Here is a 72,089-nt window from a genome sequence, read left to right as displayed (position 1 = left end):
TGGGCCAGTCCAACTCCTCATAGGCGATTCTCAGAGTTTTCTTTGTTTTCAACAGCATTTCCTGAACAGCAGTTGCAAAGTCTAACTGACAAAATAGTGTGCAAGTGGCTGGTATCTTACTATTTTTGCAAATAAACTGCAATTCAGGAAATGCTGTTGAAAACAAAGAAAACCCTGAGAATCCCCCATGAGGTGATGGACTAGTCCAAAACCTGTCAGTTCTGTCAGATTTCAACTGCCTACTTTTTTGATGATAGTGGTCCTTTAAGCTGCATAGGATTTGTGTATGTGAAAAAATAGTGGCTCTAGTGTTTTTTCAGACATCACATCGGTATTCCCATGCACAGGTGCTGCGATCATTTTACGGAAAGGACGCGACACTCGGGTGGCAATGAAGCCTGAAAATTACATATGATGTGAAAGGTACCACTGAATTGCACTAGGTGTACTTTAATTGACAAAGAAACAATTGATTCGGCATGCTGGAAAAATCTTGCTCAGAAGGGCTGTTGGATGATGGAATTTGATATTTCTTACCAAACACACAAAGGATAATACTCACTCCCTAACAGTTCTCTGCTGCTTATATAAAGCCTGCAGTCTGCTTGTAAGCCAATAAGAAGTGCACACACACGTTACACCTAGTCTGCAGTAATCAATTAAGCAGAGGCTGAGCAATTCAGCCAGTCGTTGGAGAGGGCTTCAGTTGCATATAGACAATGGCTATATGGCCAGCAGGGGGCACCAGCGTGCAGGATATTCTCTCTCATCTGCCCCCCTCCTAACTAAACTGCAAGGGAATCTACAATAAAATTAAAAACAATAGTGCAATATATTGTTATATTGAATTTAATATTTCAACAATCGACAACCCGATGGAACCCCTGCCGGGGTCTCCCTCCCTTTCCTTGTGCCCATGGTGAGTGTTGAAGGCTCACCTGTCTTACCAGTTTGAATCCTCCCCTCCTCCCACATCTTTTTCAATTGTCAGCGTGAGCACCTGTACCAGATGACACCAACTCATGAAGTAATGTCAATACATGCGGCGGTGTCACCTGGTAGAGGCAGAGGTGACACTGGACACCGGAGAAAGCCAGGAGTCATGCCTCAGGACAGGTGAGACTTCAACACACACCGAGGGCGAGGAGGGACATGGCTTGGCAGGTGGTGGTGCTAGGACCATTTACAATAGATTTTAAGCTGAAATGTATTGGAAATCTGTCTGCAGTGGGCATGCAAATGGATCCCTCTTTGATCAGATTCAGTCAGTGAGGGATCTATCTGATGGTTGATAAAGATATCGCGAACCTCCGATTTTCGGTTCGCGAACCCCGTTCGCTAACTTCCACGGGAGGTTCGGTTCGCACGAACCGCAATAGACTTCAATGGGGAGGCGAACTTGGAAAACTAGAAACACTTATGCTGGCCAGAAAAGTAATGGAAAAGATGTTTCAAGGTGTCTAATACCTAGACCCCCAGGTGGCGGAGTGGGATACATGCCAAAAGTCCCTGGGAAAAATCTAGATTTGACGCAAAGCAGCGTTTTAAGGGCAGAAATCACATTGAATGCTAAATTACAGGCCTAAAGTGCTTTAAAACGTCTTGCACGTGTATACATCAATCAGGTAGTGTAATTAGAGTACTGCTTCACACTGACACACCAAACTCACTGTGTAATGCACCGCAAACAGCTGTTTGTGTAGTGACGGCCGTGGTGGACTGGTGCGCACCATGGCGAGAGTCTCTTCCTCACTCAGTGATGTCTGGTTAGGTAATGTCTGTCTGCCTTATCAACTTTCGATGGTTCTTTCTGTACCATTGTTAAAGCTTACATCTATTTTTTTTACATTACATTTTTTACTTGCTGTTCAGTACCTGCAACGAGAATCTATTATGGAGGTCAAGTCTGCCATTGTGACCATTGACCATGGGTAATGGCCGGGGAATCCTTCCTGGTGTGATTCCGGTCCGGAGTTGTAGCCTAACAAACGGCTACCACCACACATCCATGCAAGGAGGGCAGCAGGCATTTCATGCCTGCCCCGAGGTAGTGACCAAAAATAACAATACAGGACTCAGGAGGACTTTTGAGGCCCTAATGTAATGAATGTACTTTAAATCCTTTAACGAGAATCAGTTATGGAGGGCAAGTCTGATGGTGCCTTCACTGCGATTCACCAGGTTGGTCTCTGGCGAGAATCTGTTATGGAGGTCAAGTCTGCCATTGTGACCACTGACCATGGGTAATGGGTGGGGAATCCTTCCTGGTGTGATTCCGGTCTGGAGTTGTAGCCTAACAAACGGCTACCGCCACACATCCAGGAAAGGAGGTCAGCAGGCATGGCATGCCCGCCCTGAGGTAGTGACCAAAAATAACAATACAGGACTCAGGAGGACTTTTGAGGACCTAATGTAATGAATGTACTTTAAATATTTTAACGAGAATCAGTTATGGAGGGCAAGTCTGCCATCCATTCAAGTGAAAGGTATGCACTGACTGCCAGGTATAATACAATGTGCATGTGAAGAAACGCGGAAAAGCCGCCGCTTCTCAGGGTGAGGCGGCTGTTTCCACGTCCAGCATGGCGTCACAACGCGGAAAAACCGACGCATGCCGCATAGGCAGAGCGGCGGAATCCGCATTGGGAGCGGCGGAATCCGCATTGGAGGCGGCGGACTTGCCGCATGGCAGTGTCCCTGACAAGGGGGCTGAGCGTAGGGAAGCCGCCGCTGGTGTAGGGAACGGTGCGGCGGCTCCCACGCTCGGTCCGATGGATACATTGCAAGACAGTACTGGTGTGGCTGGGACTGATAGTCCACCAAGATTCAGAGTGACACGCGCGCGCGCGCAGAGGCAGAGCTTATATAACAGCCAGAAGTTAGTCAGCTGACCAGGCTGGTCAGCTGACATTTTCTACAACTCCCATTGGTCAAGCAATTAGGGAGGGTCCTGGAGAGTGTCTGTGTATATATACTGCTGGCTGTTCAGTTGCTGGTTGTCTGGCGTTGTGATCACTACGTGGTAGCACGCAGACCTGAGTCAGATCCGAAAGTGTGCCGGTACCAGCTGGAGCTGTAATCCTACACTTAGCTAGAGATTGTTGATAGTTTAAAGTACTAGTTTTGTTTGTGATTATCTGTTATGACCTTCTGCCTGCCTGACCATTCTCCTGAACTCTGATCCTGTACTTTGCCTTTCTGATACTCTGTTGCCGAACCCCAGCTCGTCCTTAGACTCTGCATCGGCCTTCCGATTTTGTACCTCGATATTTCTGATACCCTGTTGCCGAACCCTGCCTGTACTTTAGACTCCGCCTTTGCCTTCTGATTCTGTACCTTGTCTGTCCGTGTATTTACGACCTGATCTGTCCGACCTCGAGAACCGACCTTACTATTAGAGGCGGTTCCCAGTCCTGATAGTGACACTTCCTCTTGAGTGTCACTCTCGTTCTGACATTCCTTCGCTCAGCCTGACTCCTCCCTCCGGGAGAGTCCAGAAGGAATTGTGCAGTACTCCTTACTGCGCTGAGGCATTATCCTCTCAATATTACTGTTTGCACCAAACACTCTACTCAGGTGTCCAGAGGTTAGCTAGTATATCTGATTATCGGTGATACTGCAGATCATCAATAATCGGGTATATATCTGTATTGCCAGTGATACTGCAGATCACCGGTAATCAGGTCCTCTCTGTGTTACACCGATCGTTACTGTGCAGTCACAGATGCAGTGAAAGGTATGCAGTGACTGCAAACAGCCGTTTGTGTAGTGACGGCCGTGCTGGACTGGTGCGCACCATGACGAGAGTGCAGGTGATGGTGGCTTTACAGCCCATATGGTCGCCCAGCTGATGTAGCTGAATGACAGAACAGTGACTGTCCAGCTGATCAAATTTGGTCTGACCACAATGAAGCAACGACCTTATTATCTTTGGTGTGCCACCCCCACCCGAGACACTCATATAGCCGGCGGTCATTGCTTCATTGTGATACGCAAGCCCCTTCACCGTGGCAAAGTAATGATCACAAAGGGGGATGGGCACATGTACATGCCTTTTGTTTTTTTGTTGCAGCCGCCCACAGTGCAGCCAGAAAAACTAGACAGGCATGTACACGCACCAGAAAAATTAGTATAGCGGCCGCTGCTAGCAGCGGCCTTAAAAATTCAGGAATCCGCCTAGATTCCTGGACCCTGTTGGTGGTGGTGGAGAAGGCAGTCAAGCGGCCTGCAGGCAGAGATGCTGTGTGTGGGGACTGACTTAGTCTTTGGTCGGGCAGTAGCCCTCCGGGATCCATGCCTCATTCATTTTGATAAAGGTGAGGTACTGAACACTTTCTTGACTTAGGCGACTTCTCTTCTCAGTGACATCCTGTCCTTTCTGACAGGATGCTTGCGGCAGGGCAAGAGAGAAGTTGGATGGCAAATTGGGACAGCTCTGGCCACAGGTCAAGCCTGCGCACGCAGTAGACCAAGGGTTCATCGTCGCTGCTCGCAGTGTCTACATCCACAGTTGAGGCCAGGTAGTCGGCTACCTGCCGGTCCAGGCATTGGTGGAGGGTGGATCCGGAAGGGCTACGGCGAGGCATTGGACTAAAGAATGTCCGCATGTCCGACATCACCATGAGATCGCTGGAGCGTCCTGTCCTTGCCTGCGTGGACATGGGAGGAGGAGGATTACTGCCAGTGGTACCTTTATGGCGTTGTGCTGTCACATCACCCTTAAACGCATTGTAAAGCATCATTGCCAGCTTGTTCTGCAAGTGCTGCACCCTTTCCGCCTTCTGTTGAGTTGGTAACAGGTCTGCCACTTTGTGTCTGTACCGAAGGTCTAGTAGCGTGGCCACCCAGTACAGGTCATTGCCCTTGAGGTTTTTTTTATACGGGTCCCTCAACAGGCTGGACAACATGAAAGAGGCCATCTGCACAAAGTCAGATCCAAACATACTCTCCAACTCCTCTTGTTCTTCCTGAGTGATGTCACGCAAGTCCTCTTCCTCCCCCCAACCACGAGCAATACCACGGGAACGTGGAGCAGCACAAGCCCCCTGTGAGGGCCGCTGCGGTTGATCTTCTGCCGCCGCCTCTTCCTCCTCCACAGATACACCTTCCTCATCATCCGAGTCTGACTCCTCTTCTTCCCCACACGACTCCTCTTCTACCTCCTCCTCCCCCCTCTGTGCTGCCGCAGGTGTTGAGGAAAAATCTGGTTCGGATGAAAATTGCTCCCACGACTCCTCCTGCCGTAACTGTTCTTCTTCACGCTCCTCCACAGCTTTATCCACCACTCTACGCACGGCATGCTCCAGGAAGTAAACGTAGGGGATCAAGTCGCTGATGGTGCCTTCAGCGCGACTCACCAGGTTGGTCACCTCCTCAAACGGCCGTATGAGCCTGCATGCATTTCACATCAGTGTCCAGTTCGGTAGTCAGAACATCCCCATCTTCCCAGATTGTGTCCTTCTACTGTAATTGTACAGGTACTGGGTGACGGCTTCCTCCTGGTCTAGCAGGCGAGAGAACACGAGCAGGGTCGAATTCCAGCGAGTTGGGCTATCGCATACCAAGCGTCTCACCGGCAAGTTGTTTCTCCGCTGAATGTCCACAAAGCGTGCCATGGCTGTGTAAGACCACCTGAAATGCCCACACAACTTCCTGGCCTGCTTCAGGACGTCCTCTAAGCCTGGGTACTTTGACACAAATCTTTGCACGACCAGATTCAGCACATGTGCCATGCAGGGTACATGTGTCAGCTTTCCCAAAATCAAAGCGGAAAGGAGATTGCTGCCGTTGTCACACATCACATTGCCGATCTCCAGCTGGTGCGGAGTCTGCCATTGCTCCACCTCTTTGTTAAGAGCAGCCAGGAGAGCTGGTCCAGTGTGACCCCCAGCTTTGAGGCAAGACATGTCTAAAATGGCGTGACACCGTCGTACCTGGTATGCAGCGTAGGCTCTGGGGAGATGGGGCTGTGTAGCTGGAGAGGAGGAGATGGCAGCACCACTAGAGGTGAACTGCCACTCAGCCAAGGAGGAGGAGGAGGATGACAGCGAAGAGGATGCAGCAGGAGGAGAAGAAGAGGAGGTGGCAGAAGGCCTGCCCGCAAGCCGTGGAGGTGTCACAAGTTGGTCCGCTGCGCAGGCACGTACTCCCTGCTTGCCATCGGTCACCAGGTTGACCCAATGGGCTGTGTACGTAATGTAGCGGCCCTGGCCGTGCTTGGCAGATCAGGCATCCGTGGTCAGGTGGACCCTTGACCCAACTCTCTTCGCAAGAGATGACACCACTTGCCTCTCAACGGCACGGTACAGTTTGGGTATGGCCTTTTTTGAAAAATAATTGCGGCCTGGTATCTTCCACTGCAGTGTCCCAATGGCCACAAATTTACGGAAAGCCTCTGACTCCACCAGCTTGTATGGTAATAGCTGGCGAGCTAATAGTTCCGCAACGCCAGCTGTCAGACGCCGGGCAACAGGGTGACTGGCAGAAATTGGCTTCTTCCGCTCAAAGACTTCCTTCACGGACACCTGGCTGCTGTGGGCAGAGGAGCAGGAACTGCTCAAGGGCAGAGGCGGTGCGGAGGAGGGTGGCTGTGAAGGTGCAAGGGAGAAAGCGGCTGAAGACACTGCACCTGAAATAGGAAGGGGAGGCGGAGGGTGGCTTGTCTTTTGGGTGCTGCTTTTCCTCAGGTGTTCTTGCCATTGCTGTTTGTACCTTTTCTCCAGGTGCCTTCGTAAGGCACTTGCCCCTACGTGAGAGTTGGCCTTTCCACGGCTCAATTTTTGCTGGCAGAGACAACAGATGGCTTTGCTCCAATCTGAGACACACATGTTAAAAAATTTCCAAACCGCTGAGCCCCCCTGGGGTGATGGGACTATGGTGGCAACAGCAGCTGATGTTGAAGGGCATGTTAGCTGGCTGTCCATAGCTGGTGATACATGGCGCCGGACACTGCCCCCAGCTGTTTCTGAGGATGAGCTCCCTCTGCTTCTTTCATGGACTCGTCTCCTCCTACTCCTCTCTGACTCCCCCTCTGAACTATCCCCCTGGTCACCCCCTCTATTGGGAACATACGTGGCATCCGTATAATCGTCATCATAATCCTCCTGCGCAGCTTCGCTTTCCTCAGACACCTCCAAAACTGCACCAACACCAGGTACTTCATCATCCCCCTCCTCACACGTTATGTCCTGTAATGATCTGCTCAGCTGTCTGCATAGGCAGACAGATTTTTGACCTTTTTGTAGTTCTGAGCATTGCAGGTCCCTGGAAAGAAGACCTGTCTTCACTCTGCAACTTGCTGAGCTGCTGTTCTGGTGAGGAATTTGCATCCACTTGGCATGCAAATTGCTTAGCTGCTTCCGTTGATGGCTTGCAGTATAAATACCATTTTCTCCCATGGTCATGATGGTTTGTTCCTGCTAACTTGCCTGAAAGTCTCAGCCCTCTGCTCATAGTAGGCTATTATTGCTAGCTTAGAGTAGTTACCCTTTGGGAGTGCTCCTTGCATTCCTTCTAGCGTAGTCAGGTTGTATTATCTGTTTTGCCTTGTACTGTCTATCTGTTGCGATTGTCTTGTCGCCAGCGGCGGTCGACAGGAAATCGTTCTGTCTGTTTGGATCACATTCGCCCTGGCGGTAGTGGCGGTGGTTCCTTCTGTATTCTGTCTTAGGGGTGCAAGCCAGAGCAGCGGTTGTTACTGGTTACTTCATCTGTTTGTCTGTCTGGATCGCATTCGCCCTAGCGGTAGTGGCGGTGGTTCCTTCTGTACTCTGTCTGAGAGTGTAGGCCAGAGCTGCGGTTGCTACTGGTTACTCCTTCTGTCTGTCTTGTCTGGAACGAACGCTTGCTGTAGGCTCAGTGAGGTAACCATTTAGCAAGCGTTCGCGTTCTCTATTCATTTTCGTGTTACATTGGTTAGTTAGGGATGGCGTCTTTTGTCTCTGTTGCGCATTTCGTGCGGAGACCGCGCCATTAGTGTGCTTTGTTGCTGTTGTGCTTTTCGTGCGGCGACCGCGCTTAGCGAGTACGTTTGTTATTTTCCTTGGCGTTCTGATCATTGTTATTTGCTGTGTCTTTCTTGCTACACTTGTGCTCTGTCTATAGTCGGTCTTGTGTCACTGTTGGCAATCGCCCCTCTTGCGATTGCATTCCCACTTGATTCCGTTGTTGTGTGTTCACCATCGCCAGATGGCGACTAGATTGGTGGACACACATACATTCTGTCCCTGTGCTCTCTCTCTCTCTAAGGGCTATCTTGCCCTGCATTGCTTCAACTCGTACAATTCCCATCTGGCATCTGTGGCAGTGTGGAGGCTGTGTTCCTCTGCACTCCACAGCTCCATCTGCTGGTGAGAATTCCCCTCTACAGGTGCATTGCACCACAGCTGGGTTCTGTTATTCAGACGTTTGTGGAGGATTTCCGTAGTGTGAGCGCACATCCTGAGCGCTGGCCACGGAAATATTCCCCAATCGTTACACGTCCATACTATCGCCACCTAACTCAGACGTGTAAGGTGGTGTAATTTGCTTAGCGCCCTCATCTTGTTGTAGCAGTATTGGCTGTGATTCAGTGATTTCCACACCAAATAACTCCTGCGAAGTGTCAAATGCAGCGGATGTGGTGCTTGTAGTAGCGCTGGTGGCTGCGGGAGATGAGGTGTTCTGTGTTAGTCAACCACGTCCTGACAATCTTGGGAAGTGATGGCATGTGCCTTCTTCTGAGTACTGTACTTTGGGCCAGGGCCGCACGAAATCACATCAACACGACCTCGCACAGACCTGCCGGTGCCAGGTGGCCTTCCTCTCGGTCTGCCTCTACCTCTTCCTCTACCTGGTTTTTCCATTTTGTCCATCTCGGGGGGATGCTAGGTATATGCAGTGAGGTGTGTTCACTGAACACAACAGCTAGGTAGATGCAGTGATGTGGGTTCACTCAACACAAAGGTAGTTATATGCAGTGAGGTGGGTTCACTCAACACAACAGCTAGGTATATGCAGTGAGGTGGGTTCACTGAACACAAGAGATAGTTAGATGCAGTGAGGTGGGTTCACTCAACACGAAAGGTAGTTATATGCAGTGAGGTGGGTTCACTCAACACAACAGCTAGGTATATGCAGTGAGGTGGGTTCACTCAACACAACAGCTAGGTATATGCAGTGAGGTGGGTTCACTGAGCACAAAAGGTAGTTAGATGCAGTGAGGTGGGTTCACTGAACACAAAAGGTAGTTATATGCAGTGAGATGGGTTCACTGAACACAAAGGTAGGTATATGCAGTGAGGTGGGTTCACTCAACACAAAAGGTAGTTAGATGCAGTGAGGTGGGTTCACTCAACACAAAAGGTAGTTAGATGCAGTGAGGTGGGTTCACTCAACACAAAAGGTAGTTAGATGCAGTGAGGTGGGTTCAATGAACACAAACGGTAGTTATATGCAGTGAGGTGGGTTCACTGAACACAAAGGTAGGTATATGCAGTGAGGTGGGTTCACTGAACACAAAAGGTAGTTAGATGCAGTGAGGTGGGTTCACTCAACACAACAGCTAGGTATATGCAGTGAGGTGGGTTCACTCAACACAACAGCTAGGTATATGCAGTGAGGTGGGTTCACTGAGCACAAAAGGTAGTTAGATGCAGTGAGGTGGGTTCACTGAACACAAAAGGTAGTTATATGCAGTGAGATGGGTTCACTGAACACAAAGGTAGGTATATGCAGTGAGGTGGGTTCACTCAACACAAAAGGTAGTTAGATGCAGTGAGGTGGGTTCACTCAACACAAAAGGTAGTTAGATGCAGTGAGGTGGGTTCACTCAACACAAAAGGTAGTTAGATGCAGTGAGGTGGGTTCAATGAACACAAACGGTAGTTATATGCAGTGAGGTGGGTTCACTGAACACAAAGGTAGGTATATGCAGTGAGGTGGGTTTACTGAACACAAAAGGTAGTTAGATGCAGTGAGGTGGGTTCAATGAACACAAAAGGTATTTATATGCAGTGAGATGGGTTCACTGAACACAAAGGTAGGTATATGCAGTGAGGTGGGTTCACTGAACACAACAGCTAGGTAGATGCAGTGATGTGGGTTCACTCAACACAAAGGTAGTTATATGCAGTGAGGTGCGTTCACTCAACACAACAGCTAGGTATATGCAGTGAGGTGGGTTCACTGAACACAAGAGGTAGTTAGATGCAGTGAGGTGGGTTCACTCAACACGAAAGGTAGTTATATGCAGTGAGGTGGGTTCACTCAACACAACAGCTAGGTATATGCAGTGAGGTGGGTTCACTCAACACAACAGCTAGGTATATGCAGTGAGGTGGGTTCACTGAGCACAAAAGGTAGTTAGATGCAGTGAGGTGGGTTCACTGAACACGAAAGGTAGTTATATGCAGTGAGGTGGGTTCACTCAACACAACAGCTAGGTATATGCAGTGAGGTGGGTTCACTCAACACAACAGCTAGGTATATGCAGTGAGGTGGGTTCACTCAACACAACAGCTAGGTATATGCAGTGAGGTGGGTTCACTGAACACAAGAGATAGTTAGATGCAGTGAGGTGGGTTCACTCAACACGAAAGGTAGTTATATGCAGTGAGGTGGGTTCACTCAACACAACAGCTAGGTATATGCAGTGAGGTGGGTTCACTCAACACAACAGCTAGGTATATGCAGTGAGGTGGGTTCACTGAGCACAAAAGGTAGTTAGATGCAGTGAGATGGGTTCACTGAACACAAAGGTAGGTATATGCAGTGAGGTGGGTTCACTCAACACAAAAGGTAGTTAGATGCAGTGAGGTGGGTTCACTCAACACAAAAGGTAGTTAGATGCAGTGAGGTGGGTTCACTCAACACAAAAGGTAGTTAGATGCAGTGAGGTGGGTTCAATGAACACAAACGGTAGTTATATGCAGTGAGGTGGGTTCACTGAACACAAAGGTAGGTATATGCAGTGAGGTGGGTTCACTGAACACAAAAGGTAGTTAGATGCAGTGAGGTGGGTTCACTCAACACAACAGCTAGGTATATGCAGTGAGGTGGGTTTACTGAACACAAAAGGTAGTTAGATGCAGTGAGGTGGGTTCAATGAACACAAAAGGTAGTTATATGCAGTGAGGTGGGTTCAATGAACACAAAAGGTAGTTATATGCAGTGAGATGGGTTCACTGAACACAAAGGTAGGTATATGCAGTGAGGTGGGTTCACTGAACACAACTGCTAGGTATATGCAGTGAGGTGGGTTCACTCAACACAAAAGGTAGTTAGATGCAGTGAGGTGGGTTCACTCAACACAAAGGTAGGTATATTCAGTGAGGTAGGTGTGACAATCCAGCCCCGCGATCCTGTCGAGATCTGCTCCCGTTAGCGTACGCAGGAAGTACGGGTGCAGACGGACAACAAAGACCGGTTGCTGGATCGTCAGAGGGTGAAAGAATATGCGACAGAGTGTGCCAATCCCGTCTAATCTGCTCCCGTTAGCATACGCAGGAAGTACGGTGAACAGACTGATCATAAAGATTGGTCACACAGCTGCTGACAATATGTAATGGGACAAACATCCACCAATCCCGTATTACTAGCCCACTGTTGCCATGCAGGTCTCATGCACTAGAGACTGCTGGAGGCAAATTCATTGTGTGCGTAGTAAACGGTTAAGATTGGTTGGAGGTGCCCATACATGTACAATTCTGATTGTATATACAATCGGTAAACTAAAAATATCGATTTCGCACTGGAAATCGGGTAAATACACTGCAACCACTCTTTCCGTTCAGTAGGGAGGAAAGAGACTCCCGCTATCATAATACAGTAGCCAGCCCAATCACGTTCAACGTACTCCAGTCACCGTTCGGGGAATAGTCACTTCCGACGGCTTAAAGACTGTGAGCAATGTGACGTTAAAGAAAGATTACTGGGTCCCTATATGATGCAATCTCGAATTGTATTTACAATCGAGAAACGAAAGTTATCGATTTCGCACAGGAAATCTGGTACTAGCTAATCCTAGAAGGAAGAAACGGTTATTTACAACCTAGGCTAGCAAACCAACAATTTATAAGCAAATCATAAAACAATGCGGTAGTATGACTGACTCTTCAGAGGGCAGATTCATTATAGCAGCAATCAGATGACCAGAACAGGCACACGACTGAACGATAAAAAATCGTTAGTTTATTTCTAAACTACATACACACAGCTTATTTTAGAACAGATTGATTTGACATAGAGAAGAGAAGAAACAGAATGTCTGAGTATACAGTTCAAATACCGTTATTGGTAGTCCATTCGGCAATCGCAAGTCTTTGGCGTAAAGTCCAAGATGGCGGTTTTGGGGCCCGTGTCCTGCGGGCGGGTCGATTTGATGTTACTTCGACGTCAGATGAAAAGTTAAAGGACACAGAGCTTTCTGGGCTCTCTGTGGTTATAGCCCCCACTCCAGCAAGGAGGGGTTAGGGGGCGTGGATCACACACCTCTTTGGAACAGGAGATCTACCCGCCCCTTGCATGAACACCAAAATATGGCTGAGTCATGATAGGTGTGCTAATCTTCAAACCATACAGGTTATATTAAATCTAATAACATTTTCAGGGCGATCAGAATTTAACGATAACAATGATATCAAACTTGGGGGGTTTAGAGTGAACGGTGACCCCAAAATGCATATCTCTGCTTTGGCAGGGCTTACCTGTAATTCAGAAACATCCAATTGTGTGGTTGGTTCCGAATTTCATAATAAGCGGGTTCTAAAGGCCATTGCCTATTTGGACAATCATCTTTATGACAAAAGATGGATTTCATATTTGTGAGATCACAGAAAGGTTTTCCTAAGGTCAGAAGTCTTTTGAAGCTCAGGCAGCAGGCTAGGTGTCAGATCTCCTGCTGAGACTGGGGCCGATCAGACTGGAGAAAACTGCAATTTATGAGCTTCTGTCAGCTGATATCTACCCTTCATCTGATGGATGAGCGTATAAACTCTCTAGGGGGCCACATAAGGCCAGGAAACACCCGGTCCCATGCAGGTGAAAGATTTTGTAATTAGAAGCAACCAAAGAGCCAAGGTTTGTTAGCAGCCAGAGAGTAAGAGAAAAAAAGGGGGTTTAAACCAACAAATGTCAGTTTGGTTGGTTTGCGAAGAAACTGGCGTTCGTAACTCCATGACGCATTCGATATGTCATATCGACAGCATCACAGTAGGTTCACTCAACACAAAAGGTAGTTAGATGCAGTGAGGTGGGTTCAATGAACACAAAAGGTAGTTATATGCAGTGAGGTAGGTTCACTCAACACAAAGGTAGGTATATGCAGTGAGATGGGTTCACTCAACACAAAGGTAGGTATATGCAGTGAGGTGGGTTCACTCAACACAAAAGGTAGTTACATGCAGTGATGTGGGTTCACTCAACACAAAAGGTAGTTATATGCAGTGAGGTGAGTTCACTCAACACAAAAGTAGGTATATGCAGTGAGGTTGGTTCACTGAACACAAAGGTAGGTATATGCAGTGAAGAGGTGGGTTACCTAAACACAACAGGTACTAGGTATATGCAGTACTGGGTGTTACAATGTGCAGCTCCCTGTCACACACACAGGTAGTCACTGAATGTGCTGCTGGGCTGCTGGCAGTGGCACACACACAGTATGAATTATCAAGGCTGTCTATGCAACACAAGTGTCAGTTTGACACACGGAAGAAAAAAAATAGATCACACAAACAGGATTAGCTCTGAAAAGAGCTGTTGAGGGGTGCTTTTAAAGCAATAAGATTCACCTAGGAGAAAGCTAACAAGCCAAGAGCCTAACTAATCTTTCCCTAGGAGAAACAATCTGCAGCAGCTCGCCCTATTCTGACTATAGCAGGCACACGAATGAGTGTAATGGCCGTCGAAGCCTGCCTTGTATAAGGTGGGGAGTGGCTCCAGGGCTGAGTGTAGCCTGATTGGCTACAATGTGCCTGCTGACTGTGATGTAGAAGGTCAAAGTTGACCCTCATAGAGCATTATGGGACGAATCGAACTTCCGGGAAGGTTCGCCTTTGCCGGCAAAAGCGAACCACCCGAAGTTCGCCTGGAACCGTTCGCCGGCGAATCGCTCGGGCCATCTCTGATGGTTGATCTGCTGGCAGATCGACAGGTGTATGGGCACCTTAGCTCTTTGAATACATCAAAATAAAATATGGACAAAGGAAGGTTCTAAGCAGGCTGAGTACTACATGTTTATCTCATCATGTAACGCCAGTTCAGGTATGTTATAAAGCTGCATACACACACAAAGTTTCTGTCACTCGCAGAGATCGGGACTCGATGCCCTGGGTGACAGTTTGCAGCTGGCTGCTACACAGATGCATTACTAGGCAAAAGTCCTGAAAGAAATCTGTCGGTGAGCTATTTTGGACACATTATTGCAGACAAAAAACACAAGCATCATGATTGTCACAGAATAGCTGAACTGCAAGTAAACATATGGTACATACAGTATAGTAGTAGTTTACAATAAAAATAATGTCCTTGCCCACAATTTATGCATGTTTGTAATACAGTAGCCAAGGGAAATGACTTAATACAGAAACCAGAGTATAGCGGTGAAATGTGAGCCCTGAATAGCTAGTATCCAATAGCTTGGTTGTCTAGTCCCACATTCTGTCACATATTATACTTACTGGCAACTACATATTGAGGTGTGAAACAAAACAGACAGTACTGCTGCAGGTAACACACACTTCTTATTTATTTATAAGACTGCAGGAATAACGCCATAGATTATTCGTTCTGAGCAGTGTCATTGTAATGAAATGAAATGTAATGGTGCTCCCTCCCACCAAGGGTTCAAGGCAAGACACCCTAACACTGCAGGCTGCATGCTACTCTTGCAGCATAGTGTGCTTTCCTTAGTTACTGTATGGGCTCGATTCACCAAGCGGTGCAAAGTGTTAGCACCGTGGTGAAAAGGCCCTTATCACGCCTAAAGTCACTTTAGGCATGATAAGAAGAAACTCGCGTGAAGTTGCCGCGCGTACGCGCGTAAGTGCGCGCGCAACACCCGACGCTTCGCGCGAAGCTCCCATTAAGCCCTATGGGACTTTGCGCGCGCTCTCACGCGCGTACGCGCGAACGCGCTTACGCGCGGTAACTTCGCGCGAAGAGCAGGAAAAATCGGTGATAACTCAGTGGTGAAAAGGTCATCACGCCTAAAGTCTTTTAGGCGTGATAACTGGGTTATCACCGCTTTGTGAATCGAGGCCTATGTGTGTTACTTACATAGCAACATGTGTTCCTTTAACCACTTCAGCCTACAGTGTCATTTCATCCTATGCGTTCGGGCAATGTTCACCTTCCATTCATTCGCCAATAACTTAATCACTACTTATCACAATTAATTGATCTATATCTTGTTTTTTCCGCCACCAATTAGGCTTTTTTTTGGGTGGTACATTTTGCTAAGAATTATTTTTTTCTAAATGCATTTTAACGGGAATATTAAGAAAAAATGGAAAAAAATCATTATTTCTCAGCTTTCAGCCATTATAGCTTTAAAATACTACAGGCTACCATAATTAAAACCCACGTATTTTATTTGCCCATTTGTCCCGGTTATTATAACATTTAAATTATGTCCCTATCACAATGTATGGCGCTAATATGTTATTTGGAAATAAAAGTGCATTTTTTCAATTTGCATCCATCACTATTTACAAGCTTATAATTGAAAAAGTATAGTAATATACTCGCTTGACTTGCATATTAAAAAAGTTCAGACCCTTAGGTAACTATTTATGTTGTTTTTTTCATTGTAATTTTTTGTGTAACTAAACATTTATTTGGGGTTGGAGTGAGGAGGTAAACAGGGGATTTTAAATTAAATTTATTGTGTATATTTAAAAAAAAAAATGTAGATGTAGTTTTAATACAGTGAGTTTTTGATTTTCCGTCCTGCAAGCGAGCGCTCTCGACACGGGACATAGAAAAATCGCGGCTTTCCAGAGAAAGGGGGACATAGATCAATGAATGGGATCTCTATTCCCATTCATTGATCTCAGGGGCAGCGAAAGGCTCCGTCCAGATAGACCGAAATGGTTAAATGCCAGCTGCTGCTGTGAAGTATTGCGAACGAGATACTTCACTAGCGCGGCCACTACTATGTTAATTAGCATAGTTACTATGTAATTAACATAGTAACTATGTCAATTAACATAGTAGTGGCCACTCTAGTGAAATATAGTAATCATGATATTTCATAGTAGTGCTTGGCATTTAAAGGAGCATGCGTTGCTTACATAGCTTAACTAACTAAAAAAAGCAGCCTGGAATTTAGCTTGCAGTGAGGGCTTGCATATCCCTCACAAATAGAATAATTATGAGGAGTGACCCCAAAATAACATAATTAGGCATCATGTCCCACCAAACAACATAATTAGGCAGTATATCTCTCTATAGAACATAATTAGGCAAAGTGTCCCCCCCCCCCCCCCCCCGATAACTTAAGTAGACTGGCTGCAAATCACTTGCTGTGTATTGTGGAACAAGTACACTACATGTTAAGGACCATAGTCTTTCATCAGGTGTAAAACACCTGAGGAAGGACTACAGTCCGTAACATGTAGTGCATTTGTTCCACACTACATGGAAGTGGATGTTGGAAACATCCACTTCACGGCCCTGGAGTGGATGTTTCCAGGGCCGTGTGAGCAGTCCGGCCGAGACTTTTGGCACCAGCTTACAATCAGGTTTCATACACCTGAGGTGCTGCTCTCCAGGCATTGCATAGTGTGTTAAGTAGACAATGTATCTGCACACACAACGTAATTAAAAAAAATATTCCCCCAAACATGATTATGCCAAGTGCCTCGAACTTTAATTACCGGTAATTAAATAAGTATATACACACAATGCATACATACAGACATACAAAAACATTTACACGGATCTGCATGCTTGTTCAGGGTCTATAACAGGGGTCAGGAACTTTTTTGGCTGAGAGAGTCGTAAACGCCACATTTTTTAAAATGTAATTCCGTGAGAGCCATACAATATGTTTTCAACTAGGACAGTAGGGCTCACAGCCCTGTTGCCATGGTAGTGTGTATAAAGTTGATCCGCTAGGCAATGGAAGTGTCAGACACGTCTTTAACTTCTCTTGGATTTCAGCAACATCAGCAATTTCCCCGAGAGACAGGAGAAATACTGACTAACAGCTTGTACAATTAGCTATCTGACTTGGAGGTTGATTCACTTTTTAGGACGAAATCACCGCACTTTGGCCCAATAGGCTGCCTGTCAAGTGACAGGCAGCCTATTGGGCCAATAAAAGTGTGGGGATCTCGTCCTCCAAAGTCACTGGACCTGACAGGATCCAGAGTGGGACAATTGGACAATTGGAGCAGCCATTCATTTTGGGGCAGCTCAAGTAAGTTAGTAGTGCATGCTACAGCAGTAGCATGCCTACTTTGAAAACTTTACTTGCGCTGCCATACTAAGCTACGCTGCTTGAGCAGTGTAGCTTAGTGAATCAACCCCTACTGATTTGTGTGTGAGCCAGATGTAGCCATCAAAAGAGCCACATGTGGCTCACGAGCCATAGGTTCCCTACCCCTGGTCTATAACTATATGTGATTTTTCTTCTTAAAACAGAAGGAAACTTGCAATAATTCAGTTCTAAGGCCTGGTGCACACCAAAAACCGCTAGCAGATCCGCAAAATGCTAGCAGATTTTAAAACGCTTTTTCTTATTTTTCTGTAGCGTTTCAGCTAGCATTTTGCGGTTTTGTGAAGCGTTTTTGGTGTAGTAGATTTCATGTATTGTTACAGTAAAGCTGTTACTGAACAGCTACTCTAACAAAAAATACCTGGCAAACCGCTCTGAAGTGCCGTTTTTCAGAGCGGTTTGCGTTTTTCCTATACTTAACATTGAGGCAGAAACGCATCCGCAATCCAAAATCTGCAGCAGCCCGGGAGTATGCGTTTCTGCAAAACGCCTCCCGCTCTGGTGTGCACCAGCCCATTGAAATACATTACCCTAGCGGATACGCACCCGCAAGCGGATCGCAAACCGCAGCACAACTGCTCTGGTGTGCACTAGGCCTAAGTGAACATTTGTGGTTACCCACAATGCACCACCACTGAATAATGAATTATCTCTTCATGCCCCTGTAAGCCAGGCTAGCATCCAGTATCGCTGGTGTATAGCAAGTCTATAGCTTTAAATTTTACATAGCCACATCAACAACACATATAGACAGCCTGATCAGGACTTACCACAAATGTTCACTTAAAGGAGTTATCAGGCATGTTATAGCAAAATAATTGCTACTTACCCGGAGCTTTGTCCAGCCCCAAGCTCCCAGCATGTCCCTCGCCGCAGCTCTGCCGTCAACCGTTCACCGCCTCTACCTCTCGGTCCGCGCTGATAACGTCAGGCCGACCTGGAGGTTGGCCTGTTTTGCGCCTGCGCGAGCGGCGCTGTCAATCACCGCCACGTGGACTGGAGCGTACTGCGCAGGTGCATTAGTTCTGTGCCTGCGCAGTACACTCCGGTCCATGTGGCGGTGATTGACAGCGCCGCTCAAGCAGGCGCAGTACAGGCTGACCTCCAGGTTGGCCTGACATCATCAGCGCAGACCGGGAGGCAGAGGCAGCGAACGGCTGACGGCAGAGCTGTGGCGAGGGATATGCTGGGAGCTTGGGGTTGGGACGAAGCCCCGGGTAAGTAGCACTTATTTTGCTATAACATGCCTGATAACTCCCTTAAAGCTGAATGATTGCAAGTTTCCTTCTGTTTTAAGAAGGCAAATCACACCAAGCATTCCTTATTAGTAGGAGGGCTTTTGCTGTCTCTTTTAGCCCCCTATACATTCCTAGTGGTTTGGGTCACCCCAAGCTGCTTGGTAACTCCGGTCTATAAATAAAAGAGTCTCAGTGGAAAAGGATGAACAGGACAGCCAGGCAATTTGCCTTGAATCTTTGCCTCTAAGACTTATAGGGCTTGCTGCAATGCTAAAGCAGTGTACTTTAATGTGAAAAAGGGTGGCCGCTAATGCATGCCTTACATAGCAGCGCTCGCTGCTATGTAAGCCCCTTACCTTCCTTAGAAGCGTGCCTTACATAGATAGGAGCGTGCCTTACTTAGATAGGAGCGTGCCTTCCTATACATAGTAACTATGCATAGGAAGGCATGCTCCTATCTAAGTAAGGCACACTCCTAAGGAAGGCACGCTCCTATCTAAGGAAGGCACGTTCCTTAAATAGCAGCGTGCACTGCTATGTAAGGCATGCACTATTAGCGGCCGCTCCTTCACATTAAAGCGGAACTGTTAATAGTTTTTAAACACAGTGTCACTTACCTGGGGCTTCTGCAAGCCCCCAGCAGCCGTCCTGTCCCGCTCTGGTCCTGCCTGAGCCTCTGTTTTCCCGCAGCTAGCTGCTTTCGGTTTCGGGCCACTGCGTCTGCACAGCTCTGGCCACGCGTATCCTTTCTTTGTGTCCCCTGCTATTGCAGAGGGGAACGCGAAGAAAATATACACTTGGCCAGAGCCGCGCTGGCATCGACTTAGAAGTCTAGGAACAGAACGGAACGGCGGTGGGAGAGCGGAGGCTCGGGCAGGACCGGCGCAGGACAGGGTGGCTGCTGGGGACTTGCAGAAGCCCCAGGTAAGTGAAATATTGTGTTTAAAAACTATTTACAGTTTGTTTTAAGGTACGCTGCTTAATAGTACAACTTAGTGAATCAAGCCTATAGACTCTGAACAAGCATGCAGAGCAGATGTTTTACTGGATTTGCTGCATGCTTGTTTCAGGTGTGTGATTCAGACACTGCTGATATATAAAATATCAGCAGGATTGCAGGCAACTGGTATTGTCTAAAAGGGTTGATTTTTGCAGTGGCTCTCTACCGTATTTGTTCCACTCACACCATTCTTTGACTTCAGACACCAGCCTCTGCTGGTGATTCACTGGGTTGTAGGTCCTCATGATTTATTCACCTTTTTCCTGTTTCTCTCCAAGGTTCTTGAGCCAATAGCTCTCATTATATGTGCACGTTTACCTATTTGCACCCTATTATCTGCTTCACTTTTCTTCTCTTCCCCATTTGCTACTCACTTTTATTTGAGCCTGGTACTTCACTGTTTACTGTTTATTACATATGACTACATGCAGGACGACAGTTATGCACTTAGCACTTTACTATCATGACTGATGCTTTACCTTAATACTCCCACCAGGTGGCAGGGTTGGAGATGCATTCTTTGATATAATATTTATTGTTTATCATGCATTTATTCATATCCCACGAGATGGTTGTTTTTAAATTATTTTAATGTTGCTTGTTTTGTATAATAAAGACATTTACTGTTGATATTTTTTGAGTCGTTTGGTATTTTTGTGGACCTGTCTTGTTCCTTTTCTTTTTTGAATTTTGATTTATTGAAAACACGCTGTATTTCCCCTCTGCACTATATCACCTCTGCAGAATAGAATTCACATTCTGAAATTTATCAAGGTGGCAGCATCTTCAGTCTTATCAGGTGATCAATGCGGAATGTTTGTTTACTGAGAGTTCTATGCATGGAAGGAGATACTGCTTGGCAGTTGGAAACTTAAAGGGACACTTACGCCTATCCAAAAAAATGAGTTTTACTCACCTGGGGCTTTCCTCAGCCTCCTGCAGCTGATCGGTGCCCTCGCAGCCCCGCTCCGATGCTCTTGGACCCGCCGGCGACCACTTCCGGTTTCGCCGTCACCGGCCGACAGGCATGGGAACGCGAGTGATTCTTCGCGTTCCCAGCCACAGTTGCGCCCCCTATACTGCTATTGCGGCAAGGGCCCCTATACTGCTATTGCGGCCTTCCTTGACGCAATAGCAGTATAGGGGGCGCAATTGTGGCTGGGAACGCGAAGAATCACTCGCGTTCCCATGCCTGTCGGCCGGTGATGGCGAAACCGGAAGTGGTCGCCGGCGGGTCCAGGAGCATCGGAGCGGGGCTGCGAGGACACCGATCAGCTACAGGAGGCTGAGGGAAGCCCCAGGTGAGTAAATCTCATTTTTTTGGGTAGGCTTAAGGTTCACTTTAAGGTACTTAACACTGGCTCGAATTCCCACCGATATACATCAGATTCGATCAATGTGATCGAATCTGCTGTGAAATTGATAAAGAAAACGCTGACCGATCAACCGATTGCCATCCAACATCGGTCGATTCAGTCAATCAGTCCTGACGGAAGCGCATCGCTAACGGCGTTCGATTTGGTGACAACCAGCGCAGCAATAACATTACCTGTCCAGCCGGCGCGAGTCCCGGGGTCCTTGCTGTTGCTTCTTATAGCTGGCCTTCTTCTCCATATCCTCTTTACTTCCTGTGTGGCCTGTGACAAGCAGAAGTTCAGGTAATGTTATTGATAGGTAATGTTATTGCTGCTGGCCGGGGCAGCAGGAATGACCTGGGTGCGGCAAGGCAGGCGGTAGTGGTGGCTCCACAAGTTTTGAATCGATTTCATGCTGAAATCAATTCAAATCTGTGTGCAGTGTATGGGCAGCCAATAGATCCCTCTGTGATCAGATTAGATCAGAGAGGGATCCATCTGTCGGTCGATCTGGTGGCTATCGACCAGTGTATGGCTACCCTTATTTCCCACGATGCAACGAAGTTCATAGACAGGAAACTGTCAGGGCCATGGCAGGAACATCACACTGTGGGAGGGGTTTCACCACAATATCGACCATACCGATGCCCATGATGATCTATTTGATAAAAGGTAAGATTTCTTGTGGGAAAGGGGGTATCATATCAGCTATTGATTGTGATGACGTTCATTCTGGGGTTGAAGTTCCTCTTAAAAAACAAAACAAACAAAACATAAAAAAGTAGTTTTTTTCCTGTTTCCTTTGGAAAAGAAAACGAAAATGTCAACCTAACAACCATAACAATCTAACAACAGTCGTTCAGGAAGATGGTGCATTCATTGGCAGCCATGGCCACAGGATTCTGGCCTTTTCTTGTTTTTCTTCCCTTTTCCATACCAGTTCACCTTGTTTTCCCCTGAAGGTGTGCAGTGTGATCCAGTGTAGCCTGGGACGCTGGTGCGCATTGTGGGGAGTCCTGGACCTGAAGTTTTTCCCCTTGGCACTGCCTAGGTCTGTTGTCTTTGCAGGTACAGGCCGTGTGGAGTCTACCGCTACTGCCCAGGAGATCAGGGCTCCGCTGAGGTAGGAAGACATCACTCTGATCGGGAAACCTTTGGCCTTGCTGGATGTTGGCTCCATCCATCCATCCATCCATTGGCTGCTGCTGCTCCACCATAGCAGCGACACCACCGGTTTAGCTCCTACATGATATGCAGGGGGTGGGGGGTTCGATTTAGGCAGGAAGTATGTGCGGGCAGATAGTGTGCAGGGGGGGAGGGGTAAGGGTTAGGCGTTGGGTGGGAGGTTCTGTTATGAGAGTAGGGTTAGGTTTGGCCACAGTAGTATATTGGTATTTAATACCGATATTTTACACTTTTAATGTAAAATATCGGTATTACTCAGCCTTACTAGGCGCCCAAATTTCCAGACGGCTTTAATTAATGTATTCGGGGCAGTGAGTTGACACACCGAACTATTCTGCAACGCAACTGCGAACGGGGCTCCCGTACAGTCCACTAAATAGATCATTTATTATGTCAATGTGAACAGAGCTCAGTTTTTTATTGGAATTTGTGTTCTGCTTCACCTTGTCAAAATCAATTTTAAAGTTCAATTTTAAATTTTTAAATTTAAAGTTCAATTTTAAAGTTTCATTCCATCCCTTTACATAGGTTTAACAAAGCAGCTTGGGATGACCCTAAACCACAAGGAAATATAGGGGACTTAAACCGAAAAGCCCTACCACTAAAAACTTTACATATGGTAGGTATAAACATACATTTATACATTTTCACTTCATATTCCCTTTAAGTATTTCCAGATGTTTTGATAAAAAACAATGCAGTAGAATGCGCTGCTCTTTATCTGATAGGATAGTAAGTACGGTTAGGGCTGTTAGTAGCCCTACTACTGTTAGGGCTGGGTACCCTTTGTGAGGGAGGCTGTAGCACTGCCACATGAGATAGAGCAGAGAGGCTAGGCTGGCCAATAGGGGCCGCCCCTATCCGGTGACAGGAGCAGTCACGGCTGAGGTCACTCAGCGATGGGCGTGGCTCGGGGTCTCCAGAAGTGCGGATGAGAGGGGCTACACGAGGAGGAAGATGCGCCCGTTCTTCATTGTTTTCGTGGCCGCCGTGATTTGCCGCGCGGGCGCCGGCACCGGCACGGAGAGCGCCATTACTGTGACGTTATCTCCGCAGAGCGAGGAGACGGCGAGCCCGGTGTCCGCCTCCAGCGCCGTCTCTCCTGGAGTAGACCCTGTGCTGGCGGCTCGGGCACAGCGCCACAACCTGCTGCTGCTCTTCCAGCGCTACGGAGAGAATAACCAGAGCCTGACAGTGTCCGGCTTCCGGCAGCTTCTCCGCACTCTGGTGGAGGAACGGAAGAGGCGGATGGACATCGGGCGGTCGGAGCACCGGCACAAACACCACGACCACCAGCACCAGCACGAGCACCACCATCATCACCGTCACCACCACCATGCCCACCACAACATCCATCATCATGCTGACCTGCCGCCCAGCCCCAGTACATGTGAGGAGAGGAGGAAGAGGCGACATGTGACCTCTGTTACCAATGCCAGCCCAGATAACAGCTCTCCCCTGGCAGCACAAGTGGAGGTGATAACCAAAATATGGGCCTACTTTTGTCCTATAAATGGCACATTTATATATTGTAAATTCCTTTTATGAGTAAAGGCTCTGCATGATCTCTCCAAGCAAGCAATGTAACCATATGTATAACCATAAGTATGTTGGGGCCCTATGATAAGCCTCAAGTTGCACAATAATGAAAGTCTTACCAAAATGTATGTAATACAAGGGTAAACTGAGTAAATTATACTTTAAATGAATAGTTAAGTAGTCCATCATATTTCATAGAAGTGGTAAGATTGAACAATCAAGATTGTATTATTAGTTGCCACTTATGGAAGCTTTTGGTTGTCATACTTTTCATAAAAGGACTGAGAAAGTCAAAGATGCCAATAAGTGACTGGTATGCAAATTGAACCATTCAGATGCATTGCCTCCTGAGTTTGACTGGCTGAATTCCACGCTGCATACAAATGCCTGCAAATCAGAATTCAGTTGGCTTATGTATTGGCATATAATGGCAGATTCGACCATTAGATAGACCCCTCTCTGATTAAATCTGAGAGGGGTCTGTTGCTGCTAGTATAGTCCACACACAAATCTAGGCACTAGTCTACTTTAGGGGGCCTATCAGGAAACCTCATGGGGAACACTTTAGAGTTAAAGGTGGCCACACACCATACAATTTTTTAAATATCTGTTCAATTTAAGAATTGCAATCAATTTTTCTGACTGTAACATTTCAAAAATATGACCAATGTACCACACACGTGTTCAATTTTTCCCTCAATTATGATAAAAATGATTGGAAACTCAGAGAAAATTGCTAGTGTGTGTATATTAATAAATTGGCAATCTAACACACACCATACAATCTTTAGTGGAAATTGAAGAGAAATATCTGGCATTCCGGATCAATTTAAATCGAAAAAAACGGGAAATCCGATCAGATTTTTCAGTCGAATGAAAAAAAAGCTTTCGATTTTTTTTGAGAGATACGATCGTTTTTATCGAATTACTGTAAAATCGCATCATTTTATTGTATCGTGTGTGGCCACCTTTAGTCTACTTTAGGCCTCGTTCACATCACTACACACAGATGGCCATGCGTTTGGAATGCAACGCGTACGATCGCACACCATCTGTGTTTCCGTGTTGCATTGCTGATCCCATTCACTGTAGTGAATGAGTCAGCCGTGCGTTTTGCCAAAAAATGCGTGCAGTATGTGAACATCAGACAATGCAGTCTATGCACTTCTGATGTTTGTGCGTGTCTGCCTCCTACACGCGTTGCTGAAATATGGACGGCAGTGCGTGTAAGGTGAACGAGGCCTTAGGGGACCTAGCCGGAAACCTCATGGGGAACATTTTGCAGCCAGTCTACTTTAGGGGACCCAGCAAAAAACTTCATAGGGAAATTCAGCTAAATTTGGTGGATGACGTCCTCTTGAACTACTAGGTTTCGAATAGGTTGTAGTAAACTACGGCCACACTATTTGGCCAATCGCAATGCTTTGAGGGTACTGTGATTGGAGAGCAGTTTCCTATGAGGTTTCCTGCTGGGTCCCCTAAAGTAGACTAGTGCTGAAATCTATTGCAAATCTGTGCAGCTGCGTCCACCTGCCAGGCCACACAGGTCTACCCCATGTAATATGTACCAAGGTGTGTGGAAGCAGTTTAGCTGTCTTCTTTCCATCACTGCCGGGTGCAGCTGTACCCTGTTACCTGAACATGCCATCAGGTCATGGGACACAGGCGCCCAGCAGCTATAGAGAGAAGACACAGGACACTGGAGGAGGTGTGCAAATAGACAGGTGAGTTTAAGCAGTGCTTACACACTCACCATAGGCTAAGAGGTACACATGGGGGGGAGAGACCGGTGAAGGGTGTCGGTCATCAGGAAATTTTAAAGCTGCCTGCTACTGCAGCACACCTGATCAAGGCATTTAAAGCGAGATCATTCCAGCATTCCAGATTGATTGTGTTGATTGTTTTTGGCTCGGAAATAGATTGAAATTATGATCGGGTGTCACGTTACAGCATCGATCTCAGGCACTTTCAATCATTCTGATCGAATCTGGCAGATATTGATGCTGCAAATCGAGTGATGTATGGGTACCTTTATTTGCATTTCATTGACCATCTGTAACAGTGACCCTTCAATGCACTGTGCCACAGTTCAACTAACCAATGTATAGAAGGAACATTGATCGCCCAATAATTGTAAGGTTGCCGGTCCATCAGTCTCAACTTTCATCATAATTGTGTGGTGGTGATTTGGTTTGGTATTGGACAAGATCTTTAAAACGTAATGTGGCTGTGTTATGTTGTCAGCTGGATATGTAGGTTTCATGTAATTGTGATGTGCATCACTGAAATAATTTTGGCATACTAGGAGGTGGGGGCTTTCAGTTGTGGGCTCTCCTCATGCCCACCACTCACAACTATGTAGTGTGCATGTGCAGCACGTACCCAGCCGTGGGCGCGCCATCGAGGACACGCCTGCCGGGGCAGCGGCTGCACAGTAAGCAGCGATCCTCCTGACCAGGAAGTAGGTTGAATACACATTACTCGATTTGTTTTTTCCACTGAGAGATCAAGCAATTGACTAGTGGCCCACACATTGCAAGTGAGATCCTGGCGATTCTCTTCCACTAAATGATCTTTTTTGATGTGTCCATGTTCTGAGACCAAAAAAAGATTCTGTTGCTTGAAATCATGTGAGCATTCACAGATTCCTTCACGATTGACCTTCATTTCCCATCCTGCTCGATTGAGTAATTTAGTCATTTTTGGCAGATATTGGCCAATTTCCATTGTTCGAGCAGAAGGGAACAAAATCATTTTCTCAGCAGATCCGCTAAAAGAATCTAATATTACATGAAAATCAAATCATGTATAGCCACCTTAAAACTTTCTGAGAATGAATCTTTCTAACATTGTGCAGTGTTACGCTGGCCACTAACGATCCAATTTCTAGCGAAAAATCGTTCGAGCGATCAGAAATTCTGATCGGATTGGTTGTCAATTTCCATTGGTGGACACAATCGATTATGAACGAGTGAAAAAAATGTCGCCCGAATGAATTTTCGTCGCACGAAAATTTGGATTTTCTTGGTTGTTGTGATAAATAGGAAGCAATGATTGGTTAGTTGATGGTGTAGTGAACGATTTTTCGTCCGATCAGAATTTCTGATCGCTCTAACGATTTTTCACTAGAAATTGGACCGTTAGTGGCCAGCTTAAAGAGACTCTGTAACATGAAAAAGATCCCCTGGGGGGTACTCGCCTCGGGTGGGGGAAGCCTCCGGATCCTAATGAGGGTTCCCACGCCGTCCTCTGTCCCACGGGGGTCTCGCTGCAGCCCTCTGAACAGCCGGCGACAGGCCCGACTGTAATTTCAATATTTACCTTTGCTGGCTCCAGCGGGGGCGCTGTGGCTGCTTTCCTCTCCGAACTACACGGAAATACCCGATCTCAGTCGGGTCCGCTCTACTGCGCAGGCGCCGGAAACTTGCGCCTGCGCAGTAGAGCAGACCCGACGGCAATCGGGTATTTCCGTGTAGTTCGGAGCCGACAGCCGTCAGAGCGCCTGCGCAGGAGCCAGGAAGGTAAATATTACGTCACGGCTGCACGGAGGGCTGCAGCGAGACCCCCGTGGGACAGAGGACGGCGTGGGAAGCCTCATTAGGATCCGGAGGCTTCCCCCACCCGAGATGAGTACCCCCCAGGGGATTTTTTGAGGTTACAGATCCTCTTTAAGGCCTCATTCACACTGGAACATTTGACTGAAAAAGCGCTATGGCAATGCAAGTCAATGGTACTGTTCACACTGTAGCAATCGCCAACAATTAACGTTTTGATGAAATCACAAACATGGCTCATGCAGTATTTTTTTTTTTTTTTTTTTTTTTGCGATTTGAGTGATTGCATTTCAGTGTTAAACAATCACAAAACGCAATCGCTCACCCATACAGTGAAAAAAATCACAGAAAAATTGCTTTGCAAAACGCTAGTGATTGTGCTAGCATTTTGCAACTTTGTGAATGGGGCCATATGCAGTACAGCACTATGGTCCCTATGCAGTTGTAAGCAATTTGTGAGTGATGTACTGTGCCGTGGAGCTGTCTTCAGCACCATGCTTTGACTCAACTTTTTTTTATTTTTTCTTAAACGACCCCCCCCCCCCCCCCCCCCCAAGAGTCTTTAGCTCCTTGTCCCACGTGAAAGCTGGTTTGGCCACGATATCTGAGCCAAACAGCGTTTTGTAATTGGCACAGGGGAAAAACAGTTCCTAAACATTTACAGTGGTGTACTGGGGAGGAGGAGTGTGGGTGCATCTTATATTCCGAACATACACAGTAAGGTGATGCAGATAGCGCAGAGAAGGTCCCCCCTGGCTCTGGTCCTGGTGTCAGAACCAGGGACCTTGCGTCCGCCTGCCTCTATACAGGTCTTCCGTAATCCTAGTGGTGTAGTACACCACTAGGAGTACAGAGGTCCTGGCGGTGCTGTATAGTGGCAAGTGGCCGCAGTATCCCTGGATATCGACAGCTGCAGGGAAGAGGAGCCGTCTGACAGCAGGACTGGAGCCAGGGGGAGAGGCGCGCAGCAGCAGGTGCTGGTCTAATAAAGTGTTAGTGTAGTTTAGTGCAGTGTAGGGTTAGTGTAGTGCATTGCTGTGTGGTTTAGTTGGTAGCGCAGCAGGGATTACTGTACAGTAGAATCTCGTCATAGTAAACTTTGATATAGTAAGCCTCAGGATATAATAAATTCAGTCCTCACGTCCCAGCAAATGCATCTGAATAAATATACAGTATATGACCAATTCTGTAATCTACTATAATGGGATTCTACTGTAGTGTAGCTTAGATACAGATGTTTTTTTTTTTTGGGGGGGGGGGGGGGGGGGGGGTTAAAGGACCATAAGATGCCTCTGCACTACATACATGTTAAGTTTAGTATCTCTTATTTATTTTTTCCCCTAGATTTTTGCCCTCTAAACCTAGGCATGTCTTTATAATCCGGAGCGTCGTATATCCTGAAACATACAGGTATATGACCACATTGAATTTTTGTTTCATTTGTTTAGCTTGTTTTCTTTGCCTACTTTTTTTATTTGGAGTTTTTTGAAAAGTCAGATAGCGAGTTACATTTATAGGTTTTTTTTTTTTTTGTTTTTTTTTTTTACATGGACCTCATGCTCTTGCTGCATGCATAAAAGAGTGTGAAACAGACCAGGAACTCCAATATTGTACTATTTTCATAAAAGAGAAAATTAGCTTGACTCCTGTGGTCTTAAAGGGAACCTTAATTATTGAAAAAAAAAGTTTCACTTACCTGGGACATCTACCAGCCCCCTGCAGCTATCCTGTGCCCTCACAGTCACTTATGGCTCCTCCGGTCCTCTGTCGCCAGCTAGTTTAATTTTTGCCGACTCGGAGTCGGCGGGCCACCACGCATACCTTTACCTTCCCAGGTCCGGCGCAGTATCAGCTCTGAGATGAGCGGAAATAGCAGATCACTGTTGGGCCGCTCTCCTGCGTAGGCGCAAGTCTCCTGCGCCTGTGTAGTAGAGCGGACCCGACAGAGATCTGCTTTTTCCGTGCTGAGAGCCGCAACAGCGCCACCCACTGGAGCTAGGGAAGGTAAATATATCTGGCTTGTGAGGCTTGCTGAGGATTGCCGGAGACTTCGGAAGAATCCGCGCTGGATTGCCTGCAGCTACATGGGAGGGGGAAGTCTCATTGGGACCCTAAGGCTTCCCTCTCCCGAGGTAAGTACACCTCAGGGGACTTTTTTTTTTTTTTCTGTACAGGTCTCTTTAATCAGCCTACAATAGGATGTTGAATATGACTTATGAGGTGATGGTGTGTCAGGAAACTGATGAATGTTGCCCAGTGTGCTGCTGTGCTATTCTGGTGTAGCGTAACTATAAACCATTTGTTGTAATGCATTAACCTCACATCACCTATGTTCTGAGGTAAGCACACTCCAGCTTTTTCTGCTGCTTGTTGATGTTGCTATAGTTATTTAGCAATGGAAATGTTCAGCTGTGATGTGTGGTTTGTCCACTTTACTGCAAGTGTTTGTAGTGTTTCTTAAATTGCTCTATCTGATTTTATTGCTATATCTGTCTGTGTGATCTTATTTTATCACTTACAATACCATTATTGCAGTTACACTATTCAATTCGTTCTGTCACAAAAAAAAACACCTTTTTCATTCCAGTGTTTAAATGCTTCTCGACTGCTGACATTACATGGAATGAACGTGGAGATGCTTCTTGGTGAAGACGAATTTCGCTACTTATGTCCAGCCATTATTAATCAAATTGACAGACATTCTTGTTTGGTTAGTGCTCCTCCAAGCACTGCTGCTCCTCTGCACACTACAGCTCTTCCAGGCACAACTGCTCCTTTGGACTCTATGGCTGAAAGCAACCAAGTTGTATATTCTGTAAGAGTAGGTAAGATGAATTTTTATTGGGGAAAATCCCTTGTGTCCATTACTTCTTCCAATGGTAGTGTACTGTACTGTAAGCCATCAGTTACGGCAGAAAGTGTTGAATTAAGAGCGTACCTGAGATGACATGAAAGAAAAAATGTATACATACCTGGGGCTTCCTCCATCCCTCTTCAGCCTGATCACTCCCTCGTTGCCATCCTCCACCTTCTGGATCCTCCGTACGGGCTCTCGTAAGTTTAAGCCAGTCGCATGCACTCCCTCGTCATGTTCCCATGGCCGGGAGTGTTCTGCACCTGCGCAGTACTACTGCGCCTACTGCACATGCGCAGAACGCTCCCAGTCATGGCAGTGCGACCCGGAGGGAGGGGGGGGGGGGCGAGCGCACACGCGCAGTTAGTCCCAACTGGCCGATCTTACGAAGGAACCAGAAGGCGGAGGATGGCGGCGAGGGACGGATCAGGCTGAAGGAGACTAGAGGAAGCCCCAGGTATGTATGAATACTTCATTTTTTTTTTAATCTCAGGTTCTCTTTAATCTTGCCAGTAAATGGTGTGATCCTAATTCCAAACTTGGATTGGTACTATTCCATTAGCCGGGCTCAACCACCAAGTGGCGTTAATTACTATTACCCCTCAGGCCGCCATGGATAGTAGGGAAAGATGTAACTCTGGAGTTTTATCGCCACCTAGTGGATGCGCCCGGCTAACGGGAAAAGATCCCTTGAATTTCTTCCTCTAACAATGACACATAGCAACTGCTTCATCTGCCTATTAGATAATTGGTTTAGTTTGAACAGGAATGCTGTTGCATACATTCCACACATTGATCGGTGCCCATGAATTGCTCTGTGCAGTTATCATTTCTGTGTGAGTGAAGATGTACGTGTTATACTTATTTCCACTCTGCTACTGCTGACAATACTGGATGGGGAAGGACCTTGTAGATATTCTTTGGGTCTCCTGTACATAATGAGGAAATTCACCAATCCCACTTCATTTGTTTTATGGGGCTTTTGAAAATATAATTACCAGTAAATAATTCAGACACTATGCTGTTTCTTATAATAATTGAAAGTCATCCAATAAGTGAAAGTAGCCTTAAATGAAAACTTGTAAGGATAGCTATTAAAAATGTTTGTCATTCATAAGTTACAACAGAACTGTCTAGTCAGCATCCTGATTTCTGGAAATTATTTGGACAGAATGCTTAATTTACAGATTATAAGCATGTCAGAGTCAGTGAATAAAATAAACAGAATGGTTGAGTTCACCTTGGGCAAAAATATTCATGTTCACACAGCAAGAGCTGTACAAATGTCTTTTAACCACTTCAGCCTTCAGTCGTTTTCACTTTATGCATCCGAACAATGTTCACCTCCCATTCATTAGCCTATACCTTATCACTACTTATCACAATGAACTGATCTAAATCTTGTTTTCCCAGTACGTCAGCTCAGACAGCACCCCTCATGAGACTTGTCTCCCACCAACACACGGACAGGAATCTGCAAAAGATCTAAATTTGCATAATAGGCGGCCCCAGTATATAAGGCATTAGTCATCAATTACCTTCAGTTCTAGTTTCCTGTCCGGACGTGTAAGGAGGGAGAGGTCTCCAGGGAGCCATCTAGTCAGGCGGCTGGGGCTCTGTTGCGGAGGTTTTCCTGGGCAGTCCGCTTCAGGTGGAGCGGTATGGAACCTGGCAGCACTTAGGAGGCTTCTCCTAGGAAGGCGGCGTTTTTATGCGTGCAGGGGCGCGCAACAGGAGTTTCCGACGCGGAAACCGGAAGTGGTCACGGCGCTGGCATCCCGCGTGACCCGGAAGTGCAGCAAGCGGCAGGGGCCGCGGCCGGTGAGCTGCTTCAGCTGGGGATTATGCAAATTCTTCAGGAGCAGGTATTTAGCCACTCGATTCCTGATCTCAGATGTGTTGTAAGCTGGGATCATGGAGGACGCTGCAGGACCCTCTCCAGCATTATCTGTGGAGTCTGGCTCAGAATCCTCTCTGGCAAGTGGTTATGTGCACACTGCTTAGCTGGCATTATTTATGTGTTATATCATGGGGATTCTTGGCTAATTTAGATTTGTTTGTTTGTGTTTTAGCCCAAAAAATCTGATAAATCGGGTACGCACTCCTGTCAGGACAAACGCACAGACACCAAGATTGAGAAGAGATGTGCTATCTGCAACAATCGCATCTCTTCTTCTAAGAAATTATGCCAATACTGCACTGATAAGATTGTAAAGAATGAGTCTCCTGCTGTGTTTAAAGACTTAATGGGCTGGATGAGAGCAGAAATGTCTACTGCTATTAAGGAGATAAAGGATTCTGCTATGAGCACTGCTTCTACCTCTAATACTGCTGCTATGCCTATTGTGTTGCCTGCTATTGATTCTATTGCAAACATTTCTGAGTTGGTTGTTACAGAGCCTCCTGCTGCTATGTCTCCAGCTGGTTCAGGGGCCGCCCTGCCTATTCCTCTGGGAACTAAGAGAAAGAGGCCGGGAGAAGATTTGGGTGAATCTGAATTATCAGAGGGAGAGATTTCTGCATTTGAGGAAATTTCTGAGGAGGAGGCAGTGATTAAAGGGAATAGACCACATAGATTTGCCTTCTCTCCTGAGCTTATGAAAGACTTTATTGCTGCCATGCATAAGACAATGGGTATAAAAACTGAGCAGAAATCCTTGACGGCCCTTGATCAGATGTATGAAAGTTTGACGGATCCCCAATCTCAATTTATCCCTGTCCATTCCTCTCTGAAGTCTGTGATTAAGAGAGAATGGGATAATCCTGAGAAAAGAGCCTTTTGGCCTAGATCTATGTCTAGTCGCTATCCTTTTAGTCCTGATGACCAGGCCTTTTGGGACCTCCGCCTAAGCTAGATCCGTCATTGTCGAGGGTTTCAAGGAAGACTGACTTGTTGTTTGAAGATTTTGGCAATCTTAGGGATCCCATTGACAAGAAGATGGACAATATCCTTCGTAGAGCATGGGAATCCTCATCATTAAAATTTAAGCCGGCAGTGGCATCCACCGCAGTAGGTAGATCTTTGAAAACATGGCTCTTGGATGTACAATCCAAGATTGCCACTGGTGTGCCCAGAGAGGAGATACTTAATGACTTCCCAAATCTGTTTAATGCTACGGACTATCTCACTGATGCTGCTGATGACACTGTGAAATTAACTGCAAGGACAACTGCCTTAGTAAACCCCGCTAGACGGGGTGTTTGGGTAAAGACTTGGGGGGGGGGGGGGGGGGGGGTGATAATTCCTCTAAATCAAGACTTTGTGGCATTCCATGTGAAGGGGGTCTTTTGTTTGGGTCCAAACTGGAAGAGGCCTTAGATAGAACCGCTGACACTAAGAAAAACTTCCCCACTAAGAGAAGGTCTTTTCAATACAAACGGTCCTTTCGGGGCCTCCAAAGTCAGAGGCTAATGAGCGTCCCACCACCTCCAGAAAGAGATGGGCCCCTTACAGAAACCAGAGAGCAAAGCCCAATCCCCCCTCAACTAGCAAGACTAATAAACAATGACATCAGGCTTCCAGTGGGAGGGAGGTTAGCCCACTTTTTCGAAAAATGGCATCAGTACTTCACAAATCCGTGGCTTCTGCACATAGTCCTGGAGGGATACAAGATAGAGTTCGAAATGTTACCTCCCCAAAGGTTCTTTCTCACACCTCTGCCGTTAGGACATACAAAACAACTGGCTCTTCAGAGCGAAGTAAAATCCTTACTTCTCAAAGGGTAATCCGGGAGGTCCCCTCATGCCAAAGGGGTCTGGGATTTTACTCTCCAGTATTTCTTGTTCCAAAGTCACAAGGAGGCTTTCGCTTCATTCTCAACCTAAAAGGTCTAAACAAGTCAGTAAAGTACAGGAAGTTCAGAATGAACAACATTATCTCTGTGATTCATCTTTTACAGAAGGACAGTTTCCTTGCATCTCTAGACCTGAAAGATGCGTACCTGCATATTCCCATTCATCTCTCCTCTCAGCAATTCCTCAGATTTGCAGTCCAGTTGGACGGAAAGGTAAGACATTTTCAGTTTAATGCTCTTCCTTTCGGGCTATCTTCTGCGCCCTGGTTGTTTACTAAAGTCATGTCGGAGGTCTTAGCAGTACTAAGACTGAAGTCTGTTAATATTATTGCTTATTTGGATGACTTATTGCTTTAGGGTCCCTCTGAGAGGTTATTGTATTCCCATTTGGACTCATGTCTCTCATTTCTTCAGTCCCTGGGTTGGCTTGTCAACTGGGAGAAGTCCTCTCTGACTCCTTGTCAGTCTATGGAATATCTGGGGTTCAACATTGACACTGTTAATGAAAGAATTTTTCTGACTGATAAGATTTCTTCTATTCTAAATGCTGTTCGTTCTTTTCAGAAATCAAGATCAATCTCGCTGAGAAGGGCCATGGCCACATTGGGATACTTAACAGCCTCATTCCCGGCAGTTCAGTGGGGCCAGCTCCACTCAAGGGAGTTACAAGTATGGATTCTAAAGAGCTGGAACAGGAGGTCAAGTTCCCTAGACAAAGCGGTGATTATTCCGCACAGTGTCAAGGTATCCTTGATGTGGTGGCAGAACAAGAAGCATCTATCCATGGGTCGTCTCTGGTATTATCCATCTCAGACGACAATAACAACGGATGCCAGTGCGTGGGGATGGGGAGCCCACATGGACCTTCGACCAGCTCAGGGTCAATGGTCAGACCAGATGAAATCAAGCTCCTCCAACAGCAGGGAGCTCGAAGCAGTATGGCAGGCCTTACAGTTTTTCAGCAGCCAGATCCACGGCCATCATGTTCTAATAAGATCAGACAACAGCAGTGTGGTGGCTTATGTGAACCTTCAAGGAGGAACAAGGAGTCACCTTCCGTGGTGCCAATCGGGTCGTATTCTCAGATGGGCAGAAGCAAATCTGGAATCATTGAGGGCAGTCCACTTGAGAGGGAGCTCAAATCATCTGGCAGACTTGTTGAGTCGGAAAGCTTTGGATCAAAACGAATGGTCAGTCAGTCCTCAGATTCTTCAGGAAGTTACAGCTCATTGGGGATGTCCGGAGATAGACTTATTCGCAAGGAAGGAGAATGCCAGGTGTCGAATGTTTTGTTCGCTCCATCCGAAAGACAATCCTTGGGCAGTGGACGCCTTCTCAGTGAATTGGGGCTCCCATTTGATGTATGCGTTTCCTCCAATACCTCTGTTATCCAGAGTTTTGAACAAGATTGTACAGGACCAGGCACGAGTTATTCTGATTGCGCCATTCTGGCCAAAGAGACCCTGGTTCACGTTACTTCAAGCCTTGAGGATATCAGAACCAATCAGTCTTCCTCCTCATCCGGAGCTTCTGTCTCAGGGGCCATTCTTTCACCAAAATCCAGAGCTTCTGCATCTTACGGCATGGAACCTGAATGGGGATTGTTGAAGGCAAGAGGTTTCTCAGATGAGTTGGCTGGCACCCTAATCCAGAGTAGGAAGAAAGTGACCCGTCAAATCTATCAAAAAACCTGGAAGATATTTAATAACTGGTGTGTTGAGAGATCAATGGTCAACAATTCCCTGACTTCAGTATTGGAATTTTTACAATCTGGGTTCCAGAAGGGGCTCAGCACTAGCACCCTGAAAGTCCAAACGTCTGCTCTGAGCGTATTTCTGGAAAGAAGATTAGCTCAAGAGGAGTTGGTTATACGTTTCTTTGAGTTATTAAAGAGAATTAAGCCTGTGGTGAGAACAAGGATACCTCCTTGGGACTTGAATGTTGTATTGCAAGGTTTATGTAAACCCCCATTTGAGCCTTTAGAACAGGCATCTGAAAAGTTTTTATCCATAAAACAGCATTCCTCTTAGCAATCACAACCGCAAGAAGATTGGGAGAGTTGCAGGCCCTGTCCATTAAAGAACCGTATTGTGTGGTCTCAGAAGATAGGATAACCCTACGATTGGACATTGCATTCCTGCCTAAGGTAGTATCTAAATTTCACAGATCGCAAGAGTTGTTCATTCCTTCTTTTTGTGATAATCCAGCGAATGAGAAAGAAAGGACGCTTCATTGTTTGGATGTTCGGAGATGCTTGCTTCATTACCTGGAAAGGACTAAATCCTGGAGGAAGACCGAGGCAATGTTTGTAATCTTTTCAGGAAAATCCAGAGGAAGTAAAGCTTCCAAACCGGCGCTTGCAAGATGGACCAAACAAGCGATTACTGAAGCTTACCAAATACAGGGCAGACAGCTGTCCTTCCCAGTAAAAGCACATTCCACAAGAGCTGTATCAACTTCATGGGCAGAGAGGGCAGGAGCCTCGATAGAACAGATATGCAGGGCAGCAACCTGGTCCAGCCAGAACACGTTCGTGAAGCAATATAGACTTAATGTTTTGGCTAATTCTGACCTATCCTTTGGCAGAAAAGTTCTGCAGGCTGTAGTCCCTCCCTGAAATTATATATCATGTATATCGTCTCATGAGGGGTGCTGTCTGAGCTGACGTACTGGGAAAGACCAAATTACTTACGGTAACGTCTTTTCCAGTAGTCGCGAAGACAGCACCCCTACAACCCACCCTGGGTAAAGAAAAAGAAAAAAAAAAACTTGGATTAAAGATTATATGAGCATTATTACTGTGTCCGTGTCTTTTGTATAGAACTGAAGGTAATTGATGACTAATGCCTTATATACTGGGGCCGCCTATTATGCAAATTTAGATCTTTTGCAGATTCCTGTCCGTGTGTTGGAGGGAGACAAGTCTCATGAGGGGTGCTGTCTTCGCGACTACTGGAAAAGACGTTACCGGAAGTAATTTGGTCTTTTTCCTGCCACCAACTAGGCTTTCTTTGGGTGGTACATTTTGCTAAGAGCCACTTTACTGTAAATGCATTTTAACAGGAAGAATAAGAAAAAAACTGAAAAAAATTCATTATTTCTCAGTTTTCAGCCATTATAGTTTTAAAATAATACATGCCTCCATAATTAAAACTCACGCATTGTATTTGCCCATTTGTCCCGGTTATTACACCATTTAAATTACCGTATTTTTCGGACTATAAGACGCACTTTTTCTCCCCCAAATATGGGGGGGGAAAGTGAGTGAGTCTTATGGTCCGAAGGCAAGACTTCTGCATGTTTCCCCCGCACATAACAAACCCCAGAGGCGGCCCCGCTAATGCGAAACATGCCGGCCCTTCACCTCTACTATCACTGCGTTCCAATCAGCTGATCCAGGAGCGGCTCCATGCCTTTGTGCACTGCGGGGAGTCTGGCTGCTGCTAGGAACAATGCTTGGCGATCTGATGGTGCTGGGGCTGCAGGCTTGGCAACAAAGGCAGTGTCCGTTGTAAGAGAGCCGCCTGCAGTCCTGGGAGCCCGCTGTGTACTGCACGGCATTGATTGTCCCATCAAAACCGCTGCACTTCCGGTGGCTGACTCCCCCTCCTTTTCCAGCTATGCGCGCCAGTACACACCACACCATCGCAGCATCCAGCGAACACGTGGGGCCCCGCATCTGTTACCGGCAATAGCCGGTGGCACATTGCCGTTTAGGAGAGCTGGAATGGACATGTGGCACTCACCATCACCTGCGCATCCTCATATGCCGGCAGAGTGAGTCACCGGCAGAGTGAGTCATGACTTGTAGAGCACGATAAAGTTACCGTACACTGCAAGCAGCGTTGATACAGACCAGTGGCTGTGAGGTTACAAAGGTCCCGTATTCTGCTCTATTCATCAACGGAGGTGAGAGCTTCTGTGAGGCATATGTTTGTACAGTGCATTCCACATGGCTTAAGCACTGCTATCATGCACGTGCTGGTCATGTCTCCGATATACAGTCGTGCTGGGACTGTGTCTAATCCTTGCCTTTACTGCTGTATTGTTTCTGCATTCCTGCATACTGAGCATCCCAGTTGCTGCATCAACCCTGTGGCTTTCTCTCGTCTGTGGGCATGAGTATTGTGCCTCTACATACACAGATTAATGCTTATACCTGGAACAGTTTCTGTTTGCATGGCAGAATTGAGCCAATAGCCATTGTAAGCAGGTGTTTATAGTGCCAGACCACCACCTTCTAGACAGCAATTCAATCGATTGGGGCTATATTGTTATGTGAGTGGGATCCCAGGTATGAGTTTGTTGTTTGGTGGGGTATGAGGAGCGCAGCCACCTGTGCTAGACTAAACATTTTGGTGTGCAATCTGAAGTTTTTAATCTTTATTCAGTCATCATTTTGCAGTGCTGCTTTAATGGAAGAATTGGGAATTGAACCAGGGTCTGGTATCATTTTTCTATTATTCTTGTTTGCACCTGATCCATGCTCCCAATGTAATGAGGGTATCCCTACTCTTAAAGAGAACCTTAACTGAGAGAGATATGGAGGTTTCCTTTTAAACAATACCAGTTGCTTGGCAGTCCTGCTGATCTCTTTGGCTGCAGTAGTGGCTGAATCACACACTTGAAACAAGCATATGGCTAATCCAGTCTGACTTCAGTCAGAGCACCTGATCTGCATGCTTGTTCAGGGCCTGTGGTTAAAAGTATTAGAGACACAGGATCAGCAGGAGAGTCAGGCAACTGGTATTTTAAAAGGAAAAATCCATAGCCTTCTCAGTTTAGGTTCCCTTTAAAGTCACCATTTGACTCTGTTAGTTTTTACAGCCCATACAAGCCTGCAGCCCCGGCTCCAGCATCAGCAGCCAAACACTGGTATTTCCAGAATTGCCCCCCACAAGCAGCCAGCCAGAAATTTGCATAGTCCTCAGCCAATTTGAAACTTTGTTGGTCATTCTGCAAAAATAAGGTGCCAACTCCTGCTCCACAAGATGCCCCTGCACCATAGACACACCAGGGTTAGTATATATTTTTTTTCCTTGTTTTTGTCCTCCAAACTCAGGTGCGTCTTATGGTCCAGTGCGTCTTATAGTCCGAAAAATACGGTATGTCCCTATCACAATGTATGGCGACAATATTTTATTTGGAAATAAAGGTGCATTTTTTCCATTTTGCATCCATCACTATTTACAAGTTTAAAATAAAAAAAAATAGAAATTTCATCTTTACATTGATATTTAAAAATTTTAGACCCCTAGGTAAATATTTACATTTTTTTTTATTGTAATGTTTTGTTTTGTTTTATATTAAACATTTTATTTGGGTATTGTTGGGAGGGTGGGATGTAAACAGTAATTGTTTTATGTCAGTATGTGTTGATTTTTATTTTTTTTTACATTTAGTTGTAGTTTTACTTTTTGGCCACAAGATGGAAGCCATGAGTTTGTTTACATGACGTCACTGTAAGCTTAGAGGTACGCATGGGGACGCAAAAGCCAGAAAAAGCGAAGCTTCTGAGAGAAGCCGTCGCTTTTTCTGCGGGGGAGAGGAATCCATCACCAGGCACCATGGCCCGATTGATTCCTGGGCTAACGATCCGCGTCCGGGAGCGTGCGTGCACACGCGCGATCGGCCACGGGAGCGCACATGGCCTCCTGGACGTAGCTGCTGTGTCCAGGAAGCTTAAATGGTTAAAGAGGAGCTGTCAGCCATACTATCTCAGAGAAGAAGAAAAAAATATTAATATAGTACACACACTCACTCACTCACTCACTCACTCACTCACTCACTCGCTCCACTTACGTATTATATATTATGTATTGCCCTGTCCACGTTTTGATTTTAGTGATTTTTCTACAGTAAAAAAAGAGAGAATCCTTCTAAGCATTTCTCATTGTAACTGGCTATTTTGAAGCCAATCCTGATGTCATTTCCTCCCTTACTCTCCTCTGCCTGATTCTCCCGTCTTTCACTGTAGAAAGTGCATTGTCTTAGCATGAGAAATATTGGCCAATCAGAGAGGAGCAGATGTGTGGAAGGGGAAACGGGAAGGAAAGAGACTTCAGCCAATCAGGCTGCATTAGTTAAGCCTGAGGGGGAAGTAAAGAAGTAAAAAGGGACAACCCAGCATGCCCTGCAACTTCATTTTTGTGTGTACCAAATAAGTCATGTAAACTGGGGAATGATCATTTAGTCTGGTTTAGCACCCCTGTTTACCAGATAAAAATAAAGAATTGATTTTTGATTTTATGCCTGACAGTTACACTTCAAAATGCATTGAAGCTCAGTCCATGAAACACAAATGTTTTAAAGAGACTCTGTAACAATAATTTCATCCTGTTTTCTACCATCCTACAAGTTCCTAAACCTATTCTAATGTGCTCTGGCTTACTGCAGCACTTTCTACTATCAATGTCTGTAATAAATCAATGTATCGTTCCCCTGTCGGACTTGTCGCCCTGTGTCTGGAAGGCTGCCAACTCTTCCGTGCTGAACTGTTATGCACGCCCCCCCCCCCCTTCAGGCCCCTCTATGCACACTCCCGTGTGTGTGTTATTTACATAATCCAGCAGCGTCTCTGCTCTCTGATATCAGTGAGAGAAGAGAGCTGGATAAAAATCCTCCTCTGTTAGGCTGTGAAAGTTTTTTTCTATTTTAGATTCTTTTTAAGGATTGAAGAGATTGTTTAGTGATCTCTCAAAGCATGTTTCAAGCAAGCTGATAAAGGGGTTAAAAAGAATAGATACATTTTCTTGCACGGGACATGCAGACCTTACTTTTGCTTGCAGCCAATAGTTGAATTATATCTGAAGCTCTCCTTAATTCTCTGAATTCTCTCCTTACAGAATAGCATGTTAATATATAAATATCTAGTTGTGAGCAGAAATCTCTCCTAATACGCTGATTATCTTTACCTAGGAGAGTTGGGGCTATGAAATGACTAAACTGTTAACACAACTGTCGGTTTACTGAATCAGCTGCAAAGGCTGTGCTTGGCTGATCCTCACTTTTGCCTCCTGGCCGGGGGCTGCTTCGCATGCTGGTCATTTAAAAAAAAATAAATGTGTAACTACTTACCGGTACATACTTTGAGGCTGATTTTTGACATTAAGATAAGCAGTGCAGTACCAATGGCAGTGTTGAGCAACAAAGTGTGTGCACAGGATAAAAATAGATGTTTTTATATAGTGCTGACATCTTTTGCAGCATTCAGGGGAGCTCACAGTCTTAATCTTACCGCATTCTGTCTTATGTCCCTACTGGAGATTAAGATCAACTTTATTTGGCAGGGAGTGCAGTTCATTTATACAGTTTTTTTTTTTTTCGGGGGGGGGGGGGGGGGGGTTGTAGTTTGAACTCGAAGGGCCAGGGGGTTACTCAGATAAACATTGGCAGGACAAACCAACTCCATGAAGATGGTGTCCTGGGCCAGATACACTACACCTCCTCAGAAAGTAAAACCTAGAAATGGAATATCATAATGATACATTTTTATGTTTAACTTTATAAGGTTCTAGAAGTAAGCTTTCAGTCTTCCAACAGACCTTTCTCAGACTCCAATTTCTGCCTGAACTGGTGGCCAACATGGTACTGGATTCTTATGGCTACTGCTCTACTCTTTACAATAAGGTTTATAGTCAAAATGTATGTTTTGGTTCTGGTGATAAAAGAAATGTTCAAAAGTTGCTTACCAAGGAACGCATGTTTGTTTGTTGTAGTTTATCTGTATGTTTAATACAGCACTCAAGGACAAGAGCCACTTACCAGTTGCTTATGGAGAGCTGCTTATAATAATTCATGTAACTGCAACCTGTTGTAGGTTATGTGTGTTTGTTTCCACTCTTCTGCTGCATTGTTTTCCCAGAGGGTTATCAGAAGACTGTCATCTTGCCATTCAGGATTAATGTTTGCAGATACTGGACTTTGTGAATGTTGCTGTTTGTACCTGATTTAACCCATATGTTTCTGAAACTGCTGTTATGAAATGCTTGCATTACTTCTCAAGCAAGGTTCTTTCTGTAGTTCTGTCCATCATTATGATCACTGAGTTTAAGATTTTTTTGCCTTTTGTTTTGCAGCCTGGGTTGGTGGTTTTGTATCAATCACAGTAATAAGTGTATTGTCGTTGGTGGGGATCATCTTGGTACCTCTGATGAACAGAGTCTTCTTCAAATTTTTACTGAGTTTCCTGGTGGCCTTAGCAGTTGGCACTTTAAGTGGAGATGCATTTTTACATCTTCTTCCTCATGTAAGTTACTCATTAATTTATATAGCTTGTTGTTAGAATGAACAGAACACAACACTTTCTTTGCATCTCTAAGGGCCCGTTCACACTACAAGAGCTTTTTTAAACGCTAGCGATTTTAAAAGCTCTTGCTAATGCAATGCTATGGGAGATTCTTACAAAATCACATCGCTTTAGTGTGAACACTCACATAGGATAACCCACATGATCGCTTGGCATATAAAAGATTCTTCGACGCTCCCTTATGTGTAGTTGCGTACAGACACACTCGGACCACTAGAAGGCATCAGCTCCCCAGGACTTGCATCAATAAGTTGTGTGGTGCATGGCTGTTATGAACAGCAGTTCGATAAACTATTTCTGCCTAATATTCACAGACCGTAAAAATTTCCAATCCATGTCACACTTTATGTAAAACTAACAATTCTTAAGTTACAATTTAAATATACATTTGCCCTACATTTCCTTGTTCTAAAAATGTGTCTCTGATCACTTTGGTAACAAGTTATTAATATTCTTTGTTTTTTCCTCTAAAGTCTCATTCAAAGCATAACCATGGCCACGGTGGATTTGCTGATCATCATGCAGATGAGGATGAAGAAAGATCTCATACAGATGCTACATGGAAAGGCCTGACAGCACTTGGTGGCCTTTATTTAATGTTTTTGGTGGAGCATTTGATTACCTTGATTAAGCAGTACAAAGACAAGAAACAAAAGGTATTGTCTCTGCATTTCCAAATGAAATTCCATTAGTATCTGAGGAAAAATTCGGTATGTAAAGGGTGGAAATAATGGAATTTAGCTTATGTAAAATGTAATGCCTATCTACCTTGCTCTTTTTAGTCTTCTTGTTATCCATTGCCTTTGTGATCCATTGCCTTTGTGTTTAACCATTTGAACACTACATTGCTGGCAGTCCTGTTCCAGCCTATTCTGTGATGGGCAGTGTAGTCTCACATTACTCTGCTTCAGGCCTGTATTACACTTGTTTTTTGCGTTGTGATGCAATGCTCCTGCTGCACAGCAACGCAAAAATCCTCACTCATGTGATCCTGCGGAAGAGTGCATTAACAGGGTCAAATGCATAGCGCTGTCCCCGGTTCAGTGACCTACTCCTTGCCGGGCACGAAGTACACTACCGGGATTACCGTCAGTCCGCACATGCGCCATGACGCACCGCGTGCTGTCATTTACATTACGTGCGTCGCCCATAGATTTCCATTACCCCAAGCACCGGTACACGCAGTGCTTGCACTAACGTGATGCTGCCCCCCTTGGGTCGGCTCGGATACCTCTGGCGCACAGCAACGCACCGCAATAAGTGTGATAGTCTCCATAGACTTTCATTGCTTTTGTGGCCCCTTGTGGTAAAATAGGGTAACGCAATGCAGGTTTAACACGCAAGTGCAGTGTTCTCCCCAGAATTTTTTTTTCCAGCCGAGTGGCATGAAAAAGTAGCCGGGTGGGGCGAGATGAGAAAATGCAGTGCTCGGTGCTCCTGTGTGCAACTCTGCTTACAGCATAGGAGGTGAGCCGATGACAGCTGGGTGCTCACCAAAACTAGTCGGATGGAACACCTGGCTAAAAGAGCCAGGGGAAACCACTCAAGTGTAAAAGGGACCTCACATGTTAACCACTTAAGGACCACGGGGTTTTCTTCTGATCGGTGCTGCGTGGACTCTCCAGCCCGCAGCACCGATCAGGAAATAGCCAGGGCGATCAGACTTCCCCCCCCTTTTTTCCCCACTAGGGGGATGTCCTGCTGGGGGGGTCTGATCGCCGCCGGCTGCCTGCACTTTCCGGGGGGGGGCTCTTCAAAGCCCCCCTCCGCAGCGCTTTCCGCCCTCCCCGGCTTTTCCTCCCTCTCCCTGTACCTGTGAGTGGCGCAGGACGGAGTTCCGTCCTGCGCCGGATAGGACAGGCTTCTGCCTATCAGATGCCGGCGATCCCCGGCCAATCAGAGGCCGGGGATCGCCGATCTACGTCACGGCGCTGCTGCGCCGTGTGATGTAAACAGCGGGGATTTCTTCCCCGGATGTTTACATTATGCGTGCGAGCCGCGATCGGCGGCTCGCACGCTGTTCACGGAGACAGTCTCCGTGAACTAGCATGGAAAGGCCGCTCGATCGAGCGGCCGTTTCCTTGCTATACCACTAACGACCCGCCGACGCCTACGGGGGTGACACCTTCTTGCAGCCTAGCTGTGCAAAGGGGCCCACCGTCTAATGAGTACCTTTAGGATTTCACAGGTCAATTTTACTCATTTGTTTTCCAGACTACACCTCACGGTTTTGGGCCCCTAAAATGCCAGGGAAGTATAGGAACCCCACAAGTGATCCCATTTTGGAAAGAAGACACCCCAAGGTATTCCATGAGGGGTATGATGAGTTCATAGAATATTTTATTTTTTGACACAAGTTAGTGGAAATGGATTTTCTAGGTTTTTTTCTCAAAGTGTCATTTTCCACTAACTTGTGACAAAAAATAAAATCTTCTATGAACTCACCATACCCCTCATGGAATACCTTGGGGTGTCTTCTTTCCAAAATGGGGTCACTTGTGGGGTTCCTATACTGCCTTGGCATTTTAGGGGCCCTAAACTGTGAGGAGTAGTCTGGAAACCAAATAATTAAAATTGACCTATGAAATTCTAAAGGTACTCATTGGACTTCGGGCCCCTTTGCACAGCTAGGCTGCAAAAAAGTGTCACACGTGTGGTATCGCTGTACTCAGGAATAGTAGTATAATGTGTTTTGGGGTGTATTTCACACATAACCAATCCTGTGTGTGAGAAATATCTCTGTAAATGACAATTTTTTCCATTTTTTTTACACTAAATTGTCATTTACAGAGTTATTTCTCCCACCCAGCATGGGTATGTGTGGAAAGACACCCCAAAACACATTATACTACTACTCATGAGAATGGCAATACCACATATGTGACACTTTTTTGCAGGTTAGCTGCGCAAACTTGCCCAAAGTCCAATGAGCACCTTTAGGCTTTACAGGGGTGCTCACAATTTAGGCCCCCACCAAACAATTCCAGGACAGTAAAACACCCCAGAAATGACCCCATTTTGGAAAGAAGAGACCCCAAGGTATTCCACGAGGGGCATACTGTGTTCATATAACATTTTATTTTTTGTCATAAGTTAGCGGAAAATGACACTTTGTGGGAAAAAAAAATAAAAAAATCCATTTCTGCTAACTTAAGACAAAAAATAAATTCTATGAACTCACCATGCCCCTCAGCGAATACCTTGGGGTGTCTTCTTTCTAAAATGGGGTCATTTGTGGGGGTCTGTCCTGGCATTTTAGCGTCTCCACAATCATTACATGTATGGCCAGTATTAGGAGTTTCTGCTATACTCCTTATATTGCGCATACGAGTGATGCACTTTTTTCTCCATAAAAGGAAAAATGAACGGCAAAGATTCTCACATTCGCATTGATCAATGTGGATGAAAAAATATCTGCCGAAATATGTGAAAAAAGAGGGGGGCATGGCGTTTGCCAGGACATAGGAGCACCGCCCACAAAATTTTCCAAACCCACTTTGCTCCTATGCCCTGGCAAACCAGATTAATCCATTCACATCGATCGATGTGGATGAAAAAAACCTTTGCCAGTTTTGATACAAAGTGCTTGCCAAAGCATAGGAGCTCCAACACCACCCCTCAGCTCATATGCCTTGACAAACGTATCTTACTGCGGAGGAGAAATCTCGTCCTGCAGCGGTGCATGCACCGACTTGTGTGTAATCTGACAGACGCGCAATGCTTCTGTCAGGATGCACCATCAGTGCTGCAGCTGGTTGGTCGATCAGTCGTTCGCTCGGTCCACCTGGAAGGGTAAAGGATGGAAAAAGAGAGAGAAAAAAACATACAAAAAAAAAACAAGCAAGCAGCAATGCAAGAAATTCATTAACATTAACTTTCGTAAACTTTATTAAACCTTTTTAACCAAACAATAACGTTTGGAACTTTTGCTTACCTGGTTTTTTTATTTGTTTGTTTTTTTTTTACTTACCTTCCGAGGACAAACTTCTCCTTCCCCATGGGACAGTGTGCAAAGCGCAAATCGCACAGAGATGTAGCAAAGTACACTATGCACTTTGTCCCAAGTGAAAGGAGAGGGTTCTGGCAGCCCTGTGTATTTGGGTCTCTCAAAAGCAGATGTCTGGTTTCACACACAGGAGTCGCGCAGTAGCGTAGGTATGCACTAGCTTTAAGTCGAACACTTCCGGCGTCAGGGGGGACCGCAAAGTGGGACTTTCGCTAGGCAATATGCTGCAACACATGGCTCCAGTGTGAAAGAGCCTTGAGAGACTACTACTGTGTCTCACGTTCCCTACTCCAATAGCGAATGTGTTCGTGGAACTTTTCAAAACACTCCCCTATGCATAGGGCAGGCTGGTCAGGACAGTAGGGACAATAAAAAGTGGTGTCACGCCTCATTCCATCCCTCTTACAGACACGACAATGTTTTCTTGGGGTGCATTGACCTGGGGTACTCGGAAAGACATAAGCATATTGTCTTTCATGTAGCCGGCTAACTACATTAGGGGGATTGGCCACGGCCCCTCCTGGATACAGGAGTTCCGAAATGATCTCTTCCTGAAATTTAGGGAGGATCCTGTTCTCCCAGCCTTACTGTAGAGAACAAAGCTGTTGTACATTGCCAATTGAATCAAGTAAATGGCCACTTTCTTATACCAGCGGCTGGTCCTTCGGGAAACTAAATAGGGAGCCAACATCTGGTCATTGAAGTCCACCCCTCCCATGTTTAAATTAGTCGTGGACGGCGAGGGGTTTCTCAACAACCTCAGTTGCTCGCTGAATTTGGACTGTCGTGTCTCCGTGAATGGTCGACAGAAGGTAAACGTCCCTCTTGTCCTTCCATTTCACTGCAAGAAGGTCGTCATTACACAAGGCAGCCCTCTCCCCCCGTGCAAGTCGGGTAGCAGTGAGATATTGGGGGAAGCCCCGGCGACTAGGCCGCACGGTGCCACAGCAGGGAATTCCGAGTATCTTCAAATGCTGATAGAGGGCCACACTTGTGTAGTAGTTGTCCACATAGAGATGGTACCCCTTGTGGAATAAGGGTGACACCAAGTCCCACACAATCTTGCCACTGCACCCCAGGTAGTCAGGGCATCCGACCGGCTCCAGTTTTGTGTCTTTTCCCTCATAGACCCTAAAGCGATATGTATAGCCTGTGGCCCTTTCACAGAGCTTATACAGCTTGACCCCATACCGGGCGCGCTTGGTTGGGATGTACTGCTTAATGCCAAGGCGCCCGGTAAAATGTACGAGGGACTCGTCTATACAGATGTTCTGTTCAGGGGTGTAAGCATCTGCAAATTTGGATGGCAGGTGGTCTATGAGGGGCCAAAATTTGTGGAGCCGGTCATAGTCAGCGTGGCCTCTTTCATGACAGGTTGTATCATCATTAAAGTGCAGGAAGCGCAGGATGTCCTCAAAACGTGACCTGGACATGGCAGCAGAGTACATGGGCATGTGATGTATTGGGTGCGTAGACCAATAGGACCGCAATACATTTTTTTTAGTTAGACCTATGTTAAGGAGAAGGCCCAAAAATATTTTAAATTCGAAAACTGTGACCTGTTTCCACCGAAAAGGCTGGGCATGGGAGCTGTTCGGGTTGGCGGTGATAAATTGTGTGGCCTTACGGTTGGTCTCTGCCACGACTAAGTCGTAGAGATCCTCGGTGAAGATCAGATGAAAAGCGTCTAGGGCCGATCCTAGATGATCTGTCTCCACCTGGACTCCAGACTGGGCGGTGAAAGGGGGCACTACAGGTGCGGCGGAATTAGGGAACTTCCAATGAGGGTTTGCCAGCACCTCTGGGAGCCTAGAGGTAGTACGGGCCCGTGTTTCTGGTGGCTGCGACTGGGGTCTTACTGCACGTACCACCGAACCAGTTTCAACTGCCATGCTGGTGCTCGCCACTTCACCAGGGTCTACGGCAGTACTGGTTTCAAATCCAGGATGTGCTGCGCTGTTGGTGCATGCCTCACCATCAAAATCTGGATCAGCGCTAGCACCACTCTGCTGCCCTTGAGGTTGATCCTGCGCAACCTGCGGTCCACTGACATGGGGTCGGGTACGACTGGCGCTAGCAGGGACCACAACCTCGTCATCAGAACTATCGGTCAGAGAGTCACTGTCCTCTACAGGTTCATATTCTGAGCCGGATTCATCGGATGAGAAGCCCCAATCACTCTCACCCGACTCGGCCATAATACTGTAGGCCTCTTGCAGGGAATACATCTTTTTTGCCATTTTGGGCTGCTAAATTTAGGGGGTATTCCTCTGAGACCACCCAGGAAAAAAATGCACCTGTCTAGCAAATGGGAGTATTTGTTAAGTAATCAGCTGCGATCGCTCAGTTTTGATTAAAAAAAAAAAATCAAAACTGATCTTTATAGCGTCGCAACTATTGTGTTGGTTTTTTGCAGTGATCAGAAAACAAAAATTTCTTTCACTTGGTGGGGCGGGCTGAACGCAAGTGCGGCAGAACGATCAGGCCTGATCGGGCAAACACTGCGTTTTTAGTGGAGCCTACTCTAAGGTGACCCTAACGTACTTATATAGATCTGACTGCGATCAGTACTGATCACTTACAGATACTATATAGTACCAATGCTGATTAGCGACAGTGATGACGCTGATCAGCGACTTATTAGTGACTGCGGTGTAGTGGGCTGGGCGCTAACTACCTAACAAAGCCTAGCTAACTCACTGGCCAAAAAACAGTGCACAGGCAATAGATGTCACTCAGACTTCGATCAGAGCTGTGACAGGCGACCAGATATCAATCACAGTGCCGCTGTCAGATGCCAACCAATGTAAACAGCAATTGAAATCACAGGGCAATCAGATGATCAAAAACCAATCACTAATCAATCAATGTCAAAAATCAATCAGTGCACAGACAATAGATGTCACTCAGACCTCGATCAAAGCTGTGACAGGCGACCAGATAACAATCACAGTGCCGCTGTCAGATGCCAACCAACGAAAACAGAAATTGAAATCACAGGCAATCACAGATGATCAAAAACCAATCGCTAATCAATCAGATGTCAAAAATCAGTGCACAGACAATAGATGTCACTCAGACCTCGATCAGAGCTGTGATAGGCGATCAGATATCAATCACAGTGCAGCTGTCAGATGTCAACCAATGTGAACTCACAGGGCAATCACAGATGATCATAAACCAATTACAATGCAATCAATACATCAATCAATCAGATGTCAAAATCCTGTTCACAGGCAATAGATGTCACTCACATGTCACTCAGACCTCGATCAGAGCTGTGACAGGCGACCAGATGACACTCAGACCTCAGTCAGACGCCTTGGCAGGGCAGTGAGGGGGGCTGTGGGGGTGATCAGCGGCGATCGCGGGGGGGATCGAGCAGGGAAACGTGCGGGTCTTAGTGAGCAGGGCTGCCGTCCTCTCTCCTGGTGGTCCGGGAACGCTGTGACCAGGAGAGGAGGAAGCAGCCAGTATAATACACGTTGTTTACATAACAACGTGTATTATACGCATAGGATTGGGCTGTTTGAATGATCGCAGCCCGCCGGCGCTGCTAATTGGCCGGTGGGCTGATGACACAGGGGGGCCGCAAGGGATGCCGGGCGATGTGCGCGCGCGATCGCCCGCATTGTGCATGGAAAGGACCTTCCGCCAATCGGCGTTAGGCGGTCCTGGGGCTGCTGCCGCGGCCACGCCTACTGGCGTGACGCTGGCGGCAGGTGGTTAAGGAGACTCTGAAGCGAGAATAAATCTCGCTTCAGAGCTCATAGTTAGCAGGGGCATGTGTGCCCCTGCTAAAACGCTGCTATCCCGCGGCTAAACGGGGGTCCCTTCACCCCCCGAACCCACCCCCGCAAACCTTGGTCGCAAACTTGGTCGTGAAATTTTCGTTTCCTGGAGGCAGGGCTAACGGCTGCAGCCCTGCCTCTAGTCGCGTCTATCAGACGCGCATCACCGCCTCTCCCCCGCCCCTCTCAGTGAAGGAAGACTGAGAGGGGCGGGGAGAGGCGGAGATACGCGTCTGACAGACGCGTGTGGGGCAGGGCTGCGGCGGTTAGCCCTGCCCCAATACGGAAGTGCTCCCCCGCTGTACGGAGGGGATTTGGGGGTGAAGGAACCCCCGTTAAGCCGCAGGATAGCGGCGTTTTAGCAGGGGCACACATGCCCCTGCTATCTATGAGGTCTGAAGCGAGATTTATTCTCGCTTGACTCTCTTTAACTCTACATAAAGCACTAGTTAATCTTCTGGCCTAAGTACATGCAATACAAATTAGCAAAAAATTTTTATTTTTTACAGCACTGGAATAGTTTGGGTTGTCAGGGTTGAGAAATCTATTTCTCCAATGAACTTGAGGCTAGGAGCACATTGGGCAGTGCAGAAAACCTTTCTGCATTTTATATTTTTACAATTTTGGCAGTGTTTTTGTTTGAATTTACATTTCTTTTCATGCATTTTTTGGTGCATTTGCATTTTTATTTAATAAAAAATGAATATAAAAATGCGGTCTACTGCGTCTCCATTGACATTATGTGCATTTTACATGAGTTTTTGAGAAATATGTGCTTTTCTTGCACATTTTTTTTTGAGATGCGGCGCAAACACTTATGTTTGGAAATGCATGCGTTTTCGGCAACACTATTGATTCTGCATAGCATGCTTTTAGTCTCAGAGAAGCAACCCCTCTCATCAAGCCAGCTCATCACCTGTTATGTGGATGATGCAGACGTTTGTCTGCACTTCTGTCAGGCTAGGTTCACAGTGGGACTTTACAGGCGCACGTTAGTGCAGCCTGTAACGCAGCCCCTCCGCACAGTAATGAAAAATCAATGGGCTGTTCACAGTGCCCACGTTGCGCTACATTGTAACGCTCCACGTCAAGAGAAAGTACTGCATGCTGTGCATTATAGGCGGCTAAGCCGCGTTAGACTGCTTGCACATGCTCAGTCATGTTGGGGAGGAGGGGAGAGCGGCTGGGCACATGGCTAATTAATATTCACTGCACGGTGTGACGTGCAGTGTTTACTTCCTGGAGCGCCGCTTTGTGTGGCGATTGGCCGGGCGGGACCACGTGATGCCGCATGCGTCCAAGAGTACTCATCACGGACGCCAGAGTGAGCTGCACAACGCGGCTCAGTCTGACGTCCACATCAGAGAACACCAGACGTTGCGTTAGGGGCACGTTATGTGCCCTATAACGTCCCCTAAACGCAACGTCCCACTGTGAACCTAGCCACAGTCCAGTCCAAGTAATAAAGCTCCCACACTATGTTCTTATCTTGCCACTTTTATTATAGACTAAAATACAGAAAATTGGAAAGTACATCCAGCCTGTTTAACTTATCCTTCAGCTTATTTCACCACTGAATGAATACAATAAGAATTTTAAAGAGAATCTGTACTGTGAAAATCTTACATAAATAAACATACCAGCCTGTTTGTTGTTTTTTCTCTTAGCTCCCTCTAACATTTTCGCTGCTCTCCGCTGCTTTCATGGTGATAAAATCACTGTTTTATTCATAGTTTTTGTAAACAATAAAGATGGCTGCCAAACAGGATATAGGTCATCAGTGAAGGTGCCCATTTGCAGAGGCTCCTCTCAAACATGACTTGACTGCTGGAATGTTACTACCAATTGTTGCCTTAGCTGCTTGTCTGGGTTTTGAACTGATCTTCCTGCACTCACAGCTGTTCACAAGGTCACAGCTCTGTGAGCTTCACAGACATGCTGGCTGTAAGCAGAGACCTTGCCTGTGACTCATATACACAGAGGGGGCGTGCATAACTTCTCCCTTTCACAGCAGAGGCAGTGCATTCCTCTCTGGATCTACAAAGCTTGACAAAGAAAAGATTCGATATATTACAGAGACAGTGCAACTATAAAATGCTGCAGTAAGCCAGAGCACATTAGAACAGGTATAGGAACTTATAGGATACAAGAAATAAGGCTGACAATTTTGTTAGAGAGTCTCTTTAAGAGAAATTCCACTTTTATATTAATAAAAGAAATTGGACAAAAATTGCCACAAATGCAGATCAATGTGGCAGATGTCTTATTTTTGCAGTTCAATGTTGTTTAAAAATTACTTCCCATTTCATTGTGCTGCCAGCTAAGAATTTCCAGAACTGTTCAAACTGCTCCTCTTTGCAGCCTTAGCAGCAGAACTATGTATACTCTGGAGCACTTTCCAGAAACTACCAATTTTTGCAGGAATATTAAGCTGCAAAAGGCAGGAACGTCTGTTACTCATTTTCAACGCATTAACTATTCCATTGATTGGCAGCCACTCTGGTCAGCGCTTCTTTAGTGTCAAAATGATTGCTCAAGACACTTTATGAGTCAACTTCGTGGGGTGGAGAGGGGCAGGAAAGGACATGAGTGGGCTGGACCAACAACGGAAGCCTGCCTCTTCCTGCTTAAAAGAAAGTCAAACTTTTTTGCCGGACATTACGGGGACTAGGGGAATCAGACTGGGCACCTAAAAGCCTGTACCTCTTTCCTTAATTTAAAAAGTATAGTTTAGGTTCAGGAACCCTTTAATTTTTAGGTACAACATCCCATCGGATTAATCTTTTTTATATTTTACAGTTTTCTCTCCCAATAATTGCTCCTAGTGGTTATTAGACTACTCAGTAGCCTATGTGTCTCGGAAAAGGTATCGGTAGGAAAGATAACTACTGTCATTAGAAAACTGAGCACTAGGTCATTTCATCCAGGACAGATCCAGAAAAAGCCAGAGCTAGGAATTGGCTCCTTTTTTAGTAGTTGACTAAAATTTATTTTTTGGGATTTATTTATAGATGTGTACTTTTTGTCCCAAAACATAGTGCAAGTTTAGCCATTCTATGGTAATTTGACTTATTTCTTTACAATTGTACTAACTTTTTTTGTTTGTAAGAATCAGAAAAAGGCTGAAATTGAAGAGGAGATAGAAATTAAAAAGCAGCTGTCCAACCATTCCCATATCGAAGAAAAAGAGGCTTCTGAGGCTGATTCTCGTAAGTGTTTTGTCTGCATTCAGTCATAGGTATGCTTTACAAAATACAGGCTGTAATGTCTTGGCTTTGCTTAGTTGGTTCCAGATCCATGCACCTTAAAGAGTAACTGTCAGGCTGCAGAAGCTAATTTAAACCTCTATTCTCCTGTGTTAAACAGTTTAGACGGAAGCCAAAAAGGCAATAGTGAAGATAAAAATCTCTCTTTCATTTGATGTGTGCTTATCAGCAAAGCTGTTAGACCCAAGCTCTTAAGAGGACGCAAGCCGCAAACCATGCTGCAAAGCATTCTGGGGCCCTCCCCTCAGCTGCTAATGAGAAGTTACAGGGTCAAGTAACAATAGCATGTAACTCAGTCCAGCGCACAGCACTGATAAATCTCCCGGCAGAGTACACTGCAGGAGTCCGCTATTGTTCCTAGCCACATGGCTAATTAATATTCACTGCAAACTAGTGTTATTCAGTACGAGCTTTTCTGTGATCAGGAAGCAGGGAGGACATGACGACACATTTGGCTTCATAGGAGACAGACAAACATGGAGCCTGCCATGAGCTGTCAGGAGCATCATTCTCTGCATATACTATATAAAAATTCTGTGAAATCCAAACGTGGACAGTGAAATGCATATGTAATGTAAGTACAGCCTATATTTAGCTACTGATATATGTGTTTATTTTCTCTGAGACCTTATACCTAACAGCTCCTCTTTAAAGAAAACCTGAACTGTAAAAAAAATAAAATGAATAACAAATTGGATACTTAAGAGGAAAGCTTCCCATGTCCTCCTCAATACCACCAACCCTGGCTGAAACCCTCTGATAGTTTGCAGCTGTACTCCCCTTCATGAACGAATACAGCTGTACTCCGCCAACGTGAATTTAGCGGTTTTGGTTTACTGTGCAGACATGGCTGTAGTCGCGCAAGTGCAGAACCACCATGCCCGTAGGCGGCTGGGATCATGGCCACAAAAAAATATTTGACAAGCTTTTGTTTGATATGTTTAAGAGGGTCTGTGTGTGGCAACTGCAGGGTCAAGGAAGAGGTGGGGAGCCTCAGAACAATCCAGAGACTTCTGACTAGGTAAATATCTAACTTTTTTTTTTTTTTTCCAGTTTAGGTTCACTTTTCTAGTCCTGGTCCTCTTATTTTATATACGGTAACCATTGAGGCCTCCGTAATTAGGTACACATTTCCTTCAACATGAGTAAACAATTGTGAGGCTTTTAGAGGCTGGGAGCATGCTGGGACCTGAGAGCACATTGCATTGGGCAAGAAACTGCAACTTTTTAGATCAGAAATGCAAGATATTTTTCCATGCTCCGTATGTGCACTCCTTGCACTCTGTCTATGTTAAACTCTGTTGGCTACTTTTAAATTGTGCAAATTGTATTTAAAGATATTTAAAATGTGCCTGAACTCAAACGTGGCTAAAAACAAAATCTATGCCTAAGCTTTTTTCACAAATCTAGTTCTACTTTTTCAATCTCTGGTCTCTGTCAGAAAACGTTTGACCATGCTGTGTCCATGTAGTCAAGGGTAAGAAACTTCTGGCAGAAGTTAACCCTTTATTTTCTCGAGCACTGTCACGCCTTATTTAAAAACTTGAGTTCTGTATGTAAGTTAGGCGATTTTTCAGAATTTCCAAAAAAGCAAGATGGCAGCCTTCACGAAACCACTACTGCAGATTATGCAGCTCTGGAAAGAAAGGTGGGATGAGACTGAGCACTGGTTAAACAATGTTGTTTACATATATAGAACAAAGCAGAGATTGGGTCAAGTGAAGGAATTACCTTTGTGTTCTATATATACTTATTATGTTTAAAAAAGTATAAGTAAATTTGTCTTTGTCAAGATCCAGATCATGAAAGCGGTCTAGAGATTCAAGCACCAGACATCTCTCAGTTCCAGTCTCAACAGCCAACAGCTCCTGAAGAGGAGGAAGAAGAGATAATGATTGCTCAGTCTCATGATGAAACCAGTTACCGGGAGTATGTCTCCAGAGGATGTGAAAATAAATGTCATTCTCACTTTCATGACACACTCGGACAGTCTGATGACTTTATACATCATCACCATGACTACCATCATATCTTGCACCATCATCATCACCAAAATCATCATCCACATAGCCATTCACAGCGGTACTCCCGGGAAGAGCTGAAAGATGCTGGCATTGCCACTCTGGCCTGGATGGTGATAATGGGCGATGGCCTGCACAACTTCAGTGATGGCCTCGCAATTGGTAACTTGTTAAATAAGTATACCTCTATTATGTGCTTTTTGTATGTAAACTGACCACACAAGATATCCTCTGTGAAAACAATGTCATATGTTCAGGAAGAAAACTTGTCACTTTGTGTGCAGATGGTCTCTGAGATGCAAATTATTCCAGCTTGCATGCAAATCTAATACACATTTTATTTAGCTTTCTAAATGGACCAGTCAAATTCAATTCTTGCCCAGTTCCAAGCTTTATACAGTCTACTTCATTGCAAGCTGGAATTATTAGCATATCATTCACCATCTTTACTTAGTCTAAGTAGTCTTACAGTCTAAGGAGAGGGTAACGCATACCATTGTTCATAATAGCCTTGTAGAAAGAGGGTGCTAAATAGCTGGATGATGGGGTAGGGGGGCACCACCAACTGCACTCATTCCAATGTTTAGAATACTAGCTAGCACCTCAGTTGTATATGTTACGGCCAGAACCTGATGTCTGACCACTGCGGGTTCAGGCTGGTCAATAAGCAAAGTGCCGGGCTGCTGTGACCAGTGTCTGAAACAAATCTCGTTCGGTGGCCATATCTGAATTTATGTCCAGCTCTGCCTCCTCCCACTGCCTCTGGCCGCTCCACTCTTCTCATCTGTCTGCAGGGAGGGAATATACAGGGCAGCCCGTCCGGTGCTCCTGTCCTCTTCCCCTCCCTGGTGTATGTATGTGGTGTAACCGTGGGATTTTATTGCAGCCTCTGTTGCCGGTATTCACTGATGTAACGCAGGCTGCAGTGAGACGCCACGCACACCGAGGAGAGAGTGCAGACACATGCTGTCCTGCATATTTCCCAGGGCTGTGGAGTTGGTACAAGAATCATCTGATTCCAACTTGGATTCCTCAGTTTATGAAGCCCCCAACTCAGACTCCAGGTACCCAAAATTACTCAGACTCTGACTCCTTAGTCTAATTCTTGCCAGGGCTGTGGAGTCGATACAAAAATCATCCGATTTCTCAGTTTATGAAACCTCTGACTCCTCAACTCTGACTCCTTAGTCTAATTCTTATCAGAGCTGTGGAGTTGGTACAAAAATTATCTGACTCCAGGTATCCGAAATTACCCCTACTCCACAACCCTGATATTTCCTCCCTGCAGACAAATGTGACACGAGCTGCTGCATCTTGCATTGGCTGCAGTAGCCCGGACACTTCAGGTATAGGCCAGACAGATCTGGCCATAACATGGCTACAAAAATATAATTTTTTTTTTTTTACATATAATTCATAGTTCCAACTTTCAAGACCAGTGATCAGTTCACATGAAGCGTCTGCTGGAAGTGCATTTGGTGCATTTACTGCTTTATCCTTTACGGTATTGTTGTCTTTGAGAAGGAGTCCTTTGTGGAACGATGAAACCTGTAAACCAAGCTTTCTGATTTTGTGGCTCTAATTAGTGGGCTAGTTGGTATTCTGAACAGTTTTGCTCCCACGAGTAATCACGAGTGATTACCCGTGATTCAAATGAGGCTTAATTAGCACAGGTGTGCGACGGAGATGCAAGGGGTTATTTACCCATAATTCTGCTCACCGCCCTGCGTTCCAAACAGCTTGCATGCGTCCTATTAGTCATTTGAATCACGGGTAATCAATCGTGGGAGCAACCCTGATTCTGAACATTGGTACTTGTAAACCTTGTTAATCTGAGTCTGTATGTAATGTGACAGATTTAGCCAGTTCTTTCCAGTATGTCATAGTGGTCAGTGGCAGTGAGTGGACTTGGCATTGACACAGCACAGCATTCCTCCCAAAATACTGATTTTTGTAGCAGGTGGAAAAGAGAAATTCTGTATGGTTTCCGCTCCAGAACAGTCCTTGACCTGTTTTACACTCTGAATTTGATACTACTGTATCGTTCAACACTCAGTTGGCTGATCATAATAATTGTATGTATGTATACTAAAGACCTGGCAGGGATCGGCACTTGATTCCTCACCTGACATTGCAGGGCCGTAGCTGTACATAGGCATGGCTAGCCAGGGGGGGAGGAGGACCGATGGCACGGTGCTCAAGTTGTGTCACGTTGTGGGTTGAGTGCCCAGAACAGTGCTCTCAGCCAGCGCTTGGCCAAGTCGATTCACTGGGCTGTCTGTGGAGTGCATCGGGGGGATAAGCTAGATTCTTAGAAGAAGCAGTAGTTATCTGCTACCATGGCTAATTTCCATCTAGCATGTGTACACAGCTTTAGTTGGGCACAGTTGTAAATGTGATGACAAAAAGAGCAGTTTCAAGAAGAATATTCATATTATGTGTGAATTGTACTTCTTAGATACCCTTTTGATTACAAACCAATCCCTCTGATATACACTGATTACTTTAAATTACAGGAGCTGCTTTCACTGAAGGTTCATCCAGTGGATTAAGTACATCTGTAGCTGTGTTTTGCCATGAATTACCGCATGAGTTAGGTAAGACTTTGATGTACAGTTTCTAGATATGCTTAGTCTTATAAATAACACTTCTTAACAGTTTATATTCCAGGCTATAACTGCATCCCTATTTGTCGCAGCAACATATATACAATTATGAGTGGCTTTTTATAGTTCAAAAAAGTGTGCGCAATCACTCAGGACCACTGTCATTTTCCATGCTTAGCTGGACTACTTCTGTTTGTTACAAAATGTTCATATAGCTGAATTTTGAGACTGGAGCTGTGTGGTCCTGATGCAGAGGGGGGCTGCACTTGACATCGGGAAGGGGTCGCTGGGGCCTTTCGACCACCGAGGAAAGCCTCAAAAAATCCAGAGGCTTCTCTCTATTAAAAGGTAATCAGTTATTTAAAACCGGAGCTTTGGCTCAGGTTAGCTTTACGAATTTATGGAGATTTGTGTCTTTATAAACACATATTTGTGTATATTCTGTACAGGAGGAACTTGATGATCCTGACTAAAGGTGGCCATACACTTAAAGATTTACAGCAGATACCATCAGATAGATTTCTGTCAGATGCCTGTCAAGTAGAATCTGACAGGATCTGATGTGTGCCACACACTAGGAACAGATTTCCAATTTATTTCAAAATGAAATCTATTAGAAATCTATTGAAAATTGATTGAAATGCATTATTGGACCATTAGATCCAATGCAACTCTATTGGCCATCAATCTGCTGCCAGCAGCAGATCGACCTAGATCTTCCATCCTGTCAGATCAAATCCATCGAAATCGGCCACAAATCAATTGAATGGGGAATTTGATAGAATCGATTTCTGATCGATTCTATAGAATCGATCAATGGCTAAAATCGACCAGTGTGCCCATTAAAGAGAAACTGACCAAGAATTGAACTTTATCCCAATCAGTAGCTGATACCCCCTTTTACATGAGAAATCTATTCCTTTTCACAAACGGACCATCAGGGGGCGCTGTATGGCTGATATTGTGGTGAAACCCCTGAGGTGCAATACATTTGAAATTACTAAGAATTATGCTACAGAAGTATGTTAATTATTATTATATTCTTTTATTACAAATCTTGTAAATAGACTAATCATATCTTGCAGTGAAAGCATTTGAGCCAAAAGATTGTATAAGGCCTTGTTCACACTACAAGAGCTTTTCTAAGCGCTTTGTGATTTTAAAAAAAGCTCTTGCTAATGTTATCCTAGGAAGTTTTGAATCCGGATGATACCATTTATTGGCTAACTTAAAAGAATAGGCGTAAGCAAGCTTTCAGCTGTATAGCCTTCATCTGGCTTCAATCCTGTTTGCTGACATGATGTTGGACCAGACAACTCTATACATGCAACATCAAAGGGGGATACATAGATTTTTTTTGCAAGCATAAATACATGTCATTGAAATGCCTTAAGTGAAACAGAACATCTAAATGGGGCAAGAGGATTACCCTATTGCTAATGTTATCCTATGTGTGTTCTCACTTGAGGGATATGATTTTGCAAAAAACAACCCATTGTTTAACCACTTAAGGACTGCTGTCATAAAACCCCTTAAGGACCAGACACTTTTTTTCCATTCAGACCACTGCAGCTTTAACGGTTTATTGCTCGGTCATACAACCTACCACCTAAATGAGTTTAACCTCCTTTTCTTGTCACTAATACAGATTTCTTTTGGTGCCATTTGGTTGCTGCTGTGATTTTTCGTTATTATTATATTTCTCAAAAAAGACATGAATTTTGTCAAAAAATTTTTTTTAACTTTCTGTGCTGACATTTTTCAAATAAAGTAACATTTCTATATAAATTTTTGTCTAAATTTATTCTGCTACATGTCTGATAAAAAAAAAAATCCAATAAGTGTATATTTATTGGTTTGGGTAAAAGTTATAGCGTTTACAAACTATGGTGCAAAAAGTGATTTTTCCCATTTTGAAGCATCTCTGACTTTTCTGTGCACCTGTCATGTTTCATGAGGTGCTAAAATTCCAGGATAGTATAAATACCCCCCAAATGACCCCATTTTGGAAAGACGACATCCCAAAGTATTCACTAAGAGGCAATGTGAGTTTATAGAAGATTTTATTTTTTGTCACAAGTTAGCGGAAAATGACACTTTGTGACAAAATTTTTTTTTTTAAAGTTTCCATTTCTGCTAACTTGTGACCAAAAAAAGGAAATCTGCCATAGACTTACCATGCCCCTCTCTGAATACTTTGGGGTGTCTACTTTCCAAAATGGGGTCGTGTGTGGTGTGTTTACTGTCCTGGCATTTTGGGGGTTACTAAATTGTAAGCCCCCCTGTAAAGCCTAAAGGTGCTCATAGGACTTCTTCTATGAACTCGACATACACCTAACAGAATACCTTACGGTGTCTTATTTCTAAAATAGGGGTCACTTGTGGGGTTCCTATACTGCCCTGGCATTTTAGGGGCCCTAAACAGTGAGGCGTAGTCTGGAAACCAAATGCCTCAAAATGACTATTCAGGGGTATAAGCATCTGCAAATGACAGGTGGTCTATGAGGGCTTGAATTTTTTGGAACCGGTCATAAGCAGGGTGGCCTATTAGATGACAGGTTGTATTGGCACTGATTTGCAGGAAGCGCAGGATGTTCTCAAATCGTGACCTGGACATGGCAGCAGAGAACATGGTCATGTAATGTATTGGGTGCGTATACCAATAAGACTGCAATACATTCTTTTTGACTAGACCCATGTTAAGGAGAAGGCCCCAAAAATGTTATGTTCGGAAACTTGGAGTGGTTTCCACCGAAAAGGCTGGGCATGGTAGCTTCTTGGATTGGCGGTTGCGTATTGTGTAGCATAACTGTTGGTCTCAGCCACAATTAAGTCGTAGAGAGCAGCAGTGATCAGAGAAAAAAAAAATCTGTCACTGCGGTGGGGCGGGTGAGGGTTTGGCCGGGTGATCAGAAGCCCGCAGGGGGCAGATTAGGGCCTGATCTGATGGATAGGAGTGCTAGGGGGTGACAGGTGGTGACAAGAGGTGATTGATGGGTGTCTCAGGGGGTGATTAGAGGGGGGAATAGATGCAAGCAATGCACTGGGGAGGGGATCAGGGGGTCTGAGAGTGATCTGAGGGTGCGGGCGGGTAATTGGGTGATCAGGTGCCCGCAAGGGGCAGATTAGGGTCTGATCTGATGGGCAGCAGTGACGGGGGTGATTAGAGGGGAGAACAGATATAATGCACTGGGGAGATTATCGGGGGGGCCTGAGGGTGTTTGGGTGCCCGCAGGGGGCAGATTAGGATCTGGTGGGTAGCAGGGACAGGGGGTGACGGGGTGATTGATAGGTGATCAGGGTGTGATTAGAGGGGAGAATAGATGTAAGCAATGCACAGGGGTGGGGTCTGAGGGCATGGGCGGGTGATTGGGTGCCCGCACAGGGCAGATGAGGGTCTGATCTGATGGGTATGATAGGTAGCAGTGACAGGTGGTGACAGGGGGTGATTGATGGGTGATCAGTGGGTGATTAGAGGGGAGAACAGATGTAAACCATGCACTTGGGAGGTGATCTGAGGGCGGGTCTGCGGGAGATCTGAGGGTGGTGGCGGGTGATCAGTTGCCCGCAAGGGGCAGGTTAGGGTCTGATCTAATGGGTGGCAGTGACAGGTGGTGATAGGGGGTGATTGGGTGATTGACAGGTGATCAGTGGATGATTACAGGGGATGATAGATGTATACAGTATACGGGGGGGGGGGGGTCTGGGGATGATCTGAGGGTGTGGGGGGGATTAGGAGCCCCCAGTGGGCAGTTTAGGACCTGATCAAAAATATAGCGTTGACAGATGGTGACAGGGAGTGATTGATGGGTGATTGGGTGCAAACAGTGGTCCGAGGGGGTGACCGGTGGGCCGGGTTTGAGGGGTGCTGTGGGCGATCGGGGGGGCAGAATCAGTGTGTGTGTGTGTGTTCACTAGAAGGGCTGCCTCCTGCCCTGGTGGTCCCTCGATCACTGGGACCACCAGGGGGGGAGGCAGCCTGTATAATGCACTTTGTATACATTACAAAGCGTATTATACGCTTACTATGCGGCAGGTCGGGGGTTAACAACCCGCCGGCACTGCTAATTGGCCAGAGGGTTGACGTCGCGGGTGGGCGGAGCCTAATGCCGGCAGATGCGCGCATCTATGCGAGCGATCCCCGGCAATTCAGTCCCCCAGGAGCCGCCACCGTCGTTACGTGGTCCTGGGGTGCCACTTTGCCGACGCCCATAGGTAGTGGGCGGTCAGCAAGTGGTTAAGCATTGCATTAGCAATAGCTTTTCAAAATCACTAGCACTTAAAGAGGAGCTGTTAGGTATAAGGTCTCAGAGAAAATAAACACATATATCAGTAGCTAAAGATTGGCTGTACTTACATTACATATGCATTTCACTGTCCACGTTTGGATTTCACAGAATTTGTATATAGTATATGCAGAGATAGATGCTCCCGACAGCTCATGGCAGGCTCCATGTTTTTCTGTCAAATGTGTCCTGCATGCTTCCTGATCACAGATAAGCTCCTACTTGAACAACAGTGTGCAGTGAATATTAATGAGCCATGTGGCTAGGAACAATAGCTGACTCCTGCAGAGTACTCTGCCCCGAGATTTATCAGTGCTACACGCTGGACTGATTAGAAGCTTCTGTAATGTCTCATTAGCAGCCGAGGGGAGGGCCCCAGAATGCTTTGCAGTTTAGTATGCGGCTTGCGTCTTTATGGGTCTATAACAGACTTGCTGATAAGCACACATCAAAGGTAACTGAGATTTTTATCTTCACTAATGGCTTTTGAGCTTCCTTCTAAACTGTTTAACACAGGAGAATAGAGGTTTAAATTAGCTTCTGCAGCCTGACAGTTACTCTTTAAAAAGCTTTTGTAGTGTGAACTAGGCCTTAAACACCTTTTTTAACCATCTGTGACAAAGGAATATGGAGAAACAAAAACGCATATTGATGTCTGCTTTAAGCGACAGTAGTTTTGTACTAAAATGCCTTTACATATCTGTGGCATATGGATGCAAAAACATTCTTATAGAATTCTGCGGCAGTCTGATTGACATACAGGATCTTCTCAAAAAATTAGCATATTGTGATAAAGTTCATTATTTTCTGTAATGTACTGATAAACATTAGACTTTCATATATTTTAGATTCAAATACACACAACTGAAGTAGCTCAAGCCTTTTATTGTTTTAATATTGAGGATTTTGGCATGCAGCTCATGAAAACCCAAATTTCCTATCTCAAAAAATTAGCATATTTCATCCGACCAATAAAAGAAAAGTGTTTTTAAAACAAAAAAAGTCAACCTTCAAATAATTATGTTCAGTTATGCACTCAATACTTGGTCGGGAATCCTTTTGCAGAAATGACTGCTTCAATGCAGCGTGGCATAGAGGCAATCAGCCTGTGGCACTGCTCAGGTGTTATGAAGGCCCAGGATGCTTCGATAGCGGCCTTAAAGAGAATCTGTACTCTAATATTCTTACAATAAAAAGCATACCATTCTATTCATTATTTTCTCCTGTGCCCCTCTGTGCTGTTTCTGCCACTCTCTGCTGCAATCCTGGCTTGTAATTAACAGTTTTAGGCAGTGTTTACAAACAAACTAACCAGCTTGTAATAGGCTCAGCTAAGCATAGTGTGTGTCATTCAGAGTGTGCAGGGGGCCTGCAGAGGGTGTGTATCGCTTCTACCAATCACAAGCAGCCCTGCACATACCACACAATCAAGCCTTAGCCCCGACAAACAGGACAGAGGAAAGATACATTGATTTATTACAGAGACAGTGCAGTTAGGAAAGACTGCAGTAAGCCAGAGCAGATTAGAACAGGCATAGGAACTTATAGGATAGAAGAACTAAGGCTGAAAAATTTGTTACAGAGTCTCTTTAAGCTCATCCAGAGTGTTGGGTCTTGCGTCTCTCAACTTTCTCTTCACAATATCCCACAGATTCTCTATGGGGTTCAGGTCAGGAGAGTTACCAGTGGTTTTAGCACTGTGAGCAGGTGCCAGGTCGTGCTGACCTGGCACCTGCGCAGGTCAGCTTCATCTCCATAAAGCTTTTCAGCAAATGGAAGCATGAACCCACCCACTTTTGAACCAGAAACAGCGGCATAAGCTCCTGACCTGGGCTACAGAGAAGCAGCACTGGACTGTTGCTCAGTGGTCCAAAGTACTTTTTTTGGGATGAAAGCAACTTTTACATGTCATTTGGAATTCAAGGTGCCAGAGTCTGGAGGAAGACTGGTGAGAGGGAAATGCCAAAATGCCTGAAGTCCAGTGTCAAGTACCCACAGTCAGTGATGGTCTGGGGTGCTATGTCAGCTGCTGGTGTTGGTCCACTGTGTTTTATCAAGGGCAGGGTCAATGCAGCTAGCTATCAGGAGATTTTGGAGCACTTCATGCTTCCATCTGCTGAAAAGCTTTATGGAGATGAAGATTTAATTTTTCAGCACGACCTGGCACCTGCTCACAGTGCCAAAACCACTGGTAAATGGTTTACTGACCATGGTATTACTGTGCTCAATTGGCCTGCCAACTCTCCTGACCTGAACCCCATAGAGAATCTGTGGGATATTGTGACGAGAAAGTTGAGAGACGCAAGACCCAACACTCTGGATGAGCTTAAGGCCGCTATCGAAGTATCCTGGGCCTCCATAACACCTGAGCAGTGCCACAGGCTGATTGCCTCCATGCCACGCCGCATTGAAGCAGTCATTTCTGCAAAAGGATTCCCGACCAAGTATTGAGTGCATAACTGAACATAATTATTTGAAGGTTGAATTTTTTGTTTTAAAAACACTTTTCTTTTATTGGTCGGATGAAATATGCTAATTTTTTGAGATAGGAAATTTGGGTTTTCATGAGCTGCATGGCAAAATCCTCAATATTAAAACAATAAAAGGCTTGAACTACTTCAGTTGTGTGTATTTGAATCTAAAATATATGAAAGTCTAATGTTTATCAGTACATTACAGAAAATAATGAACTTTATCACAATATGCTAATTTTTTGAGAAGATCCTGTATACTTTTCTCTGTATGTATTCTGTAAAATTACTTTATTCCAATCCTTTAACGTAAACCAGCGATGTCAAATGATAAAGATTTGATACTTACCCGGGGCTTATTCCAGCCCCAGCATCTCACGCCGTCCTCCCGCGGTCTTCTGTCCATCCGCGATCATCCTCGGTAGCTGGTTCAGTTGCGTCAGTCCGGGTCTACTGTGCATGCGCGGAAGGTACGTGCATGCGCAGAAAACCCAAACTAGACCTGACTGAGCCTGTTACCGAGGCTGAATGGCAGACCGCGGGAGGATGGCATGGGATTCAGACAAGCTTATGGGGCTGGAGGAAGCCCCGGGTAAGTATCAATCTTTTATCATTTGACGTCTCTGGTACACTTTAATGTTTATGCCAAGGAACTTTGACTCTTGGTCATTTTAAAGTAATTATTTTAAGCTTATTTAAACTTAAGCCTGGAATGTATGATGATCTGAGACCTCAAACAATGTTGATCTTTGATTCTTACATGTTTGCCTTTGTGACTTAGTGCTGAAATAATTTTTTCATTTTTTTCTTCTTAGGGGATTTTGCAATTTTGCTGAAAGCTGGAATGACTGTAAAACAAGCTGTGTTATACAATGCCCTCTCAGCTATGCTTGCATACTTGGGCATGATAACTGGGATACTCATAGGCCACTATGCAGAAAATGTGTCAATGTGGATCTTTGCTCTTACAGCAGGGTTGTTCATGTATGTGGCTTTTGTTGATATGGTAAGTGACTCAATGTGTTCATCTAGTGGTCAGGTGATGTGAAGTCTGTATGTCATGAGATTGTTAATGTTTGTGGACTTACACTTAAATGTGCTTAAAGCATATTTCACGGCTCCTCCTTTTCAGGCTTCCGTGTTTAAGACCCAACATAATCAATTAGCCCCACGCATGAGCCAGATGATGGGATTAGTAAATTACAGCTTCTGGCATCAGATACAGGCCGGTTTCACACTGCATATTGGCAGTAGCGGTGCGGTGTGGGGACCACACTGCACCGCCAAAATCAGGCCTTCAGGGATTACCGGGTTAGTACTCGGTAATCCCCGTCTGGCAGCAGGTCAAGCAGCTGGTGACACACTCTAGCACTCACTTCCTGTGACCAAATCGATGACATGCGCTGAAGTCAATTGACAAAATATGCTCCTGCGCATGCGTGACACTTTGAACAGTTCTGCTAAAAAAAAAAATAATAATAATTGTGGTAGTATATTATATGCTGCAAATAACCTTTTAGAGCAAATAATAAACCATTACTTCTGGTTGGTCATTAGTAGAGTTTGTTCATGTGGGATGAAAATAAGTCTGACTTGCTTGCAATATTAATTGTATGCATTTTGGTACTGGGCCAATCAAAACAGACATAAAGTGCATTTGATTGGCCGGATTCTAAACTGCATACAATTTACATTTTGTATGTGAATCCAATCCAGAAATATTAGCATCTTATTTATTATTTGTCATTACAGAAGTTTCCTACATAAACTTAGGCATAAACAGAACATGCTTACGTGTGTCTGTGATGAGTGGGCTTGATTCACAAACCCGTGCTAAACAGTTAGCACGTGAAGTGCCGCTCGCGGACTTTTGCGCGCGCAAAGTTCCACGGTCGCGCAATTGCGGACATTTGCGCACAATCGGCGGCCGACCGTGCGAAAATGTCCGCGATCATGGGACTTTGCGCTCGCAAAAGTACGCGAGCGGCACTTCATGTGCTAACTGTTAGCACTGGTTTCTGAATCAAGCCCATTGTCTGAAAATTTAAAAGTATGTCCAACAAGCCAACAGGCAGTCGCAGTTACAAAAACTACCATAAAATAAATCTATGTGGCTTAAAAAAAACAAAAACGAAAAAAAAACTTTCAAGTGTTCATTATTCTCTGTCTCTCTACATATGATTAGAATTCCCAAGATTCCTGGGGTACACAAGCGTACCCCAGGAGGTACTATGTTTAGTTGATCTCAGGGTACTTGACCTTGTCATAGTTAATCTTTTATATTGAGATTTGAGATGCAAAAAATTATAAACCATATATAAATTAACTTTAATAACGACATATGTATAGTTTAATTAAAAGCATCAAGAAATATTTGGAAAGTGTTTGTACACAATTATGAAATATGCCTAAAAATATGTATGCATTAAGAGGTACCTGAGATGTTACTCACAACAGGGGTACTTGGCTAACAGTCATAATGGGGTACATACTGTAATAATGTTGAGAAATACTGGATTGGATTATTGATCGAGGTTTACTTCAATAAACAAGTGAAAAATGCAGTCCAAGCAGGAAAACCTCCCTTTAATAAGCGTTTAAAGAGTGTGATGATAGAGATTACTACAACTTCCTATTCATCACTTTATTTTAATATAACATTTTTATAAAATGACAATGTAACCCAAATAAAGTGTTTTAATGATTTCTTTCTTTTTCTTTGTAGGTTCCAGAGATGCTGCACAACGATGCAAGCGATCATGGCTGCAGCAGATGGGGATATTTTCTCTTGCAGAATGCTGGAATCCTGTTAGGATTTGTCATCATGCTGGTCATTTCTCTATTTGAGCATACAATTGTTTTCACTGTTGACCTATAAATATATGTTGCCTATTCTGTGTAGCAACTCCATGCAGTAAACTAAGTTATTTTTTTTTTTAGTTTTTTTTTTTTTTTATGCAGCAAGCATATATATTTTTATACTAATTGTAAAAACTGCACTTACGGTAGTTACTTCAGAGATGATGCAGTAGCACTTCAGAGGTCATTTGCAAACAAGATGTTTGTGCCAAATTCATGCCTTTTTTTATTTGGTATTTGTATGTGTTTAACATTTAGATGCATTCTGATAAAAATACCATTTTTTTGTGTGCAAATTCTAACAATTTCAGCATTCTTTCCTTCTCTTTGCTTCTGTATATCGGTTTAGATCATGGTACCTCAGTAAGTGTTGGGACACTATTGTCTTGCTTCGCAATAATTGCTGGACAATGGTCATTATGAGTTTGGTTACTGAAAGAGACTGGTGTTACTGAGAATTTCTATATTGTGCACCAGGCAATGAACATGATCAGAAAGTTAGTGCAGCTTGCTTAACCTGTTACATATAAGTGTGCTGAAAACGGATGCTTCATGCTGGTTAATGCTGTTATGCAAGTATAATCTAGGTACTTGCATGTTAGCAGGGCTTCCTCCATGGTTGGAAGGAGTTGAGTTCCTGGGGTTTTTAGCCACTGTGGCTATTGCTGTGTCTATCGACTTACAGCTCATACCTGTTTTAGAGCTTCAGCACTTAATGAAGTTTTTATTTTTACCAACTGAAAAGGTGTACTTGCTGTTTTTGAGGTACTTCTAGATATTACAGCACTTTTGGGACATTAAAGTGGAGGATCTTGTCAAGGAGTGCAGTATAATGTACTGACCTCCAGTCTGTTTTGGGCAGACTTGTCTTTTTATTGTTCTTCAGTTTACAGCCTGGCATAGCACGTGTCCTCCTTCTAGAAATTCTGCATATTACTGTTACAATACTCTTGTCTAAAAAGATCAGTGCAAGTTTCGTATCCAGTCAGTGATGCTGTGTAGCCATACCCACTTGCATGCTAAGGTAATGGCTGTAGCATGATTTTATAAATGAAGGTACAACTCAAAATTGCTCAGTGAAGATACTGTATGCTACTTAATTTTATGAGGCATGTGGTATTATTGGCATTTGAGGAATATTCTTATCAGCTGCATTATCGGCCTGTTCCTGGGATTATTTATTTATTTGCGATCTGTTGTAATATGGTGTACCATTAAGTAAAAACTAAGCTTACATCTAAGGTAATATAGCATGAAAGATACCATTGAAAAGATTACAATAAAATTGTTCAGTACTCTTATGTGGCCTACACTGGCTCGCTCTAGAAGCCCATAGAGTGTAGTTAGATATTCGTGCACACCAAGTTTAGGTCAGTTACTGCCATAAATAGTTTCAAATATTGGTCATCAGTGTCTACAAAAAGGTCAAACTATTCCTGCTCCCCACATTTCAAAGGTGTTGTTTTTTTAAGCATAGACATTTATACTTCTTGTTAAGGAAACATTTTCTAAATAGTTATTGAACTGAGGCTTTCGAATCGAGGGCCTCATCCATGCCAAAGAGCAGCATAGATTAGGATATTGAATTTGATTAGACGACTGTTAGCTTAATAAACACTTGGCCTACCTGGAATTTTTATATGATTACAAAGCTACAAAGCTTCGAACATACTAGACCTGTACTGTTTTGCTTCATGTCACTAGTGACATTTACCTTATTTTATGTCAATGAACTTATTTCAGCCATGTTTTAGATTTAATATTGCTTAATATTTTTCCAAAGGGATAATTGTCCTCTATACCTAAGGCTTCGAACATACTAGATGTATTGCCAACACATATATAACAGTGTTTACCAGGCATGGGCTAACTTTTGCGCGGCCCAGGCTGCATTCTGTGGGCCGCATACCTAACATGCCTGGCCTCCTCCTGTTTCTTTCCCCCCTCCTTCCCTGCAGAATCGCGAGTGGGCGTTTAGCGTGGGTTAACTCGCCTACATAGCACTTCCTGCGTCGCATATCCATAGTAACAGGCCATCACGTGACAGGTGTCACATGACATGCCAGTGTACAACACGCTGGCAGCCAGCATGTAATACGCTGGCATGTCACGTGACAGCCTGTTGCAATGGATAAACGACGCAGGAGGCGCTATGTAGGTGAGTTAACCCCCCATTAATCCCCCGCTCGCAACTGCAGGGAAGGGGGAAAAGAGAGGAATCCGGCCGCCTATCGGTGCGCTAGATGTACGGCGCATGTGGGCCGGATCCAGACCGTGGGCTGTAATTTGCCCAGCGCTGGTGTAGACTGCATTATTTCACAACCTGGTCAATTTCTAGGGTACAGGTTCAGTTTGGGGGTTATCCAAATGTTTCTGCAGACAGTGTGTTAGGATAACACAGTCCATTGCAATGCAGAGTTGTAAACCTGCCCATTGAGTTGTATTGGCAGAATGTCTTATTTGGCAATGCAATGCACATAGTGGGAACCATGCCTAAATCAAATAGTTTGTGATGATGATAATATAGGACTAGATATTGGGGAGTAGATTTTGAAGGTAGGGAAACAGACAGAGCCTCTTATGGTGTAGTGTTTCCAGTTAATGTAGCAAGAGTTGAGTAAAAGCTACTACTGACAAAGTCAGGTTACCTAAGACATAATTGGCTATGAGGCCAATGCGAAACACAAGCCCATCCACATGTAGGCCACAGGGAATTTCTGACATGAATGATTTACAGGTAAACTGGTGAGCTGCTGCCGCTTACACTAGCAATCCTTGCAGCTCTAATACAGCGGTTTATAATAAGGGTTCTTTCACCCTTATATATTTACAAATCGGTCAGTGAAATATGGAAAGTGCAAATGAATTACTGCTTTAACAACTGATGTACATGGCAATGTTCTGGGTTTCCAGTCCTGGTTTTTGCGATGCGACTGTTCACATCTGGGTATAGTAGCACAGTTTGTAATGTCAATGCACTTTTGCATTTGTGTTTGTTCTAATGCTTGTCTTTTAACACCCAAACTATGTGTAGCAGATATGTATGTTATTGCGCAGTTCTGGTACATTTTAAAGCAAACCTGTGAGCAAGAAATGGAGTAAAGTTAGATACCTAAGTAGTGGGAAGCCCTGGGTGCTCCAGTGGATTTCCAGATTGTCCTTGAGCCCCACCACTGCTGCTTGTGAGAGACTCTTCTTGTTTGCGGCCACACTGCTGCCTGTGCTCGAACATGGCCATGCTATGCATGCATGCATAAATACCGCCCGGGCATTCGCAGTAGAGTGAGCAGCTTCATGCCACTGCGTAGGCACAAACAATAGGCTCGCAGACTCCTACACAGAGAGGAGCACCACTACTAGGGCATATCATACCAGCTATTTTCTGATATGCTTAGATGGTCCCAGCACTGAATCCGGTGGGACTATCCAGAGGCTTCCCTATACTTGGGTATCTATTTTTATTCCAACTCCCACTTCAGGTTCACTTTAACGCCCAATGAAAACACAAATGCGCACAAAAAAACTCATTGAGGAACATTTGCTTTAAATCTTATAAATCTTCAAAGCTCAGGCAAACTGAGTAGTAATAAACCAACACATACCTGCATACACAGTGAGACCTTATCAGTCTCAGATAGAAAGAGGGGGGAAAAAACAATACTTAAATCTTTCACAGCAGTTCCAAATGTGTGATGCTACAAGGGATAGTCCACAAAATAATAGGAGTGTCATTGTGGCTTACCTGATACTTTTAGGGCCCGTTTCCACACATGCGAAAAAAGCAGCATTTCCCTGCATCCGAGCTGGAGAAGGAAACGCTGCCTATTCAGTCAATAGGCTTGCCATCTGAATCGCATAACAATGGGATTGGGACGGCAGGCTGCAGTTTACCACCGCACTCATACAAATCTCTATAGCTGGGCATGGCACGGGGTATAGCAATTTGCCAAACAACGGATCAATCATATGCTGGAATTAAGGGCTCATTTCTACTGGGGTGTTGTGTCCGTTTCTGAATCGGACGCTGCACCCCAATGGCAATAGGCCCTTAAATATGATTGATCCTTTGGTAAGTTTGTTACTGGAATACACTTTGCCTGACATGCAGTTTTACCACTGTCTTTTGTGTGCTCTCTGTATATTGCACCTGGAATCCATCAGACAATTCAGTTTGCATTTCTGGCCACATTGCTTAAATTACACTTGTGCAGTTAGTGAACCTCCAGACCAAAAATCCTACTCAGCAGCACTTGAAAAGGCTTGGTGCTTCTAACAGTTTCACAGCATCAGAACTTTGTTTTTCTTACCCAAGCCTCATTTGTTAGCTGCACAGAAGCTAAGCTCTGCCCCCTCAAAGAAATCTGCCCGGGCATTTCCCCCCGATGCTGTGCAAAGCATGATGGGATTTCTGATGTAGTTCTCGTTGCCTAGTGTGCGCAGTTGGGAGGGGTGATCAGGACACTGCCTTTCAACCAAAAAG

The 72,089-nt window shown here is 45.1% G+C and overlaps 1 protein-coding gene across 1 annotated transcript; it reads left to right on the top strand.

The window, feature by feature from the left end:
• The first annotated feature begins 23,089 nt into the window (after positions 1–23,089).
• Positions 23,090–67,669, top strand: SLC39A6 (solute carrier family 39 member 6). The gene is made up of 9 exons (XM_068236702.1): positions 23,090–23,730; positions 29,935–30,172; positions 42,074–42,243; positions 42,777–42,959; positions 53,210–53,309; positions 55,160–55,549; positions 57,904–57,984; positions 65,566–65,756; positions 67,476–67,669. The coding sequence occupies exons 1-9, from the start codon at positions 23,212–23,214 to the stop codon at positions 67,626–67,628; spliced, it is 2,025 nt and encodes a 674-aa protein (XP_068092803.1). The 5' UTR covers positions 23,090–23,211; the 3' UTR covers positions 67,629–67,669.
• Positions 67,670–72,089: the final 4,420 nt, after the last annotated feature.

This window comes from Hyperolius riggenbachi, chromosome 5 (genome assembly GCF_040937935.1).
Source record: "Hyperolius riggenbachi isolate aHypRig1 chromosome 5, aHypRig1.pri, whole genome shotgun sequence".
NCBI classification, from domain to species: domain Eukaryota; kingdom Metazoa; phylum Chordata; class Amphibia; order Anura; family Hyperoliidae; genus Hyperolius; species Hyperolius riggenbachi.
This window is presented reverse-complemented; position numbering and strand designations above follow the sequence as displayed.

What these genes read in the sequence shown, in the direction of transcription:
- SLC39A6 (XM_068236702.1), top strand. Translation starts at nt 23,212, where the DNA reads ATGCGCCCGTTCTTCATTGTTTTCGTGGCCGCCGTGATTTGCCGCGCG. An exon ending in CCCTGGCAGCACAAGTGGAG is followed by an intron (nt 23,731 to 29,934) that starts GTGATAACCAAA and finishes TTTTCATTCCAG; the next exon opens with TGTTTAAATGCTTCTCGACT. An exon ending in TGTATATTCTGTAAGAGTAG is followed by an intron (nt 30,173 to 42,073) that starts GTAAGATGAATT and finishes TTTGTTTTGCAG; the next exon opens with CCTGGGTTGGTGGTTTTGTA.